Raw genomic sequence first — 72,089 nt, forward strand, 5'->3', positions numbered from 1 at the left:
CTAATAACAAACACACCCTTCACTATTCACTTCACTAAGCTATTTGCGTAAGAAAGCAGCAAAACGCATGCAAGAACCCTTTATAGAGAAAGGAAATAACATTACCAAAACAAGTATTTTCAGTGTTTTTTATCTTGTTACGTAGAAAAACGCCAAAATGCAAGCTAAGTAACCACTATGGGGAAACGAAAAGCCATTACTAGAAATATATATTATGAGTCTTTAAGAGCTGTTTACATAGGAAAACGCTGAAACGGATGAATAGCAATCTATATGGAAAAACACTACAGCATTACGAAAAACGTGTATTTTGAGTTTTTTTCCAAATTGTTAGGTACCAAAACGACAAAGTGCTTGCAAAGTCTCCTATATAGGGAAACGAAACAATATTACCAGAAACATGTCTTTTTAATGTTTTTGAGCTTGTTAGGAACCAAAACACTAAAAAAGCATGGAAATCACCTTATATGGGAAGAGAGAATATTACCAAGAACGTGTTTTGATTGTTTTTCAGCTTCTTACGTATCAAAACGCTAAAACGTATGCAAAACACGGTTTATGGAGAAACATAATAATATTAATAAAAACGAGTATTTTGAGTGCTTTTGAGCTTGTTACGTAGAAAAACGCCAAAATCAAAGCAAAGTTCACTACACAGGGAAACGAAAAGACATTACGAGAAACGTCTATTTTGTGTGTTTTTGAGCTTCTTAGGTATCAATACACAAAAAGGCATGAATAGCACTCTGTATGGAGTAACAGATTAAAAAAAAAAAGCCATTTTGAGTGTATTTCCCATAGTTAGATATCAAAAGCCCAAATTAAACGCAAAGCACCCTATAATATTATGAGGAAAGGAAATGAGATTTCGAGAAACGTGTCTTTTGAGTGTTCATGAGCGTCCGAGACAACAAAACGTAAGGAAAAAGCAAAATATAAAAGAAAACGAAAAAAACATTATCAAAAAACGTCTCTTCTCAGTGTTATTGAGCTGCTTACGAATTAAAACACTAAAATGCCAGCAAAACACCCTTAATAGAGAAACAAAATAACTTTATCAAAAACATTACCAAAAAAAAAAATGCATTTTGAGTGTATTTCACATTGTTAGGTATCAAAACACCAAAATGCACGGTAACCATCATATATGGAGTAAGGAAACAAAATTTCTAGAAACGTGCCTTTTGAGTGTTTGCTGACACAAAAGACATGCTTTCAAGAAGCATGTCTTTTGAATTTTTATGAGCGTGTTAGAAATAAAAAAAACTAAAAAGCATATATATGGGAAAAGAAAACGACATTATGAAAAACGTTTCTTTTCTGTTTTGAGATACATACCAAAATGTTAAAAAGTATGTAAAACATACGTTATGGAGAAAAGTTGTTTTTTTTTTATGTAGTTCATATTATTACGTACCAAAACGTTAAAAAGCATACAAAGCATCCTATATGGTGAAAAGAAACAACATTTACAGAAATGTGTCCTCTGAGTGTTTATTAACGTGTTAGGCACCAAAACACTCAAAAACATGTACACTATCCTATATGGGAATATAAAATAACATTATGAATGACGTATCTTTTGAGTGTTTTTTTTTTATTCATAATGATCAAAACGCTAAAACTCATGCAAAACACTTTTTTTTTTATGGAGAAACAGAATAACATTACCAAAAACAAGTATTTTCAGTGTTTTTACCTTATTACGAAGAAAAACCCCAAAATGCATGCAAAATATTATATATGGGGGAATGAAAACACTACGAGAAACCTGTATTATGAGTGTTTTCATGTTTCTTAGATACCAAAACTGAAAAAAAGCGCATTAATAATACTCTATATGGAGAAACAAAACATTATCAAAAACAAGTTATTTGAGTGATTTTACACAGTTAGGTACCAAAACGTCAAAATGAATGAAAAGCTTGTTATAATGAAAAAAAAAAAAAAAAAGACATTACAAGAAACGTACCCTTTGAGATTTTTTGTGCATGTTAGGCACCAAACGATAAAAAGCATGGAAGACACCTTATATGCGAATAGAAAACATTACCAAAAAAAAAGTCCATTTTTTCATCTTCTTACGTATCAAAGCGTTAAAAAGCATGCAAATCACTGCTTATGGAGAAACAATAACATTACGTAAAACAAGTATTTTGAGAGATTTTGAGCTTGTTACATAAAAAAACGCATAAACGCATGCAAAGTACCTTATATGGCGAAACGAAAAGACATTACAAAAACGTGTATTTGAGCTTGTTCGGTAGTAAGACGATAAAACGAATGCAGAATATTTTCACCATTCTGCATGGTGAAACAAAATAACTTTACAAACAGAGTGTATTTTTAATGTATTTCTCATTGTTAGGTACCAAAAGGTAAAAGTACATGCAAAGCAGCCGATAAGGGGAGAAAGAAACGTCATTTCCAGAAACGTGGATTTTTGAATGATTGTGATCATGTTAGGAACCAAAACGCTAAATAGCATGAAAAGCAATCTATATGGGGAAAAACTTCTTTTTTTTTAGCTATTTACGTAAAAAAAAATAAATAAATAAATAAAACGCATGCAAATTATCTTTTATACAGTAAGAGAACAACAATACAAAAATCAAGTATTTTCAATACTTTTGAGTTTGTTACGTACAAAAACCCCTGAATGCTTGGAAAGTACCCTTAATGAGGAAACAAAAAGAACATTACGAGAAACGTGTATTATGACTGTTTTTGAGCTTCTTGGGTACGAAAACTAATGAACAGCACTTTATATGGAGAAACAGAACATTACCAAAAAAACGTGTATTTTCGGTGCATTTCACATTATTAGGTACCAAAAGGTCAAAATACATTCAATGCATCATATATTGGGAAAGAGATTTCTAGAAATGTTTTTTTTTTTTTTTTTTAGTGTTTATGAGCGTGATACGCACCAAAACGTTAAAAAGCATAGAAAGCACCTTATATGGGAGTATAAAAGAACAATAGCAAAAACGTGTCTTTCGAGTTTTTTTTTTTTTCTCTATACCAAAACGCTAAAATGCATGAAAAACACCCTTAATGGAGAAACAGAATAACATTACATAAAAATTTTTTTTAAGTATTTTGAGTGTTTTTTGAGCTTCTTACGAAAAAAAAAAATACCCTAGGCCTATATAGAGAAATGAAAGGACATTACCAGAAATGTGTATTATGAATGTTTTTTTGAGATTTTTAGGTACCAAAAAGTAAAAAAAAAAAAAAGACATGAACAGCAATCTATTTGGAGAAAGAGAATAACATTATCAAAAACGTATAGGTATTTTGAGAGCATTTCACATTATTAGGTGCCAATACGCCAAAAAGCGTGCAAAGCTCCGTTTACGGGGAAACTAAATATTTCAAGAATAGTATATTTTTAGACATCAAAATGGTAAAACGAATGGAGAGCACTATATATAGGAATAGCAAACAGCATTACCAAAAACGTGTCTTTTCAGTGTTTTTAGGCTCCTTACGTACAGAAACACTGAAACATATGCAAAACACAGTTTATGGAGAATGAGAATAACATAACCAAAATCATATATTTGGGTGTTTTTGAGCTTGTTACGTACAAAAACACGAAAATAAATGGAAAGTTCCCATTAAGAGAAAAGTGTCTTATTAGTTATTTTCATCTCCTTAGGTACCAAAACGCTAAAATGCATGAATAGCACTCTATATGGAGAAAAAGAACAATCTTACAAAAAAATTGTATTTCCATTTTTTTCATAGTTTTATGTACCAAAACGCCAAAATGCATGCAATGTACCTTATATGGATAAAAGGAAGCGAAATTTTAATAAATGTATTTTTTGAGTTGTTTATGAGCGTGCAAGTCACCAAAAAGCTAAAAACCTTTGAAAGCATAATCTGTGAAAACAGAAAACAACATTACCAGGAAAGTGTCTTATGAGTGATTTTGATCTTACGCACCAAAACGCAAAAAAAAAAAAAAAAACATGCAAAAATGATTTTTTAAGGAAAACAGAATAACATTACGAAAAAAACAAAGATTTTTGTGTGTTTTTGTGCTTATTACGTACAAAAACGCAAAAATGCATAGAAAATACCCTATATAAATGAAAGGACATTACGAGAGTATTATTAGTGTATTATCAATGATTTTGACCTTAGGTACAAAAACGATAAAACCCATGAAGGGCACTCTATATGGAGAAACAAAATAACCACCAAAAACGTATATTTTGAAAGTTTTTTTTTATTATTATTATTATTAGGTACCAAAAGGACAAAATGCATGCAATGCATCCCATATGGGGAAGATAAACATTTCCAGAAACGTGTATTTTGAGTGTATTTCACATTGTTAAGTACGAAAACAAGAAAGAAATGCATGCGAAGTATTATATATGGGGAAAAGAGCACTCTATATGGAGAAACAAAATAACCACCAAAAACGTATATTTTGAAAGTTTTTTTTTATTATTATTATTATTAGGTACCAAAAGGACAAAATGCATGCAATGCATCCCATATGGGGAAGATAAACATTTCCAGAAACGTGTATTTTGAGTGTATTTCACATTGTTAAGTACGAAAACAAGAAAGAAATGCATGCGAAGTATTATATATGGGGAAAAAACGATATCTCCAGAAACGTATCTTTAGAGTTTATGGGCGTGCTATGCATCAAAACGTTAAAAAGTATGGAAAGCACACAACCAAAAAAAAAAAAAAAAAAAAAAAACGTCTTATCAGTGTTCTGAGGTAATTACGTAACAAAAGGCTAAAATGCATGGAAAACACTTTGTGGAAAACAGAATATATATATATATATATATATATATATATATATATATATATATATATATATATATATATATATATATATATATATATATATATATATATATATATATATATATATATATATATATATATATATATATAAACAAAGAACATTGAGAGAAATGTGTATTATGAGTGTTTTTATGCTTATTACGCACCAAAACGCGAAACCGCGTTAATAGCACTATTTAAGGAGAAAAAGAAAAAAATTGCAAAAATGTGTATTTTTGAGTCGGGTTTCACATTGTTACATACCAAAACACCAAAATGCATGGAAAGCACGCTATATGGGGAAAAGAAATGACATTTCTATAAACATATTTGAGTCTTTATGAGCTTACAAAGCACAGATACGCTAAAAAAAAAAAAAAAAAAAAAACATGGAAAGCACCCAGTATGGGAAACGAAAAGATTACAAAAACTTGTCTTGTGTGTTTTTTGAACTTGCAACGTACCAAAACGGTAAAAACGCATGCAAAGCACACTTTATGGGGAACAGAATAACATTACCAAAAACATGTATTTTCAGTGTTTGTGAGTTAATTACGTAGAAAATCGCCAAAATGCATACAAAGTACCCTATATGCCATATAGGGTAATTTGCATACATTTTACCGTTTTAGCGTTTTGATATCTAAGAAGCTTAAAAAAAAAAATACTCATAATAAACGTGCATCGTTATGTCCATTCGTTTCCCGTATAAAGTATATGGGGGAAACGAAAAGACATTACGAGAGCTTCTTAGGTATCAATACGCTAAAACCCATGAATAGCACTATATGGAGAAACAGAACAACACTACGGAAAACGAGTGTTTTAAGTGTATTTCATATTGTTAGGTACCAAAACGCTAAAATTCATGAAAAGCACCATAAATGGCAAAACAAACCAACATAACCAAAAACGTGTACTTTAAGTGTTGTTGAGTTACTAACGTACTAAAACTAATACGTACTATGCAAAACACACTTTATGGAGAAACAAAAAAAAACGTTGATTTTGAGTGTTTTCAGCTTGTTAAGTAAAAAAACGCCAAAATGCATGCAAAGGGGGGAAATGAAAAGTCATTACCAGAAACGTGTATTATGAATGTTTTGAGCTTCTTAAGTACTAAAACGCTAAAACACATGAATATCACTCTACATGGAAAAAGGGAACAAGATTACCAAAAAAAAAAAAATGTATTTTTAAGAGTTTTTTCATATTTTTAGGTACAACAACGCCAAAATCCATGCAAAACATTATAGGGATTGGAAGCATCATTTCCAGAAACATGTCTTTTGAGTGTTTATGAGCGTGTTAGGCACCAATACTCTTAAAAGAATGGTAAGCACCTAATAGGAGAAAACAAAACATTGTTGCAAAAAACTTGTCATGAGTTGTTTTTTTTTTTTTTTTTTTTTTTTTTTTTTTTTTTTTTTTTACATACCAAATCTTTAAAACGCATGCAAAAACAGGCTTTAAGGAAATACAGAGCAGTTTTACCAAAAAACGTGTATTTGGAGTGTTTTTTGTGCTTGTTACGTAGAAAAACGCCAAAATGCATGAAAATTACCCTATACAGGGAAACGAAGACATTACCAGTAACGTGTGTTATATATATGACTGTTTTTGGGTTCGTAGGTTCATGGGTATCAAAACGCTAAAATTCATGAATAGCATTCTAAATGGAGAAACGGAACAACATAATCAAGAACGTGTATGTTGAGTGTATTTCACATTGTTACATACCAAAACGCCAAAATGCATGAAAAGCACCGTATACAGGGAAAAAACAAAAACGACATTTCTAGAAACGTGTCTTTTTGGTGTTTATGAACATGTTATGCACCAAAACATTAAAAAGCATTGAAAGAACTCTATATGGGAAAACAAAAGAACATAACCAAAAACGTGTCTTTTAAGTGTTTTGAGTTAAAAAGCATTGAAACAAAAGAACATAACCAAAAACGTGTCTTTTAAGTGTTTGTGAGGTAATTACGTATAGTAACGCTATAAGCCCCAAAAAATGCATGCAAATAGCATTACCAAAAACGTGTATTTGTAGTGTTTTTGAGCTTGTTACGTAGAAAAACGTCAAAGTGCATGTAAAATACCCTATATGGAGAAACGAAGACATTACGAGAAATGTTTGTTATGAGAGCTTTTGAGCTTCATAGGTACCAAAACACTAAAGCGCATGAATAGCACTCTATATGGAAAAACAGAACAATATTACTAAAACGTGTGATTTGAGTCTTTTTCACATTTTTGGATACAGAAAAAACAAAATACATTGAAAAAGCACAGTATATGGTGAAAGGAAACATTTCCAGAAGCGTGCTTTTTTTTATTGTTTACGCTAAAAAGCATGAAAGGCACCTTATATGGGAAAACAAAAGAACATTACCAAAAACGTGTCTTTTGAGTGTTTACGTACCAAAATGCTAAAACGCATGCAAAACACCCTTTATGGAGAAACAAAAACAACGTTACCTAAACCATGTATTTTTAGTGTTTGTTAGCTTGTTACGTAGAAAAATGCCAAAATGCATGCAAAGTATCCTATATGGGTAAACAAATGTGTATCATGAATGTTTTTTGAGTTTCTTAGGTATTAAAACGATAAAACGCAGGAATAGCACTCTATATGGAGAACCAGAACAGCATTACCAGAAACATGTATTTTGAGTGTATTTCACATTATTAGGAACCAAAACGCCAAAATGCATGCAAAGCACCCTATATGAGGATAAGAAACGAGATTTCCAGAAAAGTGTATTCTGAGCGTTTATGAGTGAGTTATGCCACAAAACGCCTAAAAAACAACGAAAGAACCCTATCTTGGAAAACAAAACATCACCAGAAACGTGTCCTTTTAATGTTTTTTAGCATCCTCCGTAGCAAAACGTTAAAACATGCAAAACACACTTTATGGAGAAACAGGAAAAAAAAAAAAAACGTGTAATTTGAGTGTTTTTGAGCTTTTTAAGTAGAAAAAGGCCAACATGTATAAAAAGTACTTTAAAGGGAGAAATGAAGACATTAGGAGACATGTGTATTACTGGTGTTTTAGAGATTATGAGGTATCAAAACGCGAAAACGCGTTAAAAGCATTCTATATAGGAAACATAATATCTTTACCAAAAATATGTATTTCAAGTCTTTTAACATTGGTAGGTATCAAAGCGCCAAAAAGCATACAAAGCGCCCTATATATATAATTTATTTATTTATTTTTATTTATTGATTTATTGATTTATTCTTTTTTTTTTTTTTTTTTTTTTTTTTTTTTTTTGCATGTTAAGCATCAAAGCATCAGAAGCATGAAAAGTACCCTATATGGGAACATAACCAAAGACGTGGCCTTTGAGTGTTTTTCAGTTTTTTTTACGTACCAAAACGCTAAAACGTATGAATAACATCTTTTACGGAGAAGTATACAAGTGTTTTGTGTGTTTTTGAGTTTGTTACCTAGAAAAACGGCAAAATGCATGCAAAACACCCTATATTAAGAAAAGAAAGAGCATTGCGAGAAATGTGCTTTATGAGGTTTATGATGTTTTTTGAGCTTCTTGGGTACCAAAACGCTAAAATGAAAAAAAAAAAAAACTATTTGGCATACTTTGCATGCATTTTGGCGTTTATCTACGTAACAAGCTCAAAAACACGTTTTTTCATTTTTTTTTTTTTCAGTTTCTCCATAAAGAGTCTTTTGCATGCGTTTAAACGTTTTGGTACGTATGTAGTTCTAAAGCACACAAAACACAAGTTTTTGGTATTGTTATTTTATTTTTGTTTTTTTCCTTTCCCCATAGAGAGTAATTAGCATGTATTCTGGCGATTTTTCTACGTAACAACCTCAAAACACTCAATATACTTGGTTTTGGTAATGTTATACTGTGTCTTCATTAAGGGTTTTTTGCCTGGGCTTAGGGTTTTCGTAAGTAAAAAGGTCAAAAATTCTGAAAAAAGACGTTTTTCTCAATGTTTTGTTTTCCTATATAGTGTGATCTCTATGCTTTTTATCGTTTTGGTACTTACCATGCTCTGAAAAATTCAATAGACATGTTCCTGGATATCTCGTTTCCTTTCTTCATATAGAGTGTTTTACACGCATTTTATCGTTCCGGTATCAAATAATGTAAAATACACTCAAAATACACTTTTATGGTAATGTCCTTCTCTTTCTCCACGCTATTCATGCGTTTTAGCGTTTTGGTACCGAAGAAATTCAAAAACACTTATAATACACGTTTGTCGTAATGTCTTTTCGTTTCTCCATATAAGGTACTTTCCATGCATTTTGACATATTTGCACGTAACAAGCTCAAAACATTCAAAATACTTCTTTTCTATAATGGAGGAGGAGGCAGTAGGCACCTGTCAAAACGATAATTATTCCCAGTGCGGTCTAAAGCACTGGATCAGGGGGTGCTGTGAACTTACCATTAAACCCAGCTGTGACCTCACTGAACATTTCCCTTTGTGTCTTACAACACAAGGGGGCAGTCACAGCCTGCCCTCTAAAGACAACTCTCTTCCTCCACACAAAACTACAAGCACCTAATAACAAACACACCCTTCACTCAAAATTTCAAAATTCATGGCGACTCCTACACGAGCCTCGGAGTCCCCATCTGGGAAGGGGACCGCAAATGTTCCCAGGTTGGACTGCCCTTCTGATGACGGCCCTAAGTGTCTTGACACCCCTCTCAACTTTTTCTTCATTAACTTCTGCAACATTCGTTGTCAAGATCTAATTTTCAATCTGTAGAACACCACTTCTCCTCTTCTAAATTTCATTTTCTTTCCCTCACTGAAAGTCAGGTGTCTGAGGCAACTGACAGTAGCCTCTTTTCTGTTCCCTCCTACTTTCTCTATCCTCATTTTCGATCCAAAGCTGGATGTTGCGTTTATGTGCGCAACGACTTAACCTGCTCTCATGCGAACCCTCTTGAATCTTCTGAGTTTTCAACTACAGAGTCACTCTCAAACTAAATTTATCTGTGCTGTATACCTCTCTCCTAACTCCTCTGACTATAAGAAATTCTTTGACTACTTAACTTCCAAAGTGGAGCACATTCTGACCCTCTTTCCTTTTGCAGAGATCTCCGTTCTTGGAGACTTCAATGTTCACTACCAGCTTTGGCTTTACTCTCCCTTCACTGACCATCCTTGTGAACTAGCCTTCAACTTTGCTATCCTCCACGACCTAGAGCAATTGGTGCAACACCCTACTCATATTCCTGACTGTCTTGGAGATACGCCCAACATCCTTGACCTTTTCCTGATCTCTAATCCTTCTGCTTATGTTGTCACCCTCTCTTCTCCGTTGGGCTCCTCCAACCACAATTTCATATCTGTATCTTGTCCTATCGCTCCAATCCCTCCTCAGGATCCCCCTAAGCGAAGGTGCCTCTGCTAGTTGGGGGGACCTGAAGAGGTATTTTGTTGATTTTCCTTGGAATGACTACTGCTTCCGTGTCAGAGACCCGTCTTTGTGTGCTGAGAGCATAACAGAGGTGATAGTGTCTGGCATGGATGCATACATTCCTCACTCTTTTTCTCGACCTAAACCTTCCAAACCTTGGTTTAACAAAGCTTGTTCTCATGCTATACATGATAGAGAGGTGGCCCACAAAAGGTATTTAAGATCTCCATCACCAGATTCTCATGCACTTTATATTTCTGCCCGGAACCATGCCAATTCTGTTCTCCAACTAGCCAAAAACTCCTTCATTAATAGAAAGTGTCAAAATCTTTCAAGATCTAACTCCCCTCGTGACCTCTGGCATCTAGCCAAAAATATCTCCAATAACTTTGCTTCTTCTTCTTTCCCTCCTTTTTTTCAACCAGATGGCACCACTGCTATCACATCTATTTCTAAAGCTGAAGTCTTCGCTCAAGCCTTTGCTAAAGACTCTACCTTGGACGATTCTGAGTTTGTTCCTCTCTCTTCTCCACCCTCTGACTACTTCATGTTACCTATTAAAATTCTTCACAATGATTTTTTCCATCCCCTCACTTCCCTAAGCCCTCGTAAGGCTTAAGGACCTGATGATGTCCCTCCTATTGTTCTCCAAAACTGTGCTTCCGTGCTTGCACCTTGCCTAGTCAAACTCTTTCAGCTCTGCCTGTCAACATCTACCTTTCCTTCTTGCTGGAACTTTGCCTACATTCAGCCTGTTCCTAAAAAGGGTGACCATTCTAATCCCTCAAACTACCATCCTATTGCTTTAATTTCCTGCCTATCTAAAGATTTTGAATCTATCCTCAACAGGAAGATTCTTAAACATCTATCACTTCACAACCTTTTACCTGATCGCCAGTATGGGTTCCATCAAGGCTGCTCTACTGGTGATCTGGTTTTCTTTACTGAATTTTGGTCATCCTCTTTTAGAGATTTTGGTGAAACTTTTGCTGTTGCCTTGTACATATCAAAAGCTTTTGACAGAGTCTGGCACAAAGCTTTGATTTCTAAACTACCCTCCAACAACTTCTATCCTTCTCTCTATAATTTCATCTCAAGTCTCCTTTCAGACCGTTCTATTGGTGCTGTGATAGACAGTCACTGTTCTTCTCCAAAATCTATTTACAGTGGTGTTCCTCAGGGTTCAGTCCTGTCACCCACTCTCTTCTTATTATTCATCAATGACCTTCTAAACCAAACTTCTTGTCCTATCCACTCCTATGCTGATGATACCACCCTGCACTTTTCCACATCTTTTCATAGACGCCCAACCCTTCAGGAAGTAAACATTTCACGCAGGGAAGCCACAGAACGCCTGACTTCTGATCTTTCTAAAATTTCTGATGGGGGCAGAGCAAACTTGGTATTGTTCAATGCCTCAAAACCTCAGTTCCTCCATTTGTCAACTAGACACAACTATCCCCTCTTCTTTAATGACACTCAACTGTCCCCCTCTTCTACACTGAACATCTTCAGTCTTATAATCTAAACTGGAAACTTCACATCTCATCTTTAGCTAAAACAGCTCCTATGAAGTTAGGTATTCTGAGACATCCCCGCCAATTTTTCTAACTTTGTGCAAGGGCCTTATCCATCCATGTATGAAGTAGGCTTCACATGTCTCGGGGTGGGGTTCCACTCATACTGCTCTTCTAGACAGGATGGAATCAAAAGCTTTCCGTCTTATCTACTCCTCTCCTCTAACTGACTGTCTTCAGCCTCTCTCTCACCGCCACGATGTTGCATCTCTAATTACCTTCTACTGCTTTTTTCATGCTAACTAATCTTCTGATCTTGCTAATTGTATGTCTCCTCTCCTCCCGTTGCCTTGCTGCACAAGATTTTCTTCTTTCTCTCACCCCTATTCTGTCCACCTCTACTCACCTATTACTTGAATTCTTTCAAGAGGGAGGTTTCAAGACACTTATCCTTCAGTTTTTGACTACCACTTTGGACCCTGTTCAAGGACCAGCATCTCAATGGGCTTTATTTTTTATTGGATTTTTGTTGGCCTTGGCCGGTGCCCCTCCTACATAAAAAAAATATAAAAAAAAAACATGAGGTGAGTTCAGACTAGAACTCACCCCGGGGATGTCAACATAACAATGGTGGAGGGAGCTTGATCAACCCAAGGAAAGAGTGAGGCATCTCTGTCAGATTAATTGGATGACATAATAGTTTCTGCTTACTACAAAATAATTTGCAAAATTCTGCTCATCCCTACAAGTTGGTGTGGGGATGGTTGAGTAAGACTGAAGGCAATTAGCTTTTTTAAATTCCACTAACTCCCTACAAGCAGCTGAGAGATGACTTGGTTAGTTAAGTTGGGTTGAATTCAGAAAGATTTGTTAAATTGTATTTACTCTCAGCATGGGACTATGAGGTGTATGGGTGAGGTTATTAAGTTGAATGCAGAAAGATAAGTTAAATTCCAATTATTCGGACTGTGTGGTGACGGGTTCAATTAGATTGACACACTCTTGCCAAAACACAATTTTTAAATGGATTTTAGTGTCATGAGCTGTAATTGCATTCCACAGCTTTATTTCATGCCTTATTCACATATTCTGCCTCCCAGTTTCTGGATGCAGTAATTCTACTATATATGATAGTGGGGAATCTTGCAGCTTATATAACGTGTGTAGCCGCACTGGCAGGTCTTCATTAGCTCTCAGGTAATTTTCTTTTTTTTTTTATGTAGGAAGGACACTGGCCAAGGGCAACAAAAATCTAATAAAAAAAAATTCCCACTGAAATGCCAGTCCCATAAAAGGGTCAAAGCAGTGGTCAAAAATTGATTAATAAGTGTCTTAAAACCTCCCTCTCGAAGGAATTCAAGTCATAGGAAGGTGGAAATACAGAAGCAGGCAGGGAGTTCCAGAGTTTACCAGAGAAAGGGATGAATGATTGAGAATACTGGTTAACTCTTGCGTTAGAGAGGTGGACAGAATAGGGGTGAGAGAAAGAAGAAAATCTTGTGCAGCGAGGCCGCGGAAGGAGGGGAGGCATGCAGTTAGCAAGATCAGAAGAGCAGTTAGCATGAAAATAGCGGTAGAAGACAGCTAGATATGCAACATTGCGGCGGTGAGAGAGAGGCTGAAGACAGTCAGTTAGAGGAGAGGAGTTGATGAGACGAAAAGCTTTTGATTCCATCCTGTCTAGAAGAGCAGTATGAGTGGAACCCCCCCAGACATGTGAAGCATACTCCATACATGGACGGATAAGGCCCTTGTACAGAGTTAGCAGCTGTGGGGTGAAAAAACTGGCGGAGACGTCTCAGAACACCTAACTTCATAAAAGCTGTTTTAGCTAGAGATGAGATGTGAAGTTTCCAGTTCAGATTATAAGTAAAGGACAGACCGAGGATGTTCAGTGTAGAAGAGGGGGACAGTTGAGTGTCACTGAAGAAGAGGGGATAGTTGTCTGGAAGGTTGTGTCGAGTTGATAGATGGAGGAATTGAGTTTTTGAGGCATTGAACAATACCAAGTTTGCTCTACCCCAATCAGAAATTTTAGAAAGATCAGAAGTCAGCGTTCTGTGGCTTCCCTGCGTGATATGTTTACCTCCTGAAGGGTTGGACGTCTATGAAAAGACGTGGAAAAGTGCAGGGTGGTATCATCAGCGTAGGAGTGGATAGGACAAGAGGTTTGGTTTAGAAGATCATTAATGAATAATAAGAAGAGAGTGGATGACAGGACAGAACCCTGAGGAACACCACTGTTAATAGATTTAGGAGAAGAACAGTGACCGTCTACCACAGCAGCAATAGAACGGTCAGAAAGGAAACTTGAGATGAAGTTACAGAGAGAAGGATAGAAACCATAGGAGGGTAGTTTGGAAATCAAAGCTTTGTGCCAGACTCTATCAAAAGCTTTTGATATGCCCAAGGCAACAGCAAAAGTTTCACCAAAATCTCTAAAAGAGGATGACCAAGACTCAGTAAGGAAAGCCAGAAGATCACCAGTAGAGCGGCCTTGATGGAACCCATACTGGCGATCAGATAGAAGGTTGTGAAGTGATAGATGTTTAAGAATCTTCCTGTTGAGGATAGATTCAAAAACTTTAGATAGCAGGAAATTAAAGCAATAGGACGGTAGTTTGAGGGATTAGAACGGTCACCTTTTTTAGGAACAGGTTGAATGTAGGCAAACTTCCAGCAAGAAGGAAAGGTATATGTTGACAGACAGAGCTGAAAGAGTTTGACTAGGCAAGGTGCAAACACGGAGGCACAGTTTCGGAAAACAATAGGAGGGACCCCATCAGGTCCATAAGCCTTCCGAGGGTTTAGGCCAGCGAGGGCATGGAAAACATCATTGCGAAGAATTTTAATAGGTGGCATGAAGTAGTCAGAGGGTGGAGGAGAGGAAGGAACAAGCCCAGAATCGTCCAAGGTAGAGTTTTTAGCAAAGGTTTGAGCAAAGAGTTCAACTTTAGAAATAGTTGTGATAGCAGTGGTGCCATCTGGTTGAAATAGAGGAAGGAAAGAAGAAGAAGCAAAATTATTGGAGATATTTTTGGCTAGATGCCAGAAATCACGAGGGGAGTTAGATCTTTAAAGGTTTTGACATTTTCTCTTAATGAAGGAGTTTTTGGCTAGTTGGAGCCTTGGTTCCGAGCAGAAATATAAAGTCCATGAGATTCTGGTGATGGAAGGCTTAAGTACCTTTTGTGGGCCACCTCTCTATCATGTATAGCACGAGAACAAGCTGTGTTAAACCAAGGTTTAGAAGGTTTAGGATGAGAAAAAAGAGTGAGGAATGTATGCCTCCATGCCAGACACTATAACCTCTGTTATGCGCTCTGCACACAAAGACGGGTCTCTGACACGGAAGCAGTAGTCATTCCAAGGAAAATCAACAAAATACCTCCTCAGGTCCCCCCAACTACCAGAGGCAAAATGCCAGAGGCACCTTCGCTTAGGGGATCCTGAGGAGGGATTGGAGTGATAGGACAAGATAAAGATATGAGATTGTGATTGGAGGAGCCCAACGGAGAAGAAAGGGTGACAGCATAAGCAGAAGGATTAGAGGTCAGGAAAAGGTCAAGAATGTTGAGCGTATCTCCAAGACGGTCAGGAATACGAGTAGGGTGTTGCACCAATTGCTGTAGGTCATGGAGGATAGCAAAGTTGTAGGCTAGTTCACCAGGATGGTTAGTGAAGGGAGAGGAAAGCCAAAGCTGGTGGTGAACATTGAAGTCTCCAAGAATGGAGATCTCTGCAAAAGGGAAGAGGGTCAGAATGTGCTCCACTTTGGAAGTTAAGTAGTCAAAGAATTTCTTATACTCAGAGGAGTTAGGTGAGAGGTATACAACACAGATAAATTTAGTATGAGAGTGACTCTGTAGTCGTAGCCAGATGGTGGAAAACTCGGAAGATTCAAGAGCGTGGGCACAAGAGCAGGTTAAGTCATTACGCACATAAACGCAGCATCCAGCTTTGAATCGAAAATGAGGATAGAGAAAGTAGGAGAGAACAGAAAAGGGGCTACTGTCAGTTGCCTCAGACACCTGAGTTTCAGTGAGGAAAAGAAGATGAGGTTTAGAAGAGGAGAGGTGGTGTTCTACAGATTGAAAATTAGATCTTAGACCGCGAATGTTGCAGAAGTTAATGAAGAAAAAGTTGAGGGGGGTGTCAAGACGCTTAGGGTCTTCGACAGAAAGGCAGTCCGACCTGGGGACATTTATGGTCCCCTCCCCAGATGGGGACTCCGAGGCTGGTGTAGGAGTCGCCATGATAATTTTAAAATTTTTGAGTGAAGGGTGTGTGTGTTATTAGGTGCTTGTAGTTTTGTGTGGAGGAAGAGAGTTGTCTTAAGAGGGCAGGCTGTGACTGCCCCCTTGTGTTGTGAGACACAAAGGGAAACATTCAGTGAGGTCACAGCTGGGTTTAATGATAAGTTCACAGCACCCCCTGAACAGTGCTTTAGACCTCACTGGGAGTAATTATCGTTTCGGCAGGTGTCTACTGCCTCCTCCTCCTGATCACATCCATCATCATAGGGTTGAGGAAAGGCAGTTCTCTCTCTGACATTTATTGATGAGGTAGGCATGACTGTAAGAACTGCGAACAAGTTCTCGGTCTCAATTTCTTTTAAAATAACATTATAAACTGATATCAAACACTTTCAACATATTACAGTACTCATTAACAATACATGCAATCAACTTTGTACTATGACAATCAGTTTTTACTACAAAATTAAAGTATTTACCTCAGTCATCTTCCTGCCTGTCTTTGTCTGAGTGTGACTTGGCCATGAGTGACGCCCATAGGCGACCAGTGGGCTAACCATACTCTACTAACAAGTGAGCATGAGCTCATAGCATTGAGTACTGATACTTGCACATATTACACGTGTCTTTATGCAAGTAGAAATTGGACATTTCACTTATGATTACCAAGAAATAATGACGTGAGGTACATATGCTTTATGTACAGTAACATGGCTCCCCTAAATTGTGTAACATTTTAAATTAACACTAGTATGTGCCTTAAAAACTAGGATTAGCACATAATATGTTTAGTTACACTGGCTCCTTGGCAGGCATGCTCCTGTCTATTATTATGCATCACCTTATAACAGCAATACTAGACTATGTATTGGCCTTTCTATGATGGTCCTCTTAGCCTTTGTGCATCTTCCCTGGTTGTCAAGATTACAGTCTGATACCAGGACCTTAACCTTTCTTACTCGGCCATCATGATCAGGACTATGAGAAATTCTTTGACTACTTAACTTCCAAAGTGGAGCACATTCTGACCCTCTTCCCTTTTGCAGAGATCTCCATTCTTGGAGACTTCAATGTTCACCACCAGCTTTGGCTTTCCTCTCCCTTCACTGACCATCCTGGTGAACTAGCCTACAACTTTGCTATCCTCCATGACCTAGAGCAATTGGTGCAACACCCTACTCGTATTCCTGACCGTCTTGGAGATACGCCCAACATTCTTGACCTTTTCCTGACCTCTAATCCTTCTGCTTATGCTGTCACCCTTTCTTCTCCGTTGGGCTCCTCCGATCACAATCTCATATCTTTATCTTGTCCTATCACTCCAATCCCTCCTCAGGATCCCCCTAAGCGAAGGTGCCTCTGGCGTTTTGCCTCTGCTAGTTGGGGGGACCTGAGGAGGTATTTTGCTGATTTTCCTTGGAATGACTACTGCTTCCGTGTCAGAGACCCGTCTTTGTGTGCTGAGCGCATAACAGAGGTTATAGTGTCTGGCATGGAGGCGTACATTCCTCACTCTTTTTCTCGTCCTAAACCTTCTAAACCTTGGTTTAACACAGCTTGTTCTCGTGCTATACATGATAGAGAGGTGGCCCACAAAAGGTACTTAAGCCTTCCATCACCAGAATCTCATGCACTTTATATTTCTGCCCGGAACCATGCCAAGCCTGTTCTCCAACTAGCCAAAAACTCCTTCATTAACAGAAAATGTCAAAACCTTTCAAGATCTAACTCCCGTCGTGATTTCTGGCATCTAGCCAAAAATATCTCCAATAACTTTGCTTCTTCTTCTTTCCTTCCTCTACTTCAACCAGATGGCACCACTGCTATCACATCTATTTCTAAAGCTGAACTCTTTGCTCAAACCTTTGCTAAAAACTCTACCTTGGACGATTCTGGGCTTGTTCCTCCCTCTCCTCCACCCTCTGACTACTTCATGCCACGTATTAAAATTCTTCATAATGATGTTTTCCATGCCCTCGCTGGTCTAAACCCTCGGAAGGCTTATGGACCTGATGGGGTCCCTCCTATTGTTCTCCGAAACTGTGCCTCCGTGCTTGCACCTTGCCTAGTCAAACTCTTTCAGCTCTGTCTGTCAACATCTACCTTTCCTTCTTGCTGGAAGTTTGCCTACATTCAACCTGTTCCTAAAAAGGGTGACCGCTCTAATCCCTCAAACTACCATCCTATTGCTTTAATTTCCTGCTTATCTAAAGTTTTTGAATCTATCCTCAACAGGAAGATTCTTAAACATCTATCACTTCACAACCTTCTATCTGATCGCCAGTATGGGTTCCATCAAGGCCGCTCTACTGGTGATCTTCTGGCTTTCCTTACTGAGTCTTGGTCATCCTCTTTTAGAGACTTTGGTGAAACTTTTACTGTTGCCTTGGACATATCAAAAGCCTTTTGATAAAGTCTGGCACAAAGCTTTGATTTCAAAACTACCCTCCTACGGTTTCTATCCTTCTCTCTGTAACTTCATCTCAAGTTTCCTTTCTAACCGTTCTATTGCTGCTGTGGTAGACGGTCACTGTTCTTCTCCTAAATCTATTAATAGTGGTGTTCCTCAGGGTTCTGTCCTGTCACCCACTCTCTTCTTATTATTCATTAATGATCTTCTAAACCAAACTTCTTGTCCTATCCACTCCTATGCTGATGATACCACCCTGCACTTTTCCACGTCTTTTCATAGACGTCCAACCCTTCAGGAGGTAAACATATCACGCAGGGAAGCCACAGAACGCCTGACTTCTGATCTTTCTAAAATTTCTGATTGGGGCAGAGCAAACTTGGTATTGTTTAATGCCTCAAAAACTCAATTCCTCCATCTATCAACTCGACACAATCTTCCAGACAACTATCCCCTCTTCTTCAATGACACTCAACTGTCCCCCTCTTCTACACTGAACATCATCGGTCTGTCTTTTACTTATAATCTGAACTGGAAACTTCACATCTCATCTCTAGCTAAAACAGCTTCTATGAAGTTAGGTGTTCTGAGACGTCTCCGCCAGTTTTTCTCACCCCCCCAGCTGCTAACTCTGTACAAGGGCCTTATCCATCCACGTATGGAGTATGCTTCACATGACTGGGGGGGTTCTACTCATACTGCTCTTCTAGACAGGGTGGAATCAAAAGCTTTTCGTCTCATCAACTCCTCTCCTCTAACTGACTGTCTTCAGCCTCTCTCTCACCGCCGCAATGTTGCATATCTAGCTGTCTTCTACCGCTATTTTCATGCCAACTGCTCTTCTGATCTTGCTAAGTGCATGCCTCCCCTCCTTCCGCGGCCTTGCTGCACAAGTCTTTCTTCTTTCTCTCACCCCTATTCTGTCCACCTCTCTAACGCAAGAGTTAACCAGTATTCTCAATCATTCATCCCTTTCTCTGGTAAACTCTGGAACTCCCTGCCTTCTTCTGTATTTCCACCTTCCTATGACTTGAATTCCTTCAAGAGGGAGGTTTCAAGACACTTATCCACCAATTTTTGACCACTGCTTTGACCCTTTTATGGGACTGGCATTTCAGTGGGCATTTTTTTTTTTTATTAGATTTTTGTTGCCCTTGGCCAATATCCTTCCTACATAAAAAAAAAAAAAAAAAAAGGAGATGCTTCTGTTATTCTTCCCAGTTTCCACTGGTTCCTTGCTACATTCTGATCCTTGATGATAACTATGTCATCTGCACTATGTCATCTGCACTGAGGCTTCTCTTTGGTGTTGTCCACTTATTTCTAAGCTATAGAAATTGCACATACTCCTTTCTCCACCAGAACTGGTTGGCTAGGTATTGTGCTCTGCGCCATTTCTTTATGCAATACAGGTCCTTAATAAAAATGCTTGGAGGTGGCAGTACTACCTTTGTTTTCAAAGTTAACAATTACTGAGTGTCAGTGGTGTAGGACTATCTGGGGAGTTAAAATGGTCCACAGTTAAAGGATGACCATTAACTAGATTTTCAGCTTCTACTAAGAAGGTTCTCAGATCTTGGTCATCTAACTGGGTACCATGCTGATCAAATAACACAGAGAGCACATTTCTCACTGTGTGTATCTGCCTCTCCCAAACACCTCCCATGTGACTGGCATTGGGTGCATTCATGTTAAATACAATCCAGTCACACTGGTCTTTCATGAATTCTTGTCTGACTTTATTGTTATTTAATTCTTTCAAGCATTTCTCATACTCTGATTTGGCTCCCTACAAAGTTAGTTCCTTGGTCACATCTCAACTGTCTTACAGGCCCTCTTCCTCCTATAAATCGACAATATGCACTTAGGAAGGAACTTGTACCCATGCTGTTGGTTGTCTCTTTGAGCACAGCTCTACATGCTATACAAGTAAAGAGCACTCCCTATCTTTTGAGCTCTTTGCACCCCTCTTTGATGTAGAAAGGGCCAAAGAAATCTACTGCTGAGTACGTAAAAGGAGGTGGTGGTTTTAGTCTGTCAATAGGCAGGTCTGCCATTTTCTGTCCCTGTGTTGTACTTCTAACTTTATGACAAATAATGCACTTTGAGATATGTCTTGACACTAGGGATGATCCTCCTACTATCCAGTATCTACATGACCTGATTTTATTTAAAGTTATGCCACTGTCTTGATAATTTGTTCTTTTGTGATGGTGGCATATTATCAGCTGGGTTATGTGTGATGTTTTGGGAAGGATAACTGGATGTTTGGATTCATCTGTCAGATTAGAAAGCTTCAATCTTCCTCCTACCCTCATGATACCATTTTTATCAATGAAGGGATCTAACTTATAGAGGGACTGGTCTTCTCTAACACTTTTTCTCCTTTGCCATTGTCCCCTTTAATTAAAGAATTATGGTTAGCAGCTGATTTCAGTACATTTATCTCCTTTTGGAATGCCTTTGCTTGCAGCTGTTTTATAATTTCATTTCCAGCTTCTGACACTTCTGCTACATTTACTGGCTCATATGTGTCTCCTTTTCCTTTGAAACTGTTCAGAAGCTTGAGGAATACAGCAACTGCCCTCTTTGCTTTAAACCAATCAGAAAAATACTCAAGTCTTTCTAGCATACCTGATGGCTGCTGTGTACCTACAGCATGGCATTTATGACCTTGTACTGAAGAGAGCAAATTCATTTTACTATGCCGCCAAAGGAATTCTGAGCCATTCCACCAGATCTTGCTATTACACAATTCATCTGCTGTCATGCCTCTAGATGCATAATCTGCTGGGTTATATTGTGTCTCTACAAATTTCCACTGATCTGGTGAAGTGTGATCTCTAATTGTTTCTACTCTATTTGCAACATATACATGGAATCTCTTTGCTTCATTTGCAATGTAACCAAGGACTACTTTGCTGTCTGTCCAAAATATTTCTTCCACATTATTATACTCAGGTCCTTCCTTTAGGAGTTTATGGATTCTAACTGACACCACTGCTGCTGCTAGTCATACTCTGGGAATTGTTATGCTTTTTAGAGGTGTGACACATGACTTTGCTATTACTAATACACAATGAATTAAACCAGTCTTGCTAATTAATCTAATATATGAGCACTGGCCTTATCCCTTTTCACAGGCATCTGAAAAGTGATGGAGTTCAACCTTTTCTATTTCCCCAAAGTCATCAGGTTTGTAACATCTAGGTACTTTTAGCTGCTCTAGTTTGTGTAGCTCATCTTTTCATTTTAACCATTTAGGTTTGACATAATCTGGCACCTCATCATCCCATTTAACTGAATTCTTACATAATTCTTGTAAAATTTGCTTTCCAGTCAGTATGAGAGGTGACACTAGACTTAATGGATCATATATAGAGCTCACTGTTGACAGAATGCCTCTCCTGTTGAGTGGCTTGTCTTTCAGCTTTATTCTGAATTGAAATGTATCAGATTCTATGCACCACTCAACTCCTAAAGTTCTTTCTATAGGCAGTGTGTCTTTATTCTTACTAAAATCCAAACTTTAAACTTCATCTGCTCTCTCATGAGGAGAAGTTGCAGCTAATACATCTTTGTTGTTAGACAAGAACTTATGAAGGTTAAAACCTCCCTTGTAGCATAATTCTTTACTCTGCTGAATAAGAGTGATAGCTTCATCCACTGTAGCTACTGACTTCAAACCATCATCAACATAAAAGTGATTTCTTACAAACTTGGCTGCATCAGATCCACATCCATAGTCATCTGCAGCTTTCTTAAGTGCAAAGTTAAATACACTTGGAGACGATGTAGTCCCGAACAGGTCAGCTGTCATCCTTTATTCAGCTATCTCATTATTAAGGTCACCATTTTTCCACCAAAGGAATCTTAACATGTCTCTATGTTCTGGGTTGACCTTCAGTTGATGGTACGTTGCTTCTATATCACATACAAGTGCAGTCCTTTCTTGCCTAAACCTACACAACACTCCAACAAGTTTATTGGTAAGGTCTGGGCCTTGTAACAGGTGACTGTTTAGTGACTGGTTCCTGTAGTTTGCAGTACAGTCAAATACAACTCTCAACTTCTTTGGCTTTCTCAGATGATAGACACCATGATGTGGAATGTACCAGACCTTACCATCATTCCTAACTAAATCCTCTGTTGGTACAGCCCCTGCATAACCTTTGGTAATCAAATCATCCATAAACACCTTGTAATCACCTTTGTGTTGATTATCCTTCTCAAGTTTAGCTATTAACTTCTTGAGTCTCTGTTCTGCTAATAGTTTGTTGTTTGGGAGCTTGACATTATCATCTTTAAGAGGAAGGGGTGACTCATAATGCCCATCCCTTAGCTGATGCATTCCTTCTTTCATCTTACTCATAAACCTTTTATCTTCATATGATAATGGAGTGTCAGCTGACTTTCTATCATTGAAGTTAAGTTTAAACATATCTCTCACTGGAGAAGGATTAATTATCTCTTTGGTTTTAGTAGGAACCACTAAGAAATTAACCCTCTTTTCTTCATTGATTTCTACTTCGTGTGTCACTGTTCTGTAGATTACCACTGTATCCTCCACTGGACTTGTGTGAGGAGAGATTCTACCAATGATCCCCCACCCTAGCTCTGTCCTATGTGCATAGGGATAGTTTTTACTATCACCTGTTATTTGCTCTTCTGCCATAATGGCTTCTGTGCAATCAAGACCAATGAGGAGTCCTATGTCAACATTTGGGTCATATTTCATTAGTTTGTCGAAGATTGCCTTTAACCCTTTCCTTCCGGTGCTTAAATTATTTTCCCGTTTTGTATGACGGCTAAAAATGGTAAACCTAGAAATTGTCACAAAATTGTTTGAATATTAATAATTATTTTCTCTTTGTTATTCTGAATACAATGATATACTTTGTAGCTCGATGTGACCTCTCAAAGTTGAGTTTATGCCTTATAAAGGATTTCTCCTCCTCCCGTTGTGTGATCCGTCATCCAGAAATGGCCCGGAGAGCGATGACGCCGCACGCACACACTCTCTCTCTCTCTCTCTCTCTCTCTCTCTCTCTCTCTCTCTCTCTCTCTCTCTCTCTCGCTCTCATCTTGGAGGGGAAATTGTACACTTCCAATGAGAGAGAGAGAGAGAGAGAGAGAGAGAGAGAGAGAGAGAGAGAGAGAGAGAGAGAGAGAGAGAGAGAGAGAGAGAGAGAGAGATTTCATCCCTTTTCACATCAAGTTTCAGGCAAATAACATTCTCTCTCTTTCTCTCTCTCTCTCTCTGACAAGTTACCTTCTACCATTTTATTATAAAATCGAAGATAATGAAAAAATTAAACATGAAAGAATGATAGGTATCATCTCTCTGTTCTGATAAAAGAGGTGGATCCTGTAAATCATTTTCCGAGTCCTCACTAATGTCTTCGCTTTCTTCAGCTTCTTCTAAATATTCACTGTCACTGTCTTCAAACTCAGAAGCACTGCTAAATACATATGTTGTGTCCTGCTCCATGGTGAGTTATGATCTGAGATCCTTGGCTCTTATCAAGATGTCTCTTCACACTTATCATGGTGCTTTCCACCCAGCGAGTGCTTTCCACCCGGCGGGTCGCTGAGGTTGAGAAGTGTCGCCCGGAGAAAGGGAAAATAGCTTAGTTACCACTAAATTTCCAGAGCTAGTGACAACACTACATGTGGAAACATGCCAGACACTTCCACTCACACCATCTGACTCGAGAAACCGCGCTTGGACCTCAAAATTGAGGCGCGAAAATTCTTGATTACCGGTATGATCGCCGTCGCTATGGACGCATTTTTGCAATCGTATATATACGATTGCAGGAAGGAAAGGGTTAAGTGGGGCCAGTCACAGGCAGTCTCAGGCCTTGGTATCTGACTCCATCCAGCTGAAATGTTTTCTGTTGAATATGCTGAAGGGATTAGTATTTCCACTTTTTCATTATAACCTCTCACTTTAAGTCCATGAATCTTGGTAGAATCAGTGATTTGTTTTCCACTTATTATGTGAATATTAAGTGACACTGATGGTCCGCTAATTCCCAATTTATTCAGAGAGCTTTGCTTGATGAATGAAGCATCAGACTGCTTATCCAGCAGGGCATACAATAAAACTTTATTCTCTTCATTACTAACATAATGTAACCATACAGGAACTATCATGGTGTGCATGTCATGTGTCACTGATTCTGTCACTTTGACTATTTGCTACTACTGTTGGGTGTTTATCACTTTTAGGCTGAGTTGCTTGTTCTGGCACCCTTTGGCTCTCAAGTCTTGCCATGTCATCATTGTGAAGAGCTGTGGGATGGTATCTCTGACACACTTTACAAACTTTCCTTCTTCTACAATCTTTTCCCTTGTGACCCATTTTTTTTAAACACCCTGTACATAACCATCTTTCTTTAGCAAATGTGTACCTGATATTACTGTCAAGTTTGGCAAATTCCTTGCAATCATCTAAATCATGATCCTTTGTACAGTAGTGACAGAACCATCCTTTCCTGCTCCTTGGGATACTGTTTGATGGCTTGTACATTTACTTTACTTTGGAATGAGCACATTGGTTTTTCCTCAATTGATTTAGCCATGAAAGTTCTACTCCCTTTATTCTTTGTCATGGTATTCAATTCCCTTGGTTTCCATTTGGCTGCTTTTGTTTGAGTTTTGATGCAATCATCTACTTCCCTATTTACCAAATCCCAGGAAACAAAAGGGATTGCTTGCACCTTTTGCTTCCTTCTGGATAAATTTACATAACATTTCAAAGGGTGGGTGGTGCTCTTCATCAGTACTAGGAGTGCTGCTATTACTGTTAGTGTCGAGATATTTCATTGCTTTCTCCAGTCATGAACAATATGATCAAGGACTTTTGCTAGCACCTTTCTCTGTTCCCTAGGGTCATTCAGAAATGACAAATGGGAAGTGTGTTTCATTGCAGCTAGACAGCACTTCAAAAAACCTGAGAATGTTGTTAATGCTGGACCGTGATGCTGAGAGACTGGTAGCCAATTCATTAACTATCTTGTGTAAGCATCAGCTATGATACTTTTGTTTCCAAATCTCTCCCTAAGAATTTTTTTTGCCTGCTTATAGTCAGCATTAGAGTTAAAGTGCATTAACATTTTAATAGCATCCTTTTGCCTCACCAGTTGTATACTTGTTTAAGTAGGCAAGTCTCTCTCTACTACTAGAAGTTCTTGATTCTACATAAATTTCAAAGTTTTCATCCAACTTGCAAACTCCATGGGTTCTCCACCCAAAAATGTTAAGTTCTATTGAAGGGAGGCTCCACTTGGGATCAGGTGTGTTAATTGCAAAATTTCTCCCAGGATGGGAAGAAGCTTAATGATTCTGTCTCACATTATTAGGCATGTTGACATTATGAGTGTGTCTACAAGAACTTGGTACAAAACTTTGAGCAGTAGGATTAAGATTCATTGCTTGAGGTTCACTAATTATTTGTCTATCTACTTCATTTATCAATTAATTATCTCTATTGCAGGAGGTAGGTTCCTGTAGGTCATGGAATGTAACATATTTGTGAGGCATGGCATTGTCACTTTGTTGATTTGCAATTGCTTGTGCTTTCATTTAATTTTGTGACTATGTATTGTTAAAGATAACTTTGCTTCCCTACACTTTCATCATCACGTGGAAGCATTTTTACCTCTTCAACTAAGCTAAGAGCATTAAGTTCTGCACTAGCAACTGCTAAATCTCTCTCTTTCTTTTTCTTTGAGAACAATGCCTGGTCTCTAGCTAACATAGCTTTTTGTCTTAGCTAACATAACTTCTGCCTCTGCTAAAACTATCATGATATTCCATTTCCATTCTAAGTCTGGCTACCTTTGCTGCTGCTTCTTGCTTTCTTTGTGCTGATGAGCATGATGAAGTAGATGAGACTAGAATGTCTAGACCATTTGCTAGAACAAATTGATCTTTTGTCACTCTTTAACTCTTTTCTTTTACATTCTATACTTTCTAATATTTCATGGTGAACTCGGTGGTTGTGTTCCAGCTTTTCATTTAGCTCCTCTGACCTTTCTGGCTCTAGCTCCACCAGTTTTGTGTATTCTGCATAATACTGATGGAATGCCTTTATTGCTTCATTTGTCAAGGGCTCTAATTCAAAGGGTCTAATTACAATGTTAGTCTTTTCTTAATTTTGCTGGTAACACTGCTCCATTTACACTTACAGGACTCTGCTCTCCCTTTAGTTCCACTGACTTGATATTCCCTTCCTTTGTCAGTCAGCACTCATCTCCTGAAACTAACTTCATCATAAACTTGACCTTTGTCCAATTCCTCACCTTCCCTAAGGCCATCTATGGCATTAATTTCCTCAGTATCATACATATCTAACAACTTAATTGTGTCAATAATGAGACACTGAAAGAGCAATTAAAATTACCACTCTAATACTAGCTAGTTGTGGATAATTTGCTTTCATTTTGGCACCTCAATTCAGTGTACATACATATTATTATACTTTCTTGCCTGTGACCATGGGTTTTACAAAATGGTGGCGAGGCACTGTGGGTAGAAGGGAGTGGTTGTCGTCAAAGATAGAGATGACCCTGGGGCCTCAGAAGTCAACCTCTAAGCTTACATCAGCATCCCCTCATCCCGTGACTCACTCTTGCTACGGTATCACGTGGAGTCAATTTCTTGCTTGTGGGTTGAGTTCTTACTGTAGCTGCACTGGCAGGTCTTCATTAGCTCTCATGTAATCTGTTTTACTGATCACATCATCATCATAGGGTCGAGGAAAGGTAGTTCTCTCTCTGACATTTATTGATGAGATAGGTATGACCGTAAGAACTGCAAACAAGTTCTCGGTCTCAGTTTCTTATAAAATAACATTATACACTGATATCAAACACTTTCAACACATTACAGTATTCATTAACAATACATGCAATCAACTCGGTACTATGACAATCAGTTTTTACTACAAAATTAAAGCATTTACCTGGTCAACTTCCTGCCCGTCTTTGACTGAGCGCGACTTGGCGGTGAGTGACGCCTGAAGGCGACCAGTGGCCAGATCCATGAAACAGGTTGCTATCTAACATTCTACAATCAGGAAAATGGTATAACTCCACTCTCACAGCAACTGCATTACAATCTTCAAGAAACGGTGTCCACAAAGAATTTCAGTGGTTGGCGGATGGAGGTTGCTAAACCCCTAAGTGTGCTCATTGGCTGCTGGAGTGATACATCACTGATTTCATGTCACACGCAAGGCAGCCAATCACATGGGGCTTTGTGTTATTGCAGAGGAAGTCATATGGCATTGTTTATGAACTTTGATACAGCGTCACACACCCAATGCCACCACTCACCACACTCAACTGTCTTTACAATGTTTTCATCATAGCTATTGAACCCCCTAAGAAAATAAAGAGACAATGATTCACTGACACTGAGGCCTTGACCTTGATGGAGGAGGTGTAGAATCGGGGTGCAGTGGACAGCAAAACTCGCACCACAAGTGGGAGTCACACGACATTGTTTACAAACTTTGATAAAGCAACCCCTTTTGCCTCTGGTGTAGGGCTGTTCCTCTGAGACCATGGACCACTTCCTGCTCATTTGGCAGCATTTCTACTCCCCCCGCACTGCACTTCGCTACTCACTCTCCGCCCTGCTAAGCATCACGTCTCGCAACCTACCCAGATTCAGCCGTCTTCCCCTCACAGCAATTGCCTATCCTGAGGTCCAGAGGAAATTTAAGGACCTCCAAAACATGTCAAGAGCAAGGTTACTGCAGAACAGCATTACACTGCAGACACTGTGTGTTAATTGGATATTCTTATCACATTTTCGTTAGCATAGTTGCAGACCTAGTATGATGCGGTTGACACAGAAGACGGATAGAGAGCTATATGGATGGAATTACTGTGATATTACCAAAAAATGGTGTGATGTCCAGCTGCAAGTAAATGAAATCATGGCTTATGGTTCCAGCAGACACATAGTAGGGTATTTTTAGTTTTTTACCAGTTTCAACATGGCTTTTCTTACCCTTCTCATCAGATACATTTTGTCATTCCAGAGTAATTTGAATCCCACATAAACCAACTGCAAATTAACTATAATAATGACAGCAATTATTGAACGGCTGTATGTACATATTTTTAGAGAAGCGAGGTTATTTTAGCTATTTTAGGTTTGTCTTTGGTTAGGTTACATTATTTTTGTTTTGTTAGATTACTTTGGTTAGGTTACATAAGGTTTCATTAACATACTAATTCAGTGTAGGCCAAAAATAACAAAAAGCAAATAGTTTCATGTGAAAAAGATAAACAGATGAAAGAGTAAAAATTTACCCACACTAGCACTTGCTTAATATTTTGTTTTGACTAATTGCTTATGGAATTTAGTTAACTAATGTTTTCGGCATTGCTGGGCATTGTTTTGAGTAATATGAACAAAATCCTCTGAATGACTTTCAATTGCATATTGGGAGAAAAAAATATTTCTGCTCAGCCTTTGGGACCCAAGCTGCTGTAATAAATTTTATTTCTTGAATATTGGTTTTACTTTCTTGAGGAAGGAGGGTTAGGTTATGGTTAGGTCAGTTAGGTTAGGTGATTGTTAGCAGTGCTTAAAACCCCTGCAATTATATAAAAAAAAAGTTTGCTCTTGTGTACATGTTGTATTTCATCAATGGTGCTGTTACAAAATTTACCTATATAGTCAATAAACATAACCAAGAACCAATTAAGCAATGGATTATATATAGGAGTAAGTACAGTACCTCTGGCAGTCAGGTCCGAGATAGTGACCACTGCAGTGCTAAATAACATCAATATGCTCTAATACATTCATGATTTACACCAAGTTGATTTGGCTTTACATGTGAACTTCAAAGTGGCTGATAATTGCAACATTCATATCCATGCAGGTGGGGAACTTCCAGATGAGACAACATACACTGCTGTGGAGTTGGTCATGCTGTGGATGTTATCTCACACAGCATTTACAGGACTGCCATACCCTGAAAGTGATGGCGCCACACTGCATAAGTAAACTACCAAAGGTTAAATTACATTTTGTAATTTAATGCTGTTTTCAACTTTAAGTGTATTACTGTACTGTAACAATAATTATGTTACAGCATCATCTTCCATGGGGCTAGCAGCATCATGTCCAACACTCATCTTCCTGAATGGAGATATCTGCACACTTGCACACCAACTCAGCAAAACCATGTGATAGATACAGGCATGACTAGATTGACTGCTAATTAAAAGAAAAATTAGTCAATAAAAACATCACTCAAAGAATACCAGCTTATTCTCTGCCTGCAGTAATATTTTTTTTTTTTTTTTTAGATGTGTCAGGGCCTCTAGAAGGACCACAGCCTTCCACCAGCAGTGGAGTTAGAGCCATCCAACCCTCTTCTGCTGGTGTTGCTGTTTCCACAGGGGACTCTGGATTTGACAATGCTGTGTCATCTGCACTGGATGAGAACATCTTTGTTCAAAGCATCCATGTTACAGATGACTACATGCAATGGTGAATAACATGTTGTGTCCTCCATTACAATGAACACTGATTATACAACTCCTGCCAGTAAGTTTGTTGTTCTTGCAACTTTGACCTTTTTTTTTTTTTTTTTGAAGAATATATCTCTCAGGCATTTAAATTGTTGATTCCATAAATGTACCATACCACAACCCTAGGTATAGTATAGCAGAAAGGTCCAAGGAGCAAATGAGGTAAAAGCAAAACAGCAAAATAGCATGACATGCAACTTAAAATACCATTTAATTTGTAACTTGTGGTGTAAAGTCATGTTTGCTTCTAAACTGTATTGCAGGTGGCCACTCAGACTTGGAAGTTCTCTCTCAAACACAGGAAACCCAACAGCAGATTCGTCTGAGCATGCACGAGCTGGTGATGGTGCAGCAGGAGCAGGGGCTGGCTGTACAAAACATGTCCCAGGCACTTCAACAATCTGTTGAAGTGCAGAGGAACATTCTGCATTCATTACAGCAGCTGGTAACACTTGCTGAGCACTTCATTAATGCCAACACCAGCCAACAATAATTTATAGGATTCTAATGTTTACCTTTCATAAGTTTACCTTTATTAAGTTACTAAGTTACAAGACTATTCTAATGTTTACCTTTCATAAGTTTACCTTTATTAAGTTATTAAGTAATAAGACTAAGTTATGAAATTAAATTATATTTCTTTTCTGTAGCTTTAAGTTGTAGCAATTCTATCATTTACCTAGAGCAGCATGTTAACGTTAGTGCAATATAATACCAAAGTATTTCTTCACTGTGACACCTACAATGCTTTTGTGTTACTTAAAGTACATACATAAAGTACATACATACATACTTATCGTAAATAAGATTAGTGTTTTGTGGTGACCTGCTGATGGGCATTTCTATAAATGTTTTTTTTTTTTTCAGGACCTGAACTATACTCTTATATGTTGTCATATTTTTTCTTGGAAAGACTTTGGTAATTGGTAATTTTATTTTATTTTTAAATAAATCTACAGCACATTTTTGTATCTATTTGTGTTATTCATACCTAACACTAGCAAGCCACTTAAGTATTTGATGAATTTAAATGCTGCACTGATCTCTTTCATTTAGTATGCTGTGATACATGGAAAACTATTATTTCACTCATTACATGATTACTGACCTGACTTCCTTACTTCAGTGCTGGAAGAAGTTTTGTATGATTTCTTGCTACACAATTCTGCCTGGAGCACATGGACCCCTCTACAGCACAGCAGGGTTGGTATCAGCATGGGGCATAGCTTCATCCTTAAGAGGTGGTAGCTGTTAGCAGACTTTTGTGGGAGTCTGAAAGGTCTAGGGATTGGAACCTAAGTGTTTCATTTGTTTAAAGTTTATATTGTATGCGAAGAATAGTCATGTAGTTTGACATTTAGCACTTTGATGATCCAGAACTAGCCCAAACCATAATGACTTTCAAGACACCTTTGTAGGAAAAAAACAGATGTTTATTTTCGTTAAATGACAGAACACTTCCGATAAATTTCATTACCCTAACAACAAGTGTGAGAACATTCATGACTGTACTCAGTTAAATCTAATATCCATGATATAGATATATCCTGTCAACTACCAGAAAAATAGTGACAAGTACATATGTCATCAGGAACTTGATGCAGCAGTTGTGTAGGAGCAGGCAAGCATTAATTATTTTCACACACTTGATGGGTCTGTACTGCAAGCTACTTCCAGTAGAGTGCAGGCACCTGTGAAAAGTGAGATTTCATACTACAAGAGGATTCATTACTTATAAAGGAGTATATCAACTGTTCATTTATAACTGATGTCAAGGTTTATCACACTGTTTTCTTATGCAATACCAGTAACCACGTGCAGTCACATGAAAATCAATAAAATACATGGTTGGGTAAACATGTAATGCAATAATACTATATACCTGGGAATCTGGAGCAGTAGCTGAGGATCACTCCATTCACATCACAAACAAGTTGGATGTTCAGAGGGAGTGATACCTTTTCCAGTTAAAGTAGAGGGCCTCGTCCACACTTGAGGCCTTGATGGCAATGTGGGTGCCTTTGCACACAAAAGAAAGTATTAGATGATCATGTTACAAAGTAGCTACATATATCCATCATTAATATATATATATATATATATATATATATATATATATATATATATATATATATATATATATATATATATATATATATATATATATATATATATATATATATATATATATATATATATATATATATATATATATATATATATATATATATATATATATATATATATATATATATATATATACAGTAAAATCCCTCTCATTTGGCATTCGAGTATCCGGCAGCTTCAAGTATCCGGCACATATTTCCCCGAACCATAATATCAATTAAAAAATCAATGTGTACTTACAAAATCAATTAAAATTCCAGCGCGAGGTATACTCTGTTCCCTCGCGACCAGAGCGCACTGCTTTACACCACCCGCGACCCACTGCACTGTGTTTACTCAGTGACTCAGTCCCGCGTGTGCACTGTTTATCGCCTGACGCCTTCATCATGCCTAAAGTTGTAGAAAAGAGGAAGCGTGTTGTGCTTACACTTAAGCAGCTGATCAGATCAGCTGCTGATTAAGATCAGCTGATCTTTGTTATGGTAAGATGCGTGAGTGTAGGGTGGTGATTGTGGACATAATTTCACTTCTATTCAAGTATCCAGCAATATTCAAGTATCCGGCATGTCGGCGGTCCCGTTGATGCCGGATAAGAGGGATTTTACTGTATATATATATATATATATATATATATATATATATATATATATATATATATATATATATATATATATACCGCCCCTGCACTTGAAATGCACACATTATATATAAAATATGAAAACTTTTTAGTGCTTAACAGGAACTTGAGGCTGTGAGATACCTTTCATTCAAAGGAAACACCGATGAAATGACAGATTACAACAATAGCACTAAATTTAAAACAAAATACATTGTTGTTAATCTTACCATCAATGGCCCCAATAACCCTTAGGAAATTTTTGATCCTGAAGAACTGATGTGCAGTTCTCCTTTGATCAAGGTGTGTTGGAGGCATCTTGATTTCCTGCACCGACTTATCTCTCAACACGGTGCACACACACTCGAAGACACTGCTGACAGTTGCTTTTGTAGGTCCTGAAAGCAAATTATAAGCCATTAGTTTTTATTTTATTTATTTATTTATTTTAAATAAGGTACATCTTTCTGCTGTAAGCAAAAAAAAAAATAAAAAAATAAAAAAATCAGCAACAGATATTTAATGATCCTTCTACAAGTAATGCACCATTCTTTCAATCACTGCAACCACATCCATACACATATTACATCTGCTGTCAAATTTTTTTTGCCAACAGTATAGTAAATTAAGTTATCCTCAGGACAGTGTTAGAAACATGTCAGAAATAAACCTAACAAGTCTAGAAATATTTGTACACATGAATAATAATAGGGTGGGTGAGGAAGGGACAGCCCTAGGTGTACTTGATGGTAGGTTTGGTAAGGTTAGCATCATCCCTCATCCCTCCTTATTAATTATGCACTCACATACTTTGACACTAAGAACTAATCTTGACATGTTCCTAACACTGGAACACTGGAACAATTTTATAAACAGTGGCATGCAGTAGGTTGACTTTTATGCCTTTTATCCTTGAAAGTCAGCCACACTTAAATATTACTCACCACATTGAACATCAGTTCATTCACCTACAAAAGTTATTAATGGGATATTGTGCAATTTGTTAAAAAAAAAAAAAAAAAGTAGTAATTGTTTAGAGTACTCTCTTGTCCTTATTACACGTCTATCCTCTTCCATTCTTTCACATATACCTCTTGATAAACCTGAAACATATAGTATAAGGTGGGGGGAGATGTGCCCCCGTCCATCAGGGGTGTTCCAGAGGTTATGCTAACTTATATTAGTGTCCTTAAGGATGGGTCTAGCCTCCGTGGTTACGTTAGATTAGGTAATTCATATAAAAGTTTACGGTGACTAACCTAATCTCTGTTAACCTCTGGGGGCCTTCGCCCATCCCCTGGACCCCCTGAAGGGCAGAGACACTTCTTCCTCACCTTAAAGTTACGTTTTATGTGTATCTAAAGGTATATGCGAAGAATGTAAGAGAATAGACCAATAATAAGGTCAGGGAAAGGGTTCCCTGACAATTTCCAAAACAGCCAGCCCCTGTGCTGAAGCATGCAACACCAGTATCATCTTACCTGCAGTGTCTCCAATGACGTTTTGTAAGAGCCCACTGGCAAACAATCTCTGGGCCAGCAAAACTTGGGTGTGAGTTTGTAATGCCTGGCTGTGCCTTGTCCTTCTCTCCAGCTGAGGCTGCATCTCAAACAAGAGGAGATGCAGCTGAGGGAAGCGATATTTGAGCATGAGCTCATTATCACTCAATGCCAAGGGGTCAAAGCGATCCCGAAAGCGCCTTTCTCGCCTCAAGGCACGAACGTCGAAGTATGCAAAGAAAATATCCAATATATGCAGAAGCGACGAAAATAATACTTAATCACAGTACACACTGAGCGCGCACCTTTCCTTTTCTTGCTTTTTCAGTGTTCCATGTAAGATTTCACATTATGCATCACAAAAACCATGCTTTCTTGGTGGTAAAGCTTGTAAACAATAAAAAAAAAAAAAGTTTTTTTGTGCACATAAATATTTATATAAGAGTTTTCAGGCGAGGTGATGTTAACTTATACCACCTCAGGAGGTGGTGTAACTTATCAACCTTGCTATCATGGCAACACCAACCTCTTACGCATTCGTGAATACCCTTATGCGGCCGGAGGTTGATAATGGGCGCTGATCACAGTTTGTTAAGTAGCAACCGTTTCGTGGCCCTTTGGGCCGGTATACATAAAAACCCCTAAAAGACTTTTAAATTTACTCCCAGCTAAAAGTGAATGCTAAAAGTGTACACAAGATACTATAAAAGTTTTCTTAAGTCAGTTTTAGTTAGGAATAAAAGTAAAATATAAACTCGCTATACATGCTATGTTTAGCGCTTAAGAATGATCCTAACCATGATGTTTTTGCACTTGAATGTCAAAGCAGTATATAAAATGATTTAATGTTAATTTATATTTCACATTTCGATAAAAAAGAACTGGACGATTGACATATTTTATGAGTTTAATTATGTACAATAAGGCAAGTTCAGATTCAAATCCGCCCCGGGGATGCCAACACAACAATGTATTAAATTCCACTCCCTATAAGCAGCTGTGAGATGATCTGGTGAAGTTGGATTGAATTCAGAAAGATTTGTTAAATTGTACTTACTCTCAGCAAGAAACTATGGGGTATCTGGGTGAGGTTGTTAAGTTGAATGCAGAAAGATAAATTCCAGTTACTTGGACCACGTGGTGACGGGTTCTTAGTTTGACACACACACACACACACACACACACACACTCTGCCAAAAGCAATTTAAAATGGATCTTGGTGTTATGAGCTGCAATTGCATTCTACAGTTAGCTTTATTTCATACCTTATTTACATATTCTGCCTCCTAATCTCTGAATGCAGTAATTATTTTATGTGTGCCATTAATAACACTAATGACAGTGGGGAATCCTGCAGCTTATATAACGTGTTTGTCTCCTCATAATATCCACGAGAGAGAGAAAGAATAAATGAAGATGCCGTGTAGTGAGTGATCCTCAAGGGTTTTGGCTGACGGATGGCTGCGTTGTATGGAACTTATGGCCTTTATCTAATCTTACTTACTCCCTACGGTGCGACTCCCAAGTGCATTCCTCACAAGTCTTAACACATAAAATGTCACCAAGGTCAGGCAGAACTTTCTCGATCAGTTGAGCATCACTATACTCTCGTAGGACGCCTCTCCTTTGCCGAAAATTGAAGTGTTAGGAGTATCCCTCACCCCTAGAATGTAAAAGTCTTTTAGGTCTTAAAAGTGATTATGTGTTACCTTTAAGGAACTTTTAGCAGTAAAAGTAAAATTGGTCGCTAAAAGTAGCGACAGTAGTCTGTTAAAATATATATATATATATATATATATATATATATATATATATATATATATATATATATATATATATATATATATATATATATACATAGGCACTGATGTCTCTTCGGATTATGAAATTCATGGGCGTAATTCGTGTTTAATAAAAAGGGGTGGGTGCAACTGGGAGGACAGAATAACTTTAGTGCCCTCTAAGGGAGTGTGATGTTCCCTTGTGGCAGACGATAATTACAAATCCTATCACTGGATTAAAAGAAATACAAATATTGACACTTTTATAGATTTTTAATTGATAATGGAATAAACCGAATAATAATAATAAAAAGAAAGTAATTCAGAAATACAAAATAAATGGTAGCGTATTCTTCAATTACATAAAAACTACGATGGAGATATTTTCGCGACTACTGAGTTGTGGGGGAGACCAGAGAATAAATAAATAAATAACAAATATATACCCAAAAAGTATGTATAGACCTGAGGACAGTCTCACACGGTGATCTCGAACCAGGTGGTTTCACTAGTCCCGTGGAGAAAACCAACAAAAAAAAAAGAACAAAAAAAAAATGCGAATATCTATCCACTCAGAAACAGTTTATCAACAGGAATATCTGAGGAGAATCCGAGAGGGTCTGAGGAGAATCCGAGAGAGACTCGTTTAGTAAAATTATTGTTAAATAAACACTTACTTAATATTACAGGAAATGGAGGAGGAGATTATCAGACTGCATGCTCACCTGAGGAGAATCCGAGAGAGACTGGCTTTGCTTGTGAGGAAATCGGCGGGAAACTAAGGATAAAGGTTTCCAATGGGGAAATTTATTAAGAGTTATAATTTTGTTTTTAGTGGGGGGGCGACTAGGTTGTGAGTTCAGGGATGAAAAATATGAATAATTAAGTTACTGTTTACTTTATAGTTGTTACTTTAAGAAGTTTAATTCAATGGACTTTTGAAATTAATTGGGGAATTAGTCAAAGTCTGGTATCTCTTCCCGGCTTGCGTAGCAACAGGGGTAACAGGACGGCGAAGCAAAGAAGACTTATTAGATTCGTCAACCTCATTGGCGCGGCGTAATTATCTGGGATTTGTTTGAGCTGGTTTAAGACCTTACCATTATAGAATTAATTTTATCGTATTAAGGGCTCCCCATTCTCTGGGATTAGGTGAAAAATTCGCCTCTATAACCTGGCCAAGCAGGAGAAATTACGTTTATTCACGGGGTAAATTTTGTTATAGAAGTGGTCAACACAGTGACGCTGAGAGGGGGGGGGGGGAAAGCAAGGACAAAAGGACACTGAGGAGAGGAGGGGAAGGGGGGGGGTTAGTCACATGGTACTGAGATTCTGGTCATCCCCGCACATTACATGGGCCTTAATCTAGGAAAAAAGTAGAAATATACATAATTAATTTTCCAGCACTACACGAGCCTTTCATCCGTTCTAGAATTTTTCACCTCTCTCTTTTCTCCTTACCAAAAAAAAATAAAATAACACCTTCACATCCGAGTATTTAGAACCTCCCCTCACCACCACACAACCAAGCCAGGCTGACGAACTGCACGTGATCGCTGTCGGGAAATAACTCTGACCTTCTCTCCCATACAATGGCTTGTGGGCCATATCACCACAATGTCCCTTGGAGACATAACTCGGCTCTTTCTCTCATCTCAAGGAAAAAGAAAAGAAATTCCACCCCAACCAGCCTCTTGACCTCCTGTGGTGTGAGGACTTAACCTTAAGTCACTCCGTCACTCTCTGAAACGAGATTCGGCCACCCCAGTACTCGGTTCCTTCCACTCGAACAGTCATTTACTCATCCACACATTCACTCACACCACGAGATACTATAGATGATTACGCGAAGCGCTCGCCACGTCCTGAAGTAATCCACCACAGAATGGCCCGAACGGGTTGTCGAGTGCAGTAGTAGTCTGCGAATTAAAGTGGTTCCTTATTCCTTCTCAAATTCTTACATCACCTCTCACATAGTACACATACCCGTCATACCTCGATTCATTACAACCAGTCCAGCCAGGCCATGCAAAAGTAAGGGGGGGGGACTCTATTTACCCCAAGCACTCTGCTCTTTTCTATACCGTTCTTCCAGCGACATTAACATTCCTCAATATAGCGTCTGGGACGGTTACGCACTCTAGGCGGTAACACTTCAGTTTCTATATCAGGTTGGAACACTGTGTCTTGAGCCGCAACTATGTACTCTTCCTCACTGTGAAACTGTTTGATCTTTTCTGCCGCTCTTTGCACCATCTTTCCCGAGAAAGGGTCTTTCACCACATAACCACCGCCTCCTCTTAAAACTTCCACCACCTTATATGGGCCGTCCCAACGAACACACAGTTTCTTACACACTCCTGACTCTGTAGTTTCTCGCTTCACCCACACCAACGCCCCAATGTCTACCTTCTGCTCCTTGCGTTTCCTGTTGGCCGCATTACGGTATTTCCGAGTCATTTTCTCGTGTGTTTCCCGGATCAGCCAGCGGACCACATCCACGTCTTGCTCGTCACCATCAACTGCGGGTAGCCTGGCACCCACCACTCGGGGCGCATGCCGGGAGAAAAACGCGAAGAAAGGTTGTTGGGCGATACTGGTATGGACGGCGGCATTCATAGTGGCCTGACACACAGGGAGTAGGCGAGGCCACCGTAGCGGGTAACCTCGGCACATGGAAGCCAAGATGGATTTGAGCGTGCGATGGAGTCGTTCGGTGATGGCGTTCCCTTGCGGGTGGTAGGGAGTGGTGTAACAGAGGGTGATGAGGTGTTGCTGGCAGAATTGTTGGAAGATCTGGGAGGTGAACTCGCCCCCGTTGTCCAGGACGATGGAGTGAGGAGTCCCGAAGTCGGTAATGTAGTGCTGCAGCGCCTCTACAATTCCCTCTGATAGTTTGTTTTTGAGTGGATAGAACTTCACAAATCGGCTAAAGTGATCTACGATAGTCAACACATATCGGTAGCCACCACTGCCTGCAATCATATCCGTCAGGTCTATACCTATCCTATCTAAGGGCTTCTCTACTGAAGGTAATTCCTGATAAGGCTGCTGTAACCCTGGAGAGGTTTTAAATCTTTGACAGGTAAGGCAATTCTTTACGTACTGGGTTACGTCAAACTTGAGATTACACCAGTAAAACAATTCTTCGGCCTTTTTAATTGTCTTTTTCTGACCCAGGTGGCCAGAAAGCTCATGTGCATGTTCTAAAGCTTTAGGAATCAGAACCTGAGGAACTACCAATGAATAATGAATGCTGCCATCAATGTTTTCCTTAGCGTAGTACAGCAACTCATCAATTATAGTGAACTGGTGCAATATACTCTTATGATACTTTTTGGTAGGTATAGACCCTCCTTCCAGATACTCTATCATGTCTCTCCACTTAATTTCTTCCCTTTGTTGAATCTTGATTTGTTCTAAAGTCAGGCCTAAATAGTTTGGAGTAGGACATCACTGAATGATCCTCACTGGGCGAGAGAGCTGATCGGCCACGTAGTTATACTTTCCCTTCACATATTGGATGTTGTATTGGTATTCTCTCATCTCTAGTATCCAGCGGTTCATCCTGGCAGATTTGGTCTTTCTCTTGAATATACTAGTAAGGGGCTGATGATCTGTGAATATAGTGAAGCTAGTTCCCCACAAATAATGATGGAAGTGTCTACAAGAGAGAAGTACTGCCAAGGCTTCTTTATCTGTAGCTGAGTACCTATTCTCAGTGGAGTTTAATTTTTTTGAAAAATAGCCCAAAGGTCTGACGGACCCATCCTCCTGAGTTTGACTTAAGACGCCTCCTACGTGGGTATTACTGGCATCAGTTGTTAAAATGAACGGCTGGTTACTTTGCGCTCTCGCTAGTATAGGGGCCTGGGCAAGAGATCTTTTTAAGGTATCGAATGCCTCCTGACACTTGTCTGTCCAAAGGAAAGGTTGATCTTTTTTCGTTAGGTTGGTAAGTGGAGTGGCTATTTGAGCGAAATTACTGATGTGTTTCCTATAAAATCCTGCCATACCTAAAAATCGTCTCACTTCCTTGACCTTAGTGGGCGGTTTCATTTCCAATACTGCCTCTACATTCTTTGGGTCGGGTTGACTACCTTCTTGTGAAATTTTATGACCAAGAAACGTAACTTCAGTCTTTGCCATTTCGCATTTAGATAAGTTAAGCTTGACTCCGTTTTCTTTAAGTAAAGCGAAAGTTTCACTGAGTCTTTCGCTGAGTGTGGTGAAGTCTGAAGCCCAAATGATTAGGTCGTCTAAGTAATTTTTCATCCAACCCTTCTTCACGAGAGGAGCTAACAATGAGGCCATATGTCTAGTAAAGATAGCTGGAGAACAGCTTAATCCAAAAGGTAGCCTTTTAAACCTATAGTCACCCCATCACTGAAGGCTGTGAGGTCTCTGCTACCTTCCTCCAATAGAATTTGAAAATAAGCCTCCCTCATATCTAGCGTGGCATAGAACTGATGGCCAGCTGCTTGTTCAACTAATTCTTCTAGGCGGGGAAGCGGGTAAATATCAGTAGTTAGGTGCTTGTTGACATGTTGGTAGTCAAGGCACATTCTTTTACTTCCATCCGGTTTATTGACTAATACTATAGGAGAGAGCCATGCAAATGTAGATTTTTCAATGATATCTCTGTTCTCCATATCTGTTAACATGTTTGATATCAGGGTTTTTGCTTCCTCGGGGTATCGGTACCTAGGACCACGACTAGGCTCTGGATTAGAGATATTAATTTTAGCAGGAGGCCCTTTCATTAATCCAAGTTCGTTTTTGTCTACTATGAATAAATCATGGTGATTGAGAATGATATTTTTTAAGATTGTTTTCTGCTCTCTAGTAAGGTTACTCCATTTCTGTTGTCTTATCAACTCCTCGAGTCTTTGTGGCCTACTCTTTGATTCCTGACACCTTGTTTGGTCGTTGTGTGGCAACAGATCATTGTGGATTTCTAGGGAAGGAGTGGCTTGCTTTTGGTGGATGACTCTGATCGTCGGGGAGGAGATGTTTTCAAAAGTGCCTAATAGGGTTCCTGGTTTGATTGTTTTCCGGCCCTTAGTATCATTAATAAATGGGAGGGGGACCTTTTTATTCTCATCTACTGTCACAATCAAGGGGTGATGATTAGGCGTTAAACATGGCTGAGGCTGGACTAACAAAGTTTCTCCTGGGTTTTCTTTCACCGAGATAGGAAGAAACTGAGCTCGGTAGGGATCAAGTTTGATGGTATGAGTTAGCCGGATGTGATCTGTTTGACTTGGAGTGGTAGGAAGAATAGGTACCTCGTGAACTCGTTCCACCTTGCCTTTCTGCCTTTTGATATGATTAACAAGGTATGTGGTTTTACCCCACTTTACTGTATTTGTCTTACCATTCCATTGAAAAGGAGCTTGTGAAAGTATGTCTGTCCCGAGTAAGACGTCAGCGTCAAGGTAGCTATTCGGGACTACAGGGCACCATTGTTTGTGTATAGTCTCTTCACCTACTCCTATCTCTAGTAAGGTCATCCCCAAGATTCGTAAGGGTGAACCAGTTACCCCTTGTAGTATAGGTACTGCTCGCCTTTGTGATATAGTTCCTTCTAATTTCTCTACCGCAGCCTCTGTGATTAAAGTATAGCCGCTACCAGTGTCAATGACAGCTTTAAGAATTTTCTTGTTAACTATGAGATTGATAGCGGGGGATGTGAATCCCTGGGTGAGTCATATATTCTGATTTGGTTTTCCGGGGCAGTTTTTATTTCCTCTCCAGCACCCACGCTGTCTACAGTCAAAGCATGATCCACGGGCAGGTTTTCTCCAGCAGTCTCTCAGCGTGTGACTATGGGCTCGACAGTGTGAGCAATATTTAGCGGGTTGTGTTGGAGAGGGGGAGGTTCTCAACCTTCCTACTTGATCAGTGAGACTTTTAATCTGCTGCTTAAGTTCCCAAATTTCCTTTGATTCCTTGGATGTTGCATTTGTTAGGTCTGGGGGATTTTGAGTTATTGGGTCAGGGCTACCAATGAGTTTTGAATTAGATTTTTCCAGTTCAGGTTTAATTCTAGCAATGGGGGAAGTATGGGCAGCCTCGAGCAGTTGGCGCTCATGTTCTACCCTGTCAATAAATTTATCAAGAGGATAATCCTCATCCAGGAAATCTTCTAGTCTAGCCTTTGCTTCTTGGGTTAAGCCCTGCCACAACTTTCTTTTGATAATTTTCTTACAGTTAGGGAGTTTCTCTCCTGGAAAACTCGTCTCTAGAGTGGCATATTTGCAAGTGAATTTGTTGGCAAATGCTTGGGGAGATTCTACCCAATCATATGTCTGTGAGTCTATGTCTCTCCACGCCCTGTCAAAGTTAACCTCTTGGGAGAATTGTGATAGAAGCAATTAGAGACGTCGCAGTGAGGCTGGTAGATACCTATCAGCGCCAGCATTTTTAATTGTCTCCGATTTCGTGGGGCAAAGGGGTGACTTAGCTAAATTTGAAATCGATGTGCAGGAAAAGTACAGCATGAATTGCTGCACAAGTGTATCTAAAATTAAAAACATAACCCTTAATATTAATATTCATACTTACTGGTGTATGATAAGGCTTTGTTAATTGAATTATAAGATAAAACTAAAAATAGGTAATGAATTTTTTTTTAAGTAAGTATAAACAGTAAAAATAAAAGGATGTTGACTTCGGCTTGTGCATTTTATCTGGGAATGTTGAAAAATATCAGATATCACTGACACGTCCTGTATATGAAAGTAATCAGTGAAATAAAAAAAGAATAGCACCGCTGGCGGACGTACGACGTACTTATCTTGATCATGATTCTTCAGTTAAAGAAAGCGCCGCGCGCCGTTAGGGAGTGTAAAATGTAAACAATAGCCTCTCAGTTCTGCCGATACAAAGGCCTTTACTTTGCTTTACTATATCCAGAATAGGGTATAGCTCGTTCTTTCAAGAATTTTCTTAATTCCGCTGTAGTCCATGATTGTGGCGGTGATGTATCCATTGTGCAGGGTAGTCGAGTGTCTGTGTTTTGGTTTGCTCGCTGCCCAAGTACCCGAGGATAGTGATCGTACCGCAAAAATAAAGTCTCTGATACAAAATTATATTTTCTTTACATTAAATGGATTTGCCTGTTGTTTAGTACATGAAAATGCAAGTATATATTAGTACGAGTATACTTCCATTGAGGTCAGTAGAAAATTACAGATTGCCTGCCCTGATACACTTATAGGCTCTTTTAAGAATATTATCTGAAATTATGAATAGAGGCTCAAACAATGTCATGTGCTGTCAGTTATCACGAAATTAATTGACTTAAAATTCAGACGCATTACTGTGCAACGATACACCTTTGTAAGCTTGTAAAACCTTGCCCCAAAAAGTATTTATTTTCCGGCGAGAATTAAAAATTCTGGCGCTATCTGGTATCAAAACGCTCACTGCGACGTCTCTAATTGTTTAATACTATTCCAGGTGTGACAATGATGTAAGGTTTGATGGTTATGTATGAGAGCCGCGAGCTCGCTGCTGACCCTACTCTTTGCAATTTGCACTTTGCGGGTGTCCTCATTGCTACTTTGCTCCACCAGTTCAATGAAAATTTGCAATTGGGTAGTTGAGTCAAGACCTTGTAGGTGGTGGAGTTCAAGAATTGGGATATCTCGGGGTTTGGTGGGAGTGCTAGGTGCTCTGTGTAAATTAGGGATGTTAGCCAAGCGCCCAATTACCTGATTTTGTTGATTTAAGATTTGCTTTAGTTCCTCTACTTCCTGTTCTAAAGTGTTCAAGTCTTTCCCTTTACTTTCATGTTTAACTGCTCCCAGGCTCTCTCTGGTGTTATGATCCATCAAGTCCTGCCACGGGTCTAATCCACGCCTTGGGAGGCGAACATTATCAGTCATCTTTGCTCACATGGAAGTTTAATGTACTGGGTGCAGAACACAATCTCTCAGGGTGATTGTTAGGTGACCTGTGATACACAGTATGCGCTCAGGTTTTCTTCTTCCAGGACAATGTGTTCTACTCCACTGCCTCTCTATTGCTACTGTGACCTTCAATAACTCTTTTGATCTTACTGATTACTTGAGCTTGGCCTCTCTCGTCCCAGTGAACACCATCCTCGCTCAGTTCTTGTACAAATTGAATATTATTAAAATGAATGTTTGGGGTCTTCAGGGCTCTCTTTATTCTATTATTGATTCCTACTTGGAATTTCTTATATTTCTCCACTGATATTCCCCTAGGGTTGGTCCTGGGTTCAATTTGGCAGACATGCACTAGTGATTGGCATTTGGCAGTGATTTCTTTGATGATGTTCTTAACATCGGAGAAAATCCTAGCGGGATTGGTAGATGTTTCTATGTCGTTGCTGCCTATCCACAAGATGGTCAAGTCATGTTGCCACTCGAGTACTCGATTTAACCGATCATCCTCAAAGAAAGTCCTAGCCTTTGCTCCAGGGGCTCTGAATATCCTAATTTGCACATTTGTTACCTCTAGATGCCGGGGAATCTGGCTATGCCCTACAAGTGCCACCTTCAACATTTACACTTATTTCCAGTCTCCACCTCTTTCGGTCAGTCGCAAAATAAATGCCACCGCTGCTCACCAGTTTAGTGCCCTCTAAGGGAGTGTGATGTTCCCTTGTGGCAGACGATAATTACAAATCCTATCACTGGATTAAAAGAAATACAAATATTGACACTTTTATAGATTTTTAATTGATAATGGAATAAACCGAATAATAACAATAAAAAGAAAGGAATTCAGAAATACAAAATAAATGGTAGCGTATTCTTCAATTACATATAAACTACGATGGAGATATTTTCGCGACTACTGAGTTGTGGGGGAGACCAGAGAATAAATAAATAAATAACAAATATATACCCAAAAAGTATGTATAGACCTGAGGACAGTCTCACACGGTGATCTCGAACCAGGTGGTTTCACTAGTCCCGTGGAGAAAACCAACAAAAAAAAAAGAACAAAAAAAAAAATGCGAATATCTATCCACTCAGAAACAGTTTATCAACAGGAATATCTGAGGAGAATCCGAGAGGGTCTGAGGAGAATCCGAGAGAGACTCGTTTAGTAAAATTATTGTTAAATAAACACTTACTTAATATTACAGGAAATGGAGGAGGAGATTATCAGACTGCATGCTCACCTGAGGAGAATCCGAGAGAGACTGGCTTTGCTTGTGAGGAAATCGGCGGGAAACTAAGGATAAAGGTTTCCAATGGGGAAATTTATTAAGAGTTATAATTTTGTTTTTAGTGGGGGGGCGACTAGGTTGTGAGTTCAGGGATGAAAAATATGAATAATTAAGTTACTGTTTACTTTATAGTTGTTACTTTAAGAAGTTTAATTCAATGGACTTTTGAAATTAATTGGGGAATTAGTCAAAGTCTGGTATCTCTTCCGGGCTTGCGTAGCAACAGGGGTAACAGGACGGCGAAGCAAAGAAGACTTATTAGATTCGTCAACCTCATTGGCGCGGCGTAATTATCTGGGATTTGTTTGAGCTGGTTTAAGACCTTACCATTATAGAATTAATTTTATCGTATTAAGGGCTCCCCATTCTCTGGGATTAGGTGAAAAATTCGCCTCTATAACCTGGCCAAGCAGGAGAAATTACGTTTATTCACGGGGTAAATTTTGTTATAGAAGTGGTCAACACAGTGACGCTGAGAGGGGGGGGGGGAAAGCAAGGACAAAAGGACACTGAGGAGAGGAGGGGAAGGGGGGGGGTTAGTCACATGGTACTGAGATTCTGGTCATCCCCGCACATTACATGGGCCTTAATCTAGGAAAAAAGTAGAAATATACATAATTAATTTTCCAGCACTACACGAGCCTTTCATCCGTTCTAGAATTTTTCACCTCTCTCTTTTCTCCTTACCAAAAAAAAATAAAATAACACCTTCACATCCGAGTATTTAGAACCTCCCCTCACCACCACACAACCAAGCCAGGCTGACGAACTGCACGTGATCGCTGTCGGGAAATAACTCTGACCTTCTCTCCCATACAATGGCTTGTGGGCCATATCACCACAATGTCCCTTGGAGACATAACTCGGCTCTTTCTCTCATCTCAAGGAAAAAGAAAAGAAATTCCACCCCAACCAGCCTCTTGACCTCCTGTGGTGTGAGGACTTAACCTTAAGTCACTCCGTCACTCTCTGAAACGAGATTCGGCCACCCCAGTACTCGGTTCCTTCCACTCGAACAGTCATTTACTCATCCACACATTCACTCACACCACGAGATACTATAGATGATTACGCGAAGCGCTCGCCACGTCCTGAAGTAATCCACCACAGAATGGCCCGAACGGGTTGTCGAGTGCAGTAGTAGTCTGCGAATTAAAGTGGTTCCTTATTCCTTCTCAAATTCTTACATCACCTCTCACATAGTACACATACCCGTCATACCTCGATTCATTACAACCAGTCCAGCCAGGCCATGCAAAAGTAAGGGGGGGGGACTCTATTTACCCCAAGCACTCTGCTCTTTTCTATACCGTTCTTCCAGCGACATTAACATTCCTCAATATAGCGTCTGGGACGGTTACGCACTCTAGGCGGTAACACTTCAGTTTCTATATCAGGTTGGAACACTGTGTCTTGAGCCGCAACTATGTACTCTTCCTCACTGTGAAACTGTTTGATCTTTTCTGCCGCTCTTTGCACCATCTTTCCCGAGAAAGGGTCTTTCACCACATAACCACCGCCTCCTCTTAAAACTTCCACCACCTTATACTCGTATGGGCCGTCCCAACGAACACACAGTTTCTTACACACTCCTGACTCTGTAGTTTCTCGCTTCACCCACACCAACGCCCCAATGTCTACCTTCTGCTCCTTGCATTTCCTGTTGGCCGCATTACGGTATTTCCGAGTCATTTTCTCGTGTGTTTCCCGGATCAGCCAGCGGACCACATCCACGTCTTGCTCGTCACCATCAACTGCGGGTAGCCTGGCACCCACCACTCGGGGCGCATGCCGGGAGAAAAACGCGAAGAAAGGTTGTTGGGCGATACTGGTATGGACGGCGGCATTCATAGTGGCCTGACACACAGGGAGTAGGCGAGGCCACCGTAGCGGGTAACCTCGGCACATGGAAGCCAAGATGGATTTGAGCGTGCGATGGAGTCGTTCGGTGATGGCGTTCCCTTGCGGGTGGTAGGGAGTGGTGTAACAGAGGGTGATGAGGTGTTGCTGGCAGAATTGTTGGAAGATCTGGGAGGTGAACTCGCCCCCGTTGTCCAGGACGATGGAGTGAGGAGTCCCGAAGTCGGTAATGTAGTGCTGCAGCGCCTCTACAATTCCCTCTGATAGTTTGTTTTTGAGTGGATAGAACTTCACAAATCGGCTAAAGTGATCTACGATAGTCAACACATATCGGTAGCCACCACTGCCTGCAATCATATCCGTCAGGTCTATACCTATCCTATCTAAGGGCTTCTCTACTGAAGGTAATTCATCATGGAAATCTAATCTAGGAAAAAATCTAATCTAGGAAAAAAGTAGAAATATACATAATTAATTTTCCAGCACTACATAACAGCTCTCCTTCTCACAAAACAAACAAATTTATTTAATTACTATTTCGTCATAATTAATTCATAATTTAATTCCCAAGAACTTAATAGAACAAGAACAGAGAAAACTTAATATCCAGAATTCCTCCACGCACTTCCACTTAAATGGTAGGCATCCCCGCCTGCTAAAAAAAAAAAAAAAAAAAAAAAAAATCCCCCTCTCCAACCCCCACCGGGGCCGAAAGTAAGGTAATGATGTAGTCCAGTGACCGTCGCTCATAACCTACATATATATATATGTATATATATATATATATATATATATATATATATATATATATATATATATATATATATATATATATATATATATATATATATATATATACATATATTCTTGTTCTATTAAGTTCTTGTAAATTAAATTGTGAATTAATTATGACGAAATAGTAATTAAATAAATTTGTTTGTTTTGTGAGAAGGTGAGCTGTTACTCTGTCCTCCCGGTTGCACCCACCCCTTTTTATTAAACACGAATTACGCCCATGAATTTCATAATCCGAAGAGACATCAGTGCCTATAAGTAAATTTCACATCAGCACTACCAAATATTTGATTTTTTTAATGCCTAGACATCCTACCATGTTACCAAAGTAATCAAAGTAAAGAATTCAAGATAAGGTAAAGTAATATCATAGAACATGTTGTGTTGTTTAAATAAAGTAAAAAAAAAAATAAATAAATAAAGCATATTAAAATATATTATCTGAAAGACCTCATCCCCTTGCCGGCACCACATACAGTAGCAAGAATGGCACTAAATGCACCAAGATATGCAAGGTTTGAGAAGATACATGGGATAGAGTACTTTTAGAGAAAGTTATGTAAAGGTATCCTTGAGGTAAAAAGTTAGATTAGAGTGAATTGATGATGCAGGATTAGCGAGAAAGGTGTTTCTATGGAATGTTAGGAGTAGCAAGTGGGGGAGAAGGTAGTAAAGAGTGGCTTGGAAACTACTGAAAAAAAAGATAGTTGGGCTTTTCAGCGGTTTGAGGGGAGGCATGTTGAGAACGGCAGTAGTATGATTGTTAGAAATGGAGATGGTTTAGAACATGGGTGGGCAACCCTTGGCACGCGTGCCAAACGTGGCACACAATGAATTGTTTCTGGCACGCAATAGCACAGGCTACTGTAACAGCAAAGTTTATATATATTTAGCCGTACAACAATTAAAATTTAGAGATTATTAGAGCATGTTAGCATTATTCAAACATATTAACAGATGCTACATAATGTATAGGTCACTGGGAAGTCAAGGAAAGCTAGCTAAATACTGGGGACTTTATATTATCAAGCTTAAAGGGTAGGTATGGTTTAAAAAAAAAACAAATATGGCGTGTCACGAGGAAGACGCGGAGTGATATCATAATATGGGAACTGAATTTTTTTAATACACTGTGTTAACCCCTGGAAAACGTAAATTATCATTCCGTAATAATTACAGTAAAATCCCTCTTATCCGGCATTCGAGTATCCGGCAGCTTCAAGCATCCGGCACATTTTTCCCCGAGCCTTAAAATCAATAAAAAAATCAATGTGTACTCATAGAATTGATTAAAATTCCCGTGCGAGGCATACTTTGTCCCCTCGCCACCAGAGCGCACTGCACTGTGTTTACTCAGTGACTCAGTCCCGCATGTGTACTGTTTATCGCTTGACGCCTTCATCATGCCTAAAGTTGTAGAAAAGAGGAAGCGTGTTGTGCTTACACTTAAGCAGTTGATCAGATCAGCTGCTGATTAAGATCAGCTGATCTTTGTTATGGTAAGATGCGTGAGTGTAGGGTGGTGATTGTGGACATAATTTCACTTCTATTCAAGTATCCAGCAATATTCAAGTATCCGGCATGTCGGCGGTCCCGTTGATGCCGAATAAGAGGGATTTTACTGTATATTGACAAAATTCTGTCATAGCAACCTTTCAACGTTCATAAATTGTATTTTCTTCAAAATGTACGAGTATTTGGAAATTCAAAATTGGCACCCGTGTAGGTATTTCGTCCTTGGAAATTCTGATTGATTGATTGATTGATACATTTATTGTTGCATTAATAATGAAATACAACAAAGGAGGAGGACGAACCTTGCCACCCACCCCCTGGGCAAAGACTTAAGGGTAGAATATCAAAAATATAAAAATATTTTATACAGTATATAAGTAAATAAATAAATACAGATATTGCACACCTTATTGCATAAATATCCTACAGTCTGGGAGCAAACGTAGGATATTCCTTGAGTATATCCCTGAGAGTGGCTGAATCTAAGAAATAGTCAATAAGGGTATACAAGTCATGTTGACCTTGCAGCCTAAATTTAGCAATGAGAGGACATTCCGGGACATAATGGCGCAAAGTGTGTCTCCTTGGTGCAGCACACAGCACACAGCACACGCCAGGAGAAGCACTGACTTCCCAAAAGTATTTAGAGCCTAATCTGAGCCTCATTGCCACCCTTTCCTGTGATGCAGTGTGTCTTCCATATGTGTAAGCACAGCTTCTGGGGCTTTCATATTTTTGGTATAGCACTAATCGGTGAGAATGTGTTATTTTGAAAACATATAGTGAAGCTGTTGCAGTGTTTTCACATATTTTGGTGGGGTGAACGATGTTAGAAAATTTATTTAGAAAGCCAAGGGCACTACTTCTTGGGGCGATGGGAAGAAGCTGATCAGAATAAGGACAGTTTCCCCTGAAGACCTCAGTCGCAGTGTTGCCACTCATTGTGTTTTCTTACTAGATCTAGTACTTTTTGCTTCGATCTTGGAGTCTCGTGGTTTTTCCTTAAAATCCAACAAATCTTGTAGTTTTCATTAAATAAGAAAAAAAAAAAGCGACAATGATTATTGCTACCTAATTAGATCTATCCAAGTCTGCCTTAATATGAATCCCATACTCCCCGTTTTCTACAGTGTTTGTTTAAGTGTGTTGGACACGATCCGTTCGCGTTACCTCGCGGTCAATCCGACTGGTACCAGACCTTCCCTCAGTTGAACTGTTGAAGTGGGTTCCCTCTGTTTGGTTTTCGATATATCGCGGTGATAAAACAGGTAGACTGATAAGTTGTTGAGACAATGAGTGATTCTGAGAACCCCACTGCAAGCTGCAGTGGAGATAAAACTCCACCCAAAAAAAAAAAAAAAAAAAAAGGTGTTACAACCAGTCATTTGATAGTGAGTTGTTGACTGATCCTGAATTAAAAGACTGGATCAAGCCAGATCCTGAAGATAAGTATGTTGCTCATTGTGTAGTGTGTGATTCCAGGCTAAGGAATCCTAACAGAGCTGGTTTGATAAGCCACAAAGCTTTTTTTTTTTTTTTTATGTAGGAAGGACACTGGCCAAGGGCAACAAAAATCCAATAAAAAAAATATGCCCACTGAAATGCCAGGCCCATAAAAGGGTCAAAGCAGTGGTCAAAAATTGATGAATAAGTGTCTTGAAACTTCCCTCTTGAAGGAATTCAAGTCATAGGAAGGTGGAAATACAGAAGCAGGCAGGGAGTTCCAGAGTTTACCAGAGAAAGGGATGAATGATTGAGAATATTGGTTAACTCTTGCGTTAGAGAGGTGGACAGAACAGGGGTGAGAGAAAGAAGAAAGTCTTGTGCAGCGAGGAGGCGGAAGGAGGGGAGGCATGCAGTTAGCAAGATCAGAAGAGCAGTTAGCATGAAAATAGCGTTAGAAGACAGCTAGATATGCAACATTGCGGCGGTGAGAGAGAGGCTGAAGACAATCAGTTAGAGGAGAGGAGTTGATGAGACAAAAAGCTTTTGATTCCACCCTGTCTAGAAGAGCAGTATGAGTGGAACCCCCCCAGACATGTGAAGCATACTCCATACATGGACGGATAAGGCCCTTGTACAGAGTTAGCAGCTGGGGGGTGAGAAAAACTGGCGGAGACGTCTCAGAACACCTAACTTCATAGAAGTTGTTTTAGCTAGAGATGAGATGTGAAGTTTCCAGTTCAGATTATAAGTAAAGGACAGACCGAGGATTTTCAGTGTAGAAGAGGAGGACAGTTGAGTGTCACTGAAGAAGAGGGGATAGTTGTCTGGAAGGTTGTGTCGAGTTGATAGATGGAGGAATTGAGTTTTTGAGGCATTGAACAATACCAAGTTTGCTCTGCCCCACTCAGAAATTTTAGAAAGATCAGAAGTCAAGCGTTCTGTGGCTTCCCTGCGTGATATGTTTACCTCCTGAAGGGTTGGACGTCTATGAAAAAACGTGGAAAAGTGCAGGATGGTATCATCAGCGTAGGAGTGGATAGGACAAGAGGTTTGGTTTAGAAGATCATTAATGAATAATAAGAAGAGAGTGGGTGACAGGACAAAACCCTGAGGAACACCACTGTTAATAGATTTAGAAGAAGAACAGTGGCCGTCTACCACAGCAGCAATAGAATGGTCAGAAAGGAAACTTGAGATGAAGTTACAGAGAGAAGAATAGAAACCGTAGGAGGGTAGTTTGGAAATCAAAGCTTTGTGCCAGACTCTGTCAAAAGTTTTGATATGTCCAAGGCAACTGTAGCCGCACCGGCTGGGCATCAATTGGCTCTCAGGTGATCTGTTTTACTGATCACACCCATCATTGTAGGGTCTAGGAAAGGCAGTTCTCCCTGACGCGTTTATTGATGAGGTAGGCATGACCGTAAGAACTGCGAACAAGTTCTCGGTCTCAATTTCTTACAAAATAACATTATACACTGATATTAAACACTTTCAACATATTACAATATTCATTAACAATACATGCAATTGACTTGGCACTATGACAATCAGTTTTTACTACAAAATTAAAGTATTTACCTCGGTCACCATCCTGCCCGTCTTTGTCTGAGCGCGACTTGGCCGTGAGTGATGCCCGCAGGCGACTAGCAGGTTAACCCCACACTACCAACAAGTGAGCATCGGCTTCGGTGCTTAATATAGCATTAAATACTGATACTTACACATATTACACGTTTTCATGCAAATAGAAAACTATTGAACATTTCACTTATATATGCCGAGGAATAATGACATGAGGTACATACGCTTTACATACAGTAACATGGCTCCCCTAAATTGTGTAACAATTTACCTTAAATTAACATTAGTATGTACCTTAAGACTAGGATTAGCACATAATATGTTTTGTTACACTGGCTCCTTGGCGGGGATGCTCCGGTCTATTATTATGCATTACCTTCTAACAACAATACTAGACTATGTATTGGCCTCTCTATGATGGTCCTGTTTGCCTTTATGTGTCTTCCCTGGTTGTCGAGATTACAGTCTGAAACCAGGACCTTAACCTTTCTTACTAGGCCATCATGATCAGGAGATACTTCTGTTACTCTTCCCAGTTTCCACTGGTTCCTTGCTACATTCTGATCTTTGATGATAACTATGTCATTTACACTGAGATTCCTCTTTGGTGTTGTCCACTTATTTCTAAGTCGTAGGAATTGCACATACTCCTTTTTCCACCTGGACCAGAACTGGTTGGCCAGGTATTGTGCTCTGCGCCATCTCTTTATGCAGTACAGGTCCTTCTTAATGAAAATGCTTGGAGGAGGCAGTACTACCTTTGTTTTCATAGTTAACAAATTACTGGGTGTCAACGGTGTAGGACTTTCTGGGGAGTTAAGATGGTCCACAGTTAGGGGACAACCATTAACTATATTTTCTGCTTCAACTAAGAAGGTTCTCAGATCTTGGTCATCTAACTGGGTACTATGCTGATCAAGTAACACAGAGAGTACATTTCTCACTGTGCGTATCTGCCTCTCCCAAACACCTCCCATGTGACTGGAATTGGGTACATTCATGTTAAAAACAATCCAGTCACACTGATCCTTCATGAGTTCTTGTCTGACTTTATTGTTATTTAATTCTTTCAAGCATTTCTCATACTCTGATTTGGCTCCTACAAAGTTAGTTCCTTGGTCACATCTCAACTGTCTTACGGGCCCTCTTCTTCCTACAAAGCAACGGTATGCACTTAGGAAGGAACTTGTATCCATGCTGTTGGCTGTCTCTATGTGCACAGCTCTACATGCCATGCAAGTAAAGAGCACTCCATATCTTTTAAGCTCTTTACGCCCCTCTTTGATATAGAAAGGGCCAAAGAAATCTACTGCTGAGTATGTAAAAGGAGGTGATGGTTCTAGTCTGTCAATAGGCAGGTCTGCCATCTTCTGTCCCTGTGTTGTACTTCTAACTTTACGACAGATAATGCACTTTGAAATGTGCCTTGATACTAGGGATGATCCTCCTACTATCCAGTATCCACATGACCTGATTTCATTTAAAGTTATGCCCCTGCCTTGATGATTTGTCCTTTTGTGATGGTGGCATATTATCAGCTGGGTTATGTGAGATATTTTGGGGAGGATGACTGGATGTTTGGATTCATCTGTCAGATTAGAAAGCCTCAATCTTCCTCCTACTCTCATGATACCATTTTTGTCAATGAAGGGATCTAACTTATAGAGGGAACTGGTCTTGTCTATCACTTTTGTTCCCTTGCCATTGTCTCCTTTAATTAAAGAATTATGGTTAGCAGATTATTCCAGTACATTTACCTCCTTCTGGAATGCCTTTGCTTGCAGTTGTTTTATAATTACATTTTCAGCTTCTGACACTTGTGCTACATTTACTGGCTCATATGTGTTTCCCTTTACTTTAGTAGTGCCATCACCTTTTCCTCTGAAGCTGTTCAGAAGCTTGAGGCATACAGCAACTGCCCTCTTTGCTTTAAACCAATCAGAAAAATACTCAAGTCTTTCTAGTATATCTGTGGGCTGTTGTGTACCTACAGCATGGCATACAACTTTCTTCACTTCTGGATCATTCTCATTTATGACCTTGTACTGGGAATGGCTATCCATTTTGCTATGTTGCCAAAGGAATTCTGGGCCATTCCACCAGATCTTGCTATTACACAATTCATCTGCTGTCATGCCTCTAGATGCATGATCTGCTGGGTTATACTGCGTCTCTACAAATTTCCACTGATCTGGTGAAGTGTGATCTCTTATTGTTTCTACTCTATTTGCAACATATACATGGAATCTCTTTGCTTCATTTGCAATGTAACCAAGGACTACTTTGCTGTCTGTCCAAAATACTTCTTCCACATTATTATACTCAAGTTCTCCCTTCAAGAGTTTATGGATTCTAACTGACACCACTGCTGCTGCTAGTTCTAGTCTGGGAATTGTCATGGTTTTTAGAGGTGTGACACATGACTTTGCCATTACTAATGCACAATGAATTTGGCCAGTCTTGCTAATTAATCTAATATATGAGCACTGGCCATATCCCTCTTGACAGGCATCTGAAAAGTGATGGAGTTCAACCTTTTCTACTTCCCCAAAGTCATCAGGTTTGTAGCATCTAGGTACTTTTAACTGATCTAGTTTGTGCAGCTCATCCTTCCATTTTATCCATTTAGGTTTGACATAATCTGGCACCTCATCATCCCAATCAACTGCATTCTTTCATAATTCTTGTAAAATTTGCTTTCCAGTCAGTATGAGAGGTGACACTAGACCTAATGGATCATATATAGAGCTCACTGTTGACAGAATGCCTCTCCTAGTGAGTGGCTTGTCTTTCAGCTTTATTCTAAATTGAAATGTGTCAGATTCTATGCACCACTCAACTCCCAAAGTTCTTTCTATAGGCAGTGTGTCTTCATTCTTACTAAAATCCAAACTTTTAATTCCATCTGCTCTCTCATGAGGATAAATTGCAGCTAATACAGCTTTGTTGTTTGACAAGAACTTATGAAGGTTAAAACCTCCCTTGTAACATAATTCTTTGCTCTGCTGAATAAGAGTGACAGCTTCATCCCTTGTAGCTACTGACTTCAAACCATCGTCAACATAAAGGTTGTTTCTTACAAACTTGGCTGCATCAGATCCACACCCGTAGTCATCTGCAGCTTTCTTAAGAGCAAAGTTGGATACACTTGGAGATGAAGTAGCTCCAAACAGGTGAGCTGTCATCCTGTATTCAGCTATCTCATTATTAAGGTCACCATTTTCCCACCAAAGGAATCTTAACATGTCTCTGTGTTCTGGGTTGACCTTCACTTGGTGGTACATTGCTTCTATATCACATACAAGTGCAATGCTTTCTTGCCTAAACCTACACAACACTCCAATAAGTTTGTTGGTAAGGTCTGGGCCTTGTAACAGGTGACTGTTTAATGACTGGTTCCTATAGTTTGCACTACAGTCAAAGACAACTCTCAACTTCTTTGGTTTTCTCGGATGATAGACTCCATGATGTGGAATGTACCAGACCTTACCATCATTCCTAACTAAATCCTTTGTCGGTACAACCTCTGCATAACCTTTTGTAATCATATCATCCATGAACACTTTGTAATCACCTTTGTGTTGATTATCCTTCTCAAGTTTAGCTCTTAACTTCTTGAGTCTCTGCTCTGCTAATAGTTTGTTGTTTGGAAGCTTGACGTTATCATCTTTAAGAGGAAGGGGCAACTCATAATGGCCATCCTTCAGCTGATGTACTCCTTCTTTCATCTTACTCATAAACCTTTTATCTTCATATGATAATGGAGTGTCAGCTGACTTTCTATCACTGAAGTCAAGTTCAAACATATCTCTCACTTGAGAAGGATTAATCATCTCTTTGGTTTTAGTAGGAAACACTAAGAAATTAACCCTCTTTTCTTCATTGATTTCTACTTCTTGTGTCACTGTTCTGTAGACTACCACTGTATCCTCCAATGGACTTGAATGGGGTGAGATTCTACCAATGATCCCCCAACCTAGCTCTGTCCTACGAGCATAGGGATGCTTCTTGCTATCACCTGCTATTTGCTCTTCTGCCATAATAGCTTCTGCACAATCAAGACCAATGAGGAGTCCTATGTCAACGTTTGGGTCATATTTCATTAGTTTGTCAGAGATTGCCTTTAAGTGGGGCCAGTCACAAGCAGTCTCGTGCCTTGGTATCTGACTCCGTCCAGCTGAAATGTTTTCTGTTGAATATGCTGAAGGGATTGATATTTCCACTTCTTCATTATAACCTCTTACTTTAAGTCCATGAATTTTTATAGAATCAGTGATTTGTTTTCCACTTATTGTGTGGATATTAAGTGACACTGATGGTCCACTAACTCCCAATTTATTCAGAGTGCTTTCCTTGATGAATGAAGCATCAAACTGCTCATCCAGCAGGGCATACACTAAAACTTTATTCTCTTCATTACTAACATGATGTAACCATACAGGAACTATCATGGTGTGCATGTCATGTGTCACTGATTCTGTAACTTTGACCTTATTGGCTACTACTGTGGGTTTATCATCTTTAGGCTGAGTTGCTTGTGCTGGCACCTTTTGGCTCTCAGTTCTTGTCATGTCATCATCGTGAAGAGCTGTGGGATGGTATCTCTGACATACTTTACAAACTTTCCTTCGTCTACAATCCTTTCCTTTGTGACCCATTTTTAGACACCCTGTACATAACCGTTTTTCTTTAGCAAATTTGTACCTAGTATTACCATCAAGTTTGGCAAATTCCTTGCAATCATCTAAATCATGATCCTTTGTACAGTAGTGACAGAATCGTCCTTTCCTTTCCTGGTCCTTGGGATACTGTTTGTTGGCTTGTACATTTACTTTACTTTGGAATGACCACATTGGTTTTTCCTCAATTGCTTTAGCCATGAAAGTTCTACTCCCTCTATTCTTTGTCATGATGTTTGATTCCCTTGGTCTCCAATTGGTTGCCTTTGTGTGAGTTTTGATCCAGTCATTTACTTCCCTACTTACTGAATTCCAGGAAAGAAATGGATTGCTTGCTCCTTTTGCTTCTTTCTGGACAAATTCACTTAACATTTCAAAGGGTGGGTGGTGCTCTTCATTGCTACTAGAAGTGTTGTTATTACTGTTAGTATCAAGATATATCATCGCTTGCTTTCTCCAGTCATGAACAATATGTTCAGGGAGTTTTGCTAGCACCTTTCTCTGCTCTCTAAGGTCATTCAGAAATGACAAATAAGAAGTGTGTTTCATTGCAGCTAAACAGCACTTCAAAAAATCTGAGAATGCTGTTAATGCTGGACCATTATGCGGAGAGATTGGTAGCCAATTCATTAACTTATTTGTGTAAGCATCAGCTATGATGCTTTTGTTTCCAAATCTATCACTAAGAATTTTCTTTGCTTGCACATAGTCAGCATCAGAGTTAAAGTGCATTAACATTTTAATGGCATCCTTTGCCTCACCAGTTGTATACCTGTCTAAGTAGGCAAGTGTCTCTTTACCAATAGAAGTTTTAGACTCTACATAAGTTTCAAAGTTTTTCAACCAACTTGGAAATTCCATGGGTTCTCCATCAAAAGTGTTAGGCTCTATTGGAGGGAGGCTCCACTTGGGATCAGGTATGTTGATTGCAAAGGTTCCCCCAGGATGGGAAAAGGATTGATGATTCTGTCTCGCATTATTCACATTATTAGGCATGTTGACATCATGAGTGTGTCTACGAGAGCTTGGTACAAGACTTTGAGCTGTAGGGTTGAGATTTATTACCTGAGGTTCACTAAATATTTGTCCATGTACTTCATTTGTCATCAATTCATTATCTCTATTGCAAGGAGAAGGTTTCTGTGGGTCATGGAATGTAACATATTTGTGAGGCATGGCATTGTCACTTTGTTGATTTGCAATTGCTTGTGCTTTCATTTCATTTTGTGACTCTATGTATTGTTGAAGATAACTTTGCTTCTCTACACTTTCATCATTACCTGGAAGCATTTTTACTTCTTCTTCAACTAAGCTAAGAGCATTAAGTTCTGCACTAGCAACTGCTAAATCTCTCTCTTTCTTTTTCTTTGAGAACATTGCTTTTGCCTCTGCTTTTGTCTTAGCTAACATAACTTCTGCCTCTGCTTTTGTCTTAGCTAACATAACTTCTGCCTCTGCTAAACTATCATGATATTCCATTTCCTTTCTAAGTCTGGCTACCTTTGCTGCTACTTCTTGCTTTCTTTGTGCCGCTGATGAACGTGATAAAGTAGATGAGACTTTAGAATGCCTAGACCGTTTGCTAGAACAAATTGATCCTCTATCATTCTTTAACTCTTTTCTTTTACATTCTATACTTTCTAATATTTCATGGTGAACTTGTTGATTGTGTTCCAGCTCTTCATTTAGCTCCTCTGACTTTTCTGGCTCTAGTTCCACCAGCTTTGTGTATTCCACGTAATACTGATGAAATGCCTCTATTACTTCACTTGACATGGGCTCTAATTCAAAGGGGCTAATTACAATTTTTAATCCTTTCTTAATTTTGCTGGTAACACTGCTCCATTTATGCTTACAGGACTCTGCTCTTCCTTTGGTTACACTGACTTGATATTCTCTTCCTTTATCGGTTGGCACTCGCTCCCTGACACTAACTTCTTCAATACAAGTTTGATCCCTGTCCACTTGCTCATCCTCACCTTCCCTAAGGCCATCTACGGCATTAATTTCCTCAGTATCAGACATATCTAACAACTTAATTGTGTCAATACTGAGACACTGAAAGAGCAATTAAAATTACCACTCTTAATACTTGATAATTGTGGGTAATTTTCACTTAGGCTAGTCAATTCAGTGCACATACATACTATTATACTTTCTTGCCTGTGACCATGGGTTCTACAAAATGGTGGCGAGGCACAGTGGGTAGAAGGGAGTGGTTGTCGTCAAGGGTAGAGTTGACCCCGGGGCCTCAGAGGTCAACCTTTAGGCTTACGTCAGCGTCCCCTCGTCCTGTGACTCACTCTTGCTACGGTTTCACATGGAGCCAATTTCTTGCTTGTAGGTCGAGTTCTTACTGTAGCCGCACCGGCTGGGCATCAATTGGCTCTCAGGTGATCTGTTTTACTGATCACACCCATCATCGTAGGGTCTAGGAAAGGCAGTTCTCCCTGACGCGTTTATTGATGAGGTAGGCATGACCGTAAGAACTGCGAACAAGTTCTCGGTCTCAATTTCTTACAAAATAACATTATACACTGATATTAAACACTTTCAACATATTACAATATTCATTAACAATACATGCAATTGACTTGGCACTATGACAATCAGTTTTTACTACAAAATTAAAGTATTTACCTCGGTCACCATCCTGCCCGTCTTTGTCTGAGCGCGACTTGGCCATGAGTGATGCCCGCAGGCGACTAGCAGGTTAACCCCACACTACCAACAAGTGAGCATCGGCTTCGGTGCTTAATATAGCATTAAATACTGATACTTACACATATTACACGTTTTCATGCAAATAGAAAACTATTGAACATTTCACTTATATATGCCGAGGAATAATGACATGAGGTACATACGCTTTACATACAGTAACAGCAACAGCAAAAGTTTCACCAAAATATCTAAAAGAGGATGACCAAGACTCAGTAAGGAAAGCCAGAAGATCACCAGTAGAGCGGCCTTGACGGAACCCATACTGGTGATCAGATAGAAGGTTGTGAAGTGATAGATGTTTAAGAATCTTCCTGTTGAGGATAGATTCAAAAACTTTAGATAGGCAGGAAATTAAAGCAATACGACGATAGTTTGAGGGTTTAGAACAGTCACCCTTTTTAGGAACAGGTTGAATGTAGGCAAACTTCCAGCAAGAAGGAAAGGTAGATGTTGACAGACAGAGCTGAAAGAGTTTGACTAGGCAAGATGCAAGCATGGAGGCACAGTTTCGGAGAACAATAGGAGGGATCCCATCAGGTCCATAAGCCTTCCGAAGGTTTAGGCCAGTGAAGGTATGGAAAACATCATTGTGAAGAATTTTAATACGTGGCAAGAAGTAGTCAGAGGGTGGAAGAGAGGGAGGAACAAGCCCAGAATCGTCCAAGGTAGAGTTTTTAGTAAAGGTCTGAGCGAAGAGTTCAGCTTTACATGTGATAGCAGTGGTGCCATCTGGTTGAAATAGAAGAGGGAAAGAAGAAAAAGCAAAGTTATTGGAGATATTTTTGGCTAGATGCCAGAAATCACGAGGGGAGTTAGATCTTGAAAGGTTTTGACATTTTCTGTTAATGAAGGAGTTTTTGGCTAGTTGGAGAAGAGACTTGGCATGGTTCCGAGCAGAAATATAAAGTGCATGAGATTCTGGTGATGGAAGGCTTAAGTACCTTTTGTGGGCCACCTCTCTATCATGTATAGCACGAGAACAAGCTGTGTTAAACCAAGGTTTAGAAGGTTTAGGACGAAAAAAAGAGTGAGGAATGTATGCCTCCATGCCAGACACTATCACCTCTGTTATGCGCTCAGCACACAAAGACGGGTCTCTGACACGGAAGCAGTACTCATTCCAAGGAAAATCAGCAAAATACCTCCTCAGGTCCCCCCAACTAGCAGAGGCAAAACGCCAGAGGCACCTTCACTTAGGGGGATCCTGAGGAGGGATTGGAGCAATAGGACAAGATAAAGATATGAGATTGTGATCGGAGGAGCCCAACGGAGAAGAAAGGGTGACAGCATAAGCAGAAGGATTAGAGGTCAGCAAAAGGTCAAGAATGTTGGGTGTATCTCCAAGACGGTCAGGAATACGAGTAGGGTGTTGCACCAATTGCTCTAGGTCATGGAGGATAGCAAAGTTGTAGGCTAGTTCACCAGGATGGTCAGTGAAGGGAGAGGAAAGCCAAAGCTGGTGGTGAACATTGAAGTCTCCAAGAATGGAGATCCCTGCAAAAGGGAAGAGGGTCAGAATGTGCTCCACTTTGGAAGTTAAGTAGTCAAAGAATTTCTTATAGTCAGAGGAGTTAGGTGAGAGGTATACAGCACAGATAAATTTAGTATGAGAGTGACTGTAGTCGTAGCCAGATGGTGGAAATCTCGCAAGATTCAAGAGCGTGGGCACGAGAGCAGGTTAAGTCATTGCACACATAAACGCAGCATCCAGCTTTGGATCGAAAATGAGGATAGAGAAAGTAGGAGGGAACAGAAAAGGGGCTACTGTCAGTTGCCTCAGACACCTGAGTTTCAGTGAGGAAAAGAAGATGAGGTTTAGAAGAGAAGTGGTGTTCTACAGATTGAAAATTAGATCTTAGACCACAAATGTTGCAGAAGTTAATGAAGAAAAGTTGAGGGGGGTGTCAAGACACTTAGGGTCGTCGACAGAAAGGCAGTCCGACCTGGGGACATTTATGGTCCCCTCCCCAGATGGAGACTCCGAGGCTGGTGTAGGAGTCGCCATGATGATTTTAAAATTTTTGAGTGAAGGGTGTGTGTGTTATTAAGTGCTTGTAGTTTTGTGTGGACGAAGAGAGTTGTCTTTAGAGGGCAGGCTGTGACTGCCCCCTTGTGTTGTGAGACACAAAGGGAAACGTTCAGTGAGGTCACAGCTGGGTTTAATGATAAGTTCACAGCACCATCTGAACAGTGCTTTAGATTTCAATGGGAGTAATTATCGTTTTGGCAGGTGTCTACTGCCTCCTCCTACTTGCTTTTTGTTATTTTGGCCTACACTGAATTAGTATGTTTATGAAACCTTATGTAACCTAACCAAAGTAACCTAACAAAACCAAAACAACCTAACCTAACCAAAGACAAACCTAAAATAGCTAAAATAACCTTGCTGTCATTATTATAATTAATTTGCAGTTGGTATATGTGGGGTTCAAAATTAATTACTCTGGAATGACAAAATGTATCTGATGAGAAGGGTAAGAAAAGCCATGTTGAGACTGATGACTGAGTAAAAGAATATCTTACTGTGTGTCTGCTGGAACCATAAGCTATGATTTCACTTATTCATAGCAGGATTTCACACCATTTTTGGTAATACCACAGTAATTCCATCCATATAGTTCTCTATCCCTCTTCTGTGTCAACTGCACCATGCTAGGTCTGCAACTATGCTAATGAAAATGTGATAAGAATAACTGATTAACTCACCAGTGCCTGCAGTGTGACGCTGTTCTGCAGCAGCCTTGCTTTTGACATGGGTCGGAGGTCCTTAAATTTTCTCCGGACCTCAGGATAGGCAATTGCTGTGAGGGGAAGACGGCTGAGTCTGGGCAGGTTGAGAGATGTGATGCTCAACAGGGCGGAAAGTGAGTAGTGAAGTGCAGTGCGATGGGAGTAGAAACACTGGCAGAGGAGCAGGAAGTGGTCCATGGTTTCAGAGGAACAGCCCTTCACCAGAGGCAGAAGGGATCGCTTTATCAAAGTTTGTAAGCAATGTCGCATGACCCTTTTGTGGTGCGAGTTTTGGTGTCCACCGCATCCCGATTGTACACCTTCTCCACTAAGGTCAAGGCCTCGGTGTCAGTGGATCATTGTCTCCTTGTGTTCTTGGGGCGTTCAATAGCCATGATGAAAGCATTGTGAGGACGGTTGAGTGTGGTGAGTAGTGACAATGGGTGTGTGACGCTGTATCAAAGTTTTTAAACAAAGCCATATAACTTCCTCTGTGATAACACAAAGCCTACCTGTGATTGGCTGCCTTGCATGTGACGTCGAGTCAGTGACGTATCACTCCGGCAGCCAATGAGCACGCTTAGGGGGTTAGCAACCACAACCCGCCAACCGCCGAAATTCTTTGTGGATAACGTTTCTTGAGATTGTAATGCGGTTGCTGTGAGAGCGGTGTTGCCCGATCGCATAATGTTAGGTATCAACCTGTTTCGTGGATCTGGCCCTCGGTTCGAATCCCAGGCGCGGCGATGCAAATGGGTGAGCCTCTTAATGTGTAGCCCCTGTTCACCTAGCAGCAAGTAGGTACTGGATGTAACCCAAAGGGTTGTGACCTCGCTGGTGGTGTGTCAGTGGTCTCAGTCCTACCCAAAGATCGGTCACTATGAGCTTTGAGCTCTTTCCGAATGGTACAAGGAGAAAGGAGCCCCGAGGTATGAAAGGTGGTATGATGGAAGCCACCTTTCAATGTGGTCTTCTCTTCCGAACGAGGGCAGTGTATGGATGTAAACGGAATGAGTTACAGATGGTCTGAGTCCTGCAGCAGTGTGCCAGATGTGTGACATGGGAGAAGATGAGATGATGGAACATGTGGTGCTGGAGTGTGTGAAGTATGTCAGAGAGAGGAATGAAATGATGCAAGTGATACTGACTGTGTTAGGGCATGATAGGAATGAAAAAGTGGAGAAGACAGGAAAGGAGTGGATGGTGTTGTTGCTGGGACTGTGTAGAGAGACGAATGAAAGGATGACTGAAGCGGTGAAAGAGTTTCTGGAGAGAATGTGGTGAGCCAGATGTAAGAACAATTAGTATAGAGGATGCTGTTCGTTCCTCTCTTTTTTTTTTCCCCTTCAACAGGAGTTGCCGATCCAAAGGCCTGCCTTAGGAGTGATCCCGAGCCACCTGTACAATCAACATCAAGATCAGGGGATTCATCTTGAGATCAAGATCAAGATCAGGTGATTCGTCTAGTTTTGAGTTTGAGGATGTATGCAAGGAGCTCAGGGAGTGGAGGTTCGACTTAGTCGGGCTCACTGAGACTCACCTGAGAGATGATGTACGGATGGAGGGATGCGAGTATGTTATGATTGGAAAGGGGCGTAAGGCACAGGAAACATTGGGAGGAGGCGTAGCCCTACTCTACAAGAAAGAAAGAGGACTGAAAGTAGAGGAGATTGATGTGGGAGAGTGTACAAGTAGTGAGGATGTGCTTGCAGTAAGAGTGGAATGCATGGATGGTCGTGGCAGACCAGAGAAGGTGGTACTGGTGGTAGCGTACATGACTGTCATGGGTGAAAGAGCAGAGAGGGAAAATAGGAGGAAGTATGACATACTTAAGAAAGTTGTGAGAGAGCATGGAGAGGAGAGAGTGCTAATTATGGGTGACATGAATGCACATGTGGGAATACTGGGGGAACAGGTGAACAGGAATGGTGAAATGCTTGGAGAGTTTGTTGATGAACTGGAGCTGGAAAATCTGAACGTTACTTTGGCTGAGGGGCGTGTGATTTGGAGTGCAAGAGAACAGGAATCGGCAATTGACTACATGTTGGTGAATGGAAGAATGCGTGAAATTGTGTCGCACATGTGGATAGATGAGGATGGTTTGGTTGATATTGTGTCCGATCACAACATGCTGGTTGTGGAGTGCTTGATGCAGGGTGGGAATGAAGTGAAAGTGGCAAGTAAGAGAAAGAAGTGGAGACTGAGAGATGTAGGGTGGGAGAACTTTCAGGTTGGTCTGAGTGAGAGAAGCTGGGACGACAAAAGTGTGCATGACGTGGAGCATCTGAATGAGAAACTGGTTGAGGACGTGAGGGGTGCTGCTGAGAACCAGATAGGGTTTGTGAGAGTAGGTAGAAGAAAGAATGTATGTAAACCATGGTGGAATGATGAAATCAGAGCGGCTAGGAAGGAGCGAAAGAGAATGAGTAGACAGTGTAGATGGCTGAGGAAAAAGAGGCATGAAAGCGATGAGGCAGAGAATGAGTATCAGAATGAATGGGCAGCGTATGTGAAGCAGCAGCGGTTGACAAGACGAATGATAATGAATGCTAAAGTGAAGAGTGAAAGGAGCGTGATTCAATCTTTAAGGGAGAAAGGTATGGAAGGTGGCCGTGAATGGTACAAGTTCATGAGAGGTGAGAATATGTCAGGCAGTGTTGGTGTGGAGAGTCTAAAACTGGAGGGTGTAGTTATAACAGAGAAGGATGGAATCAGGGAGGCAATCAAAGGGTTCTGGGAAGAAGTAGGTGGGGTAGGTGAGATGTTTAGTGTGAGAGAAGAATGTGTAACACTGGAAAGGAAAAATGCAGATGAACTGGATGAAAGAATCAGTAGGGATGAAGTGGAGAGGTGTGTGAGAAGGCAGAAGAATGGCAAGGCAGCAGGTCCAGATGATATACCGTATGAGTTCTACAAGAATGGTGGGGAGGTAGTGATAGACAGAATGACTGAGTTATTCAACCAAGTGTGGGATGAAGAGAGAGTGCCAAGAAAGTGGAATGAGAGCCGAGTGTGTCTGTTGCATAAGGGAGGATTTAAGAGTAAGAATGAGCTGAAGAACTACAGGCCAATTGCATTAGTGAATACAATAGGTAAAGTTTTCAGTGCAGTGTTGAATGAGAGACTGTGTAAATGGATTGAGAGAGCTAGAGTGCTGGGTGAAGAACAGAATGGTTTTCGTAGGGATAGGAGAGCTGAGGACAATATGTTTGTGGTGAATGAAATGATTGAGAAGAAAAAGAAGGATGGGGGTAAATTGTACCTAGGTTTTTTGGATATTGAGAAAGCTTATGATAGAGTGAACAGAGAAATGCTAGGTAGAGTCTTAGAAAAGATTGGATTGAGTGCAAAGATAGTTAACATAGTGCAAAGTATGTATGTGGACACAAGAGCTAGATACAGGCTAGGAGACATAGAAACAGACTGGGTGAAGAGTGAAAGAGAAGTTAGGCAGGGCTGTATATTGTCACCAACCCTTTTTAGCCTGTATACAGAGGAACTAGCAGCCAGGATGAGAAGAATGAATGTAGGGTTAAGTGTGGGGAATGATAAAGTATGTGTGCTCCTTTATGCAGATGACGTAGTTGTTATGAGTGAATCGGCAGATGAGCTTCAAAGTTTGTTGGATGTAGTGCATGGCTATGGTAAAGACTTTGGAGTAAGGTTTAGCAGTGAGAAAAGCAAAGTAATGATTGTGAATAGGTCAGAGGATGAAAGTAATGTGGTATGGAGACTTGGAGAGAATGAGTTGAGACAGGTGCAAGAATACAAGTACTTAGGGATGTGGATGAGTCCTAGTGGGTGTGCAAAGGCAAAGAATGAAAAGATAAGTATGGTAAACCAGTGGGTAGGTCGATTGGGAAGCGGGGCAAGGATGAGAGCAAGTAAGTGTGATGTGTTGAGAAGAAGTGTGGAAGAGTGTGGCTGTGCCATGTATAATGTATGGTATGGATGTGATTGCATGGAATGAAAGTGAAATTGATAAGTTAGAAGTAGGCCAGAATAGAGTAGCAAGGATGGCACTGAGTGCACCGAGGTGCACAGTAGTTGAAGCCTTGAGAGGTGACATGGGATGGAGCATCTTTAGAGAAAGACTCACAAAAGCCACACTTAAGTACAAGATTAGGCTTGAGAGAATGGATGATGCAAGAATAGCAAGGAAGGTGTACCTGTGGAATGAAAGTGGAAGCACATGGAGGAAGAGGTGCATGAGAATGACAGACAGGAATGGATTGCAAGTTGTGTGGGCGATAAGAATGGCTGGGAGGAATCAAAATGAGCGTGAATGGGTGGTAACAAGAAGAGGCAGAGTGGGAGCCGAATGGGATGTGAGAAAATGGAAGAATGAGATAGACAAAGAAGTGAAATGTGTGGGACTGAATGAATGGAAGAATGAAATGGAAAGAAAGAAGACCCTGGAATGGTACAAGGAAAAAGAGGCCTCGAGGTATGAAAGGTGGTATGATGGAAGCCTGGGCGGTGATCTTCTCTTCCGAGCGAGGGCACAGTGTATGGATGTGAATGCAAGGAGTTACAGGTGGTCTGAGTCCCGCAGCAAAGTGTGCCAGATGTGTGACATGGGAGAGGATGAGACGGTGGAACATGTGGTGCTGGAGTGTGTGAAGTATGCCAGAGACAGGTATGAGATGATGCAAGTGATACTGACTGAGTTAGGGCATGATAGGAATGAAAGAGTGGAGAAGAGAGGAAAGGAATGGATGGTGTTGTTGCTGGGACTGTGTAGAGAGGCGAATGAAAGGATGATTGAGGCGGTGAAAGAGTTTCTGGAGAGAATGTGGCGTGCCAGGTGTATGAACAATTAGGATAGAGGATGCTGTTCGTTTCTCTTTTTTTTTCCCTTCTACAGGAATTGCCGATCCGAAGGCCTGGCTCAGGAGTGATCTTGTGCCACCTGTACCATCAAGATCAAGATCAAGAGTCTAGGAAAATTTCTATAATTTTAGTGATTTTGCAAGTTTTCAACTTTTGTATATGCTCAGGTCTTATTCAGTAGTTATTGTAGGATTTTATGGTATGTTATGATTTACTGAAAAAATTCTTTACCTGTTAATTATTGTTTTTTTTTATTAATATTTTTTATTTATTTATCGTTGCTGGCCATAAGATCCTCTTGATTTATTGAAAATTGTTTTCCTTAAATACTCCGAATTGTAATTCGAAAACAATGTGGTCGTAGAGCTTTTATATTACAATATTGTGAAGGAATTCTCAACATTGGGGCGTGTTGGCGTAATGTAGGGTTGATGTCCCTGACGGGTTGGTTACTGAAGAGAAACTGAAAGTGAAGGGAGGGACGAGGCAAGTACATTTTGATTTTGTGGTGTTTCGTAGTTTTATTGATTCATGTGTGGCAACATCCGTAGGTGAGTAATTTCAGCAGTCAATACGTTACATATCTAAGGTTATAGAAGTCTGTAGTGCATGTAATAGCTGGTGCACATTTGAGAAGTGGGATTCCGACCACCGTAGCTTCAAAGGGTAAACAACAATTATATGTTGTATTATAAGAAAGAGATATCAACACAAAATTCCATAGCTTTGCACGTCAGTGTAAATTTTTATGGTTTTATTATAGTTTAAGCCATTACACACTACGTGGTAATAACCTACCTCATTTTGTTCTCACTATTCACGTCATTTCTAATGATTACACTACTTGTCGGAAATTAATAATAACGCCGTGGGCCGTGGGTAGAGATTGGGGACATTGGCTTAAACTATAAATTTACCATTTTTATTCTTAGAGCGGGGCAGCAGGAAGGAGAGCAGTCTCACCTGGTCTTATTCACCTGGTGGATTTCTCAGAAGCCCCACTTATCTGTTACTTCAGCCCCCTTTTTATTTATTTTTTTTAATGTACAAACACTAAGTCTCAACTGTGTTTACCAAGCGAGAAAGTGCAACATATGCAACAGAGCTGTCAGCAAAGGAGATGGGAGTTGTTTTGATCATGCATTGCCTTGTGAAGTTCATTGAAGTTGTATATGATAGTGGTAGTCAACCTTGGTGCTTGAATTTTTCAGAGTTCTTGAAAAATACCGGGTTACATGGAGTGGAACATAACATGGCCAGTGTGTATATGAATATACAGTAGGAAAAGATGATTTAGGAAGAAAATTGTCATGTGAGAAATTGATATGAGATCAAAGTATTACAAATTTACTTATCATATTATTATATTGCACTCGCACCTCATGGATCTGAGATGTGGCATTTTGTTTCATTGTACATTTACATAGCACTCGTATAACAATTAGGATCAAGTTGCTATTTTCTATGATCTGTTATTTATATATTTTCAGTCCTAAAACTAGAGAAAAGGCTAAATATTCATGCAAGTTTTTGTAATTAATCATCCTATGTATATGAATTTTGCAAAAGCTCATAGAAGGGTGCATGAACTTAGGAAAGGTTGGAAACCACTTGTATGGATAAAAAATGAGATGGTCAGTAAGAGCTGCCTTAAGCTGGCCATACACATGCAGGCTGGACCTGCCCAACCTGCAAAAAGGTGCAGAGCATCATTGGCAAGACAAGACCCACACACACGTCCTTATCTCATCGCAAAAGCACCTAAACAGTATGAATTGGACTGCCAGAGCACCATGAAGATAATATCAATTGATTGTCTAATGCAATGGTTCTCAACCGGGGGCACAAGCACAAGGTGGGAGGGGGGGAAAAATCACAGAAAATCATGGACTCACTGGCTATTAGTACAAAGGAGATGCAGCTGTTATAACCTAGCCAAGGGCTATCTATCTATCTATCTATCTGATTCTATCTATCTATCTATGGTAGCATAGTTGGGGAAGGGGTTGAGTGGGTGGCACAGGGAGGAAGGGGGTCCCAACTGCATTGAACCAGCTTTATGAGGGGGCCCAGCTTGCAAAAGGTTGAAAACCACTGGTTTAATGAATAGCTTTTATCAGTGGCAGCATGTGCAGTGTATTACACTAAAATCTTAAATTAAAAGAGCTGAAAAAGAGTTTGGGTGATGGACTATTTAAAAAATATATGTTATTTCAGGTAGCTGGCCGATATTCAGTTCCGTGGAGAACTTAGGTGGTTTTAGACCCGTTACTCAGGCTCCTGGGAGGTGGTGTATCTCACTGGTACATAATATGTTTGCTAATTAATGTTCACAGTCTCTATGTACATGGTTTAATGATAACATGGTCTTTTAGATACTATCAATCAAAATTTTATAATGTTTTATACAAATTTCTAGTCTTACAAGTATCCTTAATCCAAGTAAATTACTCACTTAACCTAACTTTTACTGGAAAAACTTATAACCATAACTAAAGTAATACATGAATCACCATTAATCAAATACAAAAAAATGACACATGATTTTAGTAGTAATAACCATTAATTATAACTGATACAAGTTACATGAAGAATCAGGAGAGGGAGAGGGCTGATTGAGAAGATAGCTCCACATGTATATTAAAGCACTGATACCAATTTGACATTGAGCATGAGTTGCTGTCTGAGCATGAGTTGCTGTGCTTATACTTTAGCACTTCTCATTCTTTACATTTTACTCTTTTCCAAGATCATCAAAGTGGAAATTATGATGGGAACACTGGCACATAGTCAAATGATGTATACTTAGTGAGTGGTGCAAGGACCACTGGCAGAAAGCCAGTGATGCTCATAGCTTCTTTACCACAAAAGAGAGCAGGAGGCACCTGATTAGTTAACTTTAGTAACACATCATGGCATAATATGAATCAGAAGAGAACAGGCTCTTATATTTAAAAAAGAACTTTAGGGAAGAAATGTTCAACATACCTGTTATCACAAAAGGGAGCAGGAGGCATCTGAGACCTGAGTGTGGTATGGCCATTTGAAAAAAATAATGGGGAAACTTGAAGACTGAGACTACCTATAAATTTAGGCTGCCTTAAGTCTGCAGAGCATTTTGCTCTTGTGACAGGAGTCATTGGTTACAGACAGGCCCTCTGGAGGTGGATGCTATAAGCAGGAGGTGTTACATCCGCCAGGCTTCATTCAAGCAGGTACAATCTGGCAATAGGGCTAGTTGTTGTGCCCAAGAAGATCTTTATGTCTGCTGCCCTTACTAACTTGTCTTGTCCTTCATGTAGGCTGGTGATTTTACTGAGTTTCCATCTGGACCATGGCATATCATCACGAATAAGCATGATGTCCCCAGCTTGTGGCCATATTATGCTGTTTTTGGCAAGTATGCATCTATGGGACTCTCTCAGAGATAAAAAGATATCCTGAAACCCAGCTTTCCCACAGGTCATTTAATGATTTATTTATATGATCAATTCTTTCCATTAAATTTTATGTAGAATCATAAGATGGATCAGCTATTTCTTCTAATAAATGCTGATTAGGGAAGGATTTTAATCTCCTGCCTCTCAGTAACTGCAAAGGGATTATGGCATTGAGTTAGGTTGACATCATTGCTTACATAAGTTTAGGGTCTATTATTTATAGTCGATTTTAATTCTAAGATGACAGTTCATCAAATGTGATTAATGCTTTGCAAGTACCTTTCTTAAACCAGCTTTTACTGTTCCTATTAATCTTTACCATATACCATATGACACCAAACCAGGAGGTTCTAGCTGGGATGAATTTCCACTCACAGTTAATTGATGTGAAATGTTTATTTCTCTAAGGGCTTTGCATAACCTCTTTGGTATAACTGGCAGCAGTAACAAAATTTGTTGCATTATCACTGTATATAATTTGTGGTAAACCTTGTCTGCATGTGAATCTTCTGAAGGCATTTATGATGTTTTGACTTATTAGATCAGGCACCAATTGGAGATAATGGTGGCACCACTGAAGAGAACAATGTGTCCTGGAACCTGGTTGGCCTCTTTCTTGACCCTAAGAGCACCAGTAAAATCCACCCCATGATACTGAAAGGTTAATTTATATTAGTTCTGAATTGTGGGAGAGGTGGTGCATTAACAGGAGAATAGGGTTTACCCTGATATTTCTGACATATTTTACATTCTTAATGCTCCTTTTACTACTTGTCTCATTTTAGGGATCCACCATTTTTGTCTCATGTATGCCACTATGAAATTGGTGCTATAATAATGATATTTTTGTATTAGCAGTTTGGTTATGTGGTGGTGGCTGAGTAGCAGAATAGGTTGCTTGGTTCACGTGGGCATGTTACCCATTTGTATTCTTCCACCACTCTTAATCATGTCATTTTTCAGACAATCCTAGCTGGAGCATTATGTATTATTTAGAAAATTCTTCTCTTTGAATTAGTTTAATTAGTTCTTCCTCTGCTGTATTTATTCCTCCCACCTTTATTGTTGGTTTGGTATTGATATCCACACCATTTGAGGTAGCCTTTAGATTAGTTTTTAGTGAAGTACCCATGTTAATATTCTTAAACACTTATCATATCAGCTGTACTTTTCCTGTTCCATCAACTTAGGTGGCATTGTGACCATGTTCACAATCACTTCTGTTTCAGTGGATTGAGCAATGTTAACTTGTACTTCAGGCCATC

At 39.6% G+C, this 72,089-nt stretch overlaps 3 protein-coding genes across 12 annotated transcripts in view; 1 reads left to right on the forward strand and 2 right to left on the reverse strand.

The window, feature by feature from the left end:
• Positions 1-27,201: 27,201 nt before the first annotated feature.
• Positions 27,202-35,587, reverse strand: LOC135102739 (putative nuclease HARBI1). 6 transcript variants are annotated; one of them, XM_064008250.1, is made up of 7 exons: positions 34,215-35,587; positions 32,964-33,131; positions 32,358-32,507; positions 31,873-32,009; positions 31,570-31,681; positions 31,112-31,223; positions 27,202-30,391 (listed from the first exon to the last, which is right to left on the reverse strand). In XM_064008250.1, exons 1-3 carry the CDS (start codon positions 34,381-34,383, stop codon positions 32,362-32,364), a joined length of 483 nt encoding a protein of 160 aa, XP_063864320.1. In that variant the 5' UTR covers positions 34,384-35,587; the 3' UTR covers positions 27,202-30,391; positions 31,112-31,223; positions 31,570-31,681; positions 31,873-32,009; positions 32,358-32,361. The 6 variants fall into 6 exon arrangements, with proteins under 6 accessions (XP_063864320.1, XP_063864317.1, XP_063864318.1 ...); XM_064008247.1 differs by having other exon boundaries at positions 31,099-31,223; XM_064008248.1 differs by having other exon boundaries at positions 31,099-31,271.
• A 145-nt stretch (positions 35,588-35,732) lies between these two features.
• Positions 35,733-40,162, reverse strand: LOC135103181 (uncharacterized). Its single transcript, XM_064009275.1, has 4 exons — positions 40,030-40,162; positions 39,485-39,630; positions 39,120-39,322; positions 35,733-35,856 (listed from the first exon to the last, which is right to left on the reverse strand). The coding sequence occupies exons 1-4, from the start codon at positions 40,160-40,162 to the stop codon at positions 35,733-35,735; spliced, it is 606 nt and encodes a 201-aa protein (XP_063865345.1).
• Positions 40,163-67,649: 27,487 nt separating this feature from the next.
• Positions 67,650-72,089, forward strand: part of LOC135102740 (uncharacterized) — an 86,088-nt gene continuing 81,648 nt past the window's right edge. Inside the window, exon 1 of one of the 5 annotated variants that reach the window (XM_064008253.1) lies at positions 67,650-67,874. Coding sequence is in view for 2 of the 5 variants with exons in the window: in XM_064008257.1 (XP_063864327.1) it covers positions 70,742-70,784 (43 nt within the window). In the remaining 3 variants the exon portion in view is untranslated. Of the gene's footprint in view, positions 67,936-70,705; positions 70,785-72,089 lie in introns of those variants that run through there. The other 4 variants (XM_064008254.1, XM_064008256.1, XM_064008257.1 and 1 more) reach the window with 4 other exon arrangements.

The sequence above is a fragment of the Scylla paramamosain genome, chromosome 8 (assembly GCF_035594125.1).
Source record: "Scylla paramamosain isolate STU-SP2022 chromosome 8, ASM3559412v1, whole genome shotgun sequence".
Classification (NCBI taxonomy): domain Eukaryota; kingdom Metazoa; phylum Arthropoda; class Malacostraca; order Decapoda; family Portunidae; genus Scylla; species Scylla paramamosain.

Coding starts and splice junctions, on each gene's coding strand:
- LOC135102739 (XM_064008250.1), bottom strand. CDS start 34,383: ATGCTCAAATATCGCTTCCCTCAGCTGCATCTCCTCTTGTTTGAGATG. Junction 33,132..34,214: donor CGTCATTGGAGACACTGCAG/GTAAGATGATAC, acceptor ATTTGCTTTCAG/GACCTACAAAAGCAACTGTC. Junction 32,508..32,963: donor GGTTATTGGGGCCATTGATG/GTAAGATTAACA, acceptor CTACAACTTTAG/GCATGATGAAGGCGTCAGGC.
- LOC135103181 (XM_064009275.1), bottom strand. CDS start 40,162: ATGGCAAAGACTGAAGTTACGTTTCTTGGTCATAAAATTTCACAAGAA. Junction 39,631..40,029: donor GGAAGTGAGACGATTTTTAG/GTATGGCAGGAT, acceptor CTATATTCACAG/ATCATCAGCCCCTTACTAGT. Junction 35,857..39,119: donor CTCAAGTTTGACGTAACCCA/GTACGTAAAGAA, acceptor TTTTCGGCAAAG/GAGAGGCGTCCTACGAGAGT.